Source organism: Perna viridis, chromosome 2, assembly GCF_037379345.1.
Source record: "Perna viridis isolate PV_CMFRI_1.1 ecotype Kerala chromosome 2, ASM3737934v1, whole genome shotgun sequence".
Lineage (NCBI taxonomy): Eukaryota > Metazoa > Mollusca > Bivalvia > Mytilida > Mytilidae > Perna > Perna viridis.
This window is the reverse complement of record NC_142446.1, coordinates 69033954-69099278: the sequence shown is the minus strand read 5'-3', so window position 1 is coordinate 69099278 and position 65325 is coordinate 69033954. Positions and strand designations below refer to the sequence as shown.

General features: G+C 32.6%; 4 protein-coding genes across 8 annotated transcripts in view; 3 read left to right on the top strand and 1 right to left on the bottom strand.

Moving 5' to 3' along the window:
• Positions 1 to 9119: 9119 nt before the first annotated feature.
• On the top strand, positions 9120 to 21369 carry LOC148626688 (uncharacterized). Of its 4 annotated transcripts, XM_088570869.1 has the most exons (8): positions 9120 to 9250; positions 9515 to 9984; positions 10576 to 10636; positions 11702 to 11794; positions 12149 to 12448; positions 12750 to 13124; positions 18488 to 18536; positions 20312 to 21369. In XM_088570869.1, exons 2-8 carry the CDS (start codon positions 9619 to 9621, stop codon positions 21351 to 21353), a joined length of 2286 nt encoding a protein of 761 aa, XP_088426995.1. In that variant the 5' UTR covers positions 9120 to 9250; positions 9515 to 9618; the 3' UTR covers positions 21354 to 21369. The 4 variants fall into 4 exon arrangements, with proteins under 4 accessions (XP_088426995.1, XP_088426994.1, XP_088426993.1 ...); XM_088570868.1 differs by having other exon boundaries at positions 9144 to 9984; positions 10576 to 10618; XM_088570867.1 differs by having other exon boundaries at positions 9144 to 9984.
• Positions 21370 to 22592: 1223 nt separating this feature from the next.
• Positions 22593 to 32788, bottom strand: LOC148626687 (uncharacterized protein CXorf58-like). Of its 2 annotated transcripts, XM_088570872.1 has the most exons (11): positions 32676 to 32788; positions 30697 to 31007; positions 30043 to 30142; positions 29783 to 29877; positions 28701 to 28812; positions 27718 to 27849; positions 27295 to 27370; positions 26174 to 26327; positions 25596 to 25737; positions 25291 to 25305; positions 22593 to 24609 (listed from the first exon to the last, which is right to left on the bottom strand). In XM_088570872.1, exons 2-11 carry the CDS (start codon positions 30984 to 30986, stop codon positions 24394 to 24396), a joined length of 1332 nt encoding a protein of 443 aa, XP_088426998.1. In that variant the 5' UTR covers positions 30987 to 31007; positions 32676 to 32788; the 3' UTR covers positions 22593 to 24393. The 2 variants fall into 2 exon arrangements, with proteins under 2 accessions (XP_088426998.1, XP_088426999.1); XM_088570873.1 differs by lacking the exon at positions 25291 to 25305 and having other exon boundaries at positions 32676 to 32787.
• Positions 32789 to 32994: 206 nt separating this feature from the next.
• Positions 32995 to 50899, top strand: LOC148626686 (intraflagellar transport protein 80 homolog). Its single transcript, XM_088570866.1, has 19 exons — positions 32995 to 33128; positions 35568 to 35789; positions 36137 to 36247; positions 36748 to 36816; positions 37811 to 37920; positions 38320 to 38409; positions 38722 to 38859; positions 39257 to 39381; positions 41023 to 41196; positions 41543 to 41617; positions 42473 to 42636; positions 43523 to 43587; positions 44479 to 44614; positions 45297 to 45444; positions 45813 to 45984; positions 47096 to 47185; positions 47488 to 47660; positions 48848 to 48971; positions 49927 to 50899. The coding sequence occupies exons 1-19, from the start codon at positions 33089 to 33091 to the stop codon at positions 50080 to 50082; spliced, it is 2382 nt and encodes a 793-aa protein (XP_088426992.1). The 5' UTR covers positions 32995 to 33088; the 3' UTR covers positions 50083 to 50899.
• Positions 50900 to 60648: 9749 nt separating this feature from the next.
• Positions 60649 to 65325, top strand: part of LOC148626685 (solute carrier organic anion transporter family member 4A1-like) — an 11323-nt gene continuing 6646 nt past the window's right edge. The window contains exons 1-4 of the mRNA XM_088570865.1: positions 60649 to 60757; positions 63123 to 63205; positions 64070 to 64395; positions 65138 to 65325. The exon at positions 65138 to 65325 is cut by the window's right edge and continues 31 nt beyond it. Of these exons, the coding sequence (XP_088426991.1) occupies positions 60734 to 60757; positions 63123 to 63205; positions 64070 to 64395; positions 65138 to 65325 (621 nt within the window). The 5' untranslated portion in view covers positions 60649 to 60733. The remainder of the gene's footprint in view (positions 60758 to 63122; positions 63206 to 64069; positions 64396 to 65137) is intronic.

Here is a 65325-nt window from a genome sequence, read left to right as displayed (position 1 = left end):
ATTGGTATTTACCTTGGGATCTTGAAATTCGTTATTCAATCCTATAAACTAGAACCTCATCAACTTTGAAAAGCCTTAAATAAGTCATTGCAAATACGCATAAGTCCATCTCTTGTCTTGAACTTAATCATCTAAAAATTGACAAAAGGAGAAAGCTTTCAATTAAACTTTCATTCCTTTCTTTCAACCAGAAATTTGGCTGATATGACTTGAGGTACAGAGGGGCACAATTGGATCATGTGTATGCCTAAAACATGTCCATAGATTTGTGTGTGAAGACTGACCTATAAATACTTCATATTTTTCCTATTTGTACCTTAATGAGCAACACGGTGGTTTTTAAGAAGCAAAAATGTCTAACCTTCTCAAAGCACATGTGTTTACTTCCAACTTTGATCGGGTAACTCGTTTCTGTGTTCACTATTTTTTCGTGTAACTTGTTTCTAAATATTTTTTTTTACTTATCTATGGATTTCTACCGATTTTTGCCGAAAGAATGTTTAGTAGAAACTTTATCCTCTGTTTTCGACCCAGAAAATGAAATTGTAACTCGATGGTCCAGCATGACATGGAAAATATTGTCTGTTTTCCTTAAGCTTTATTCCTGATGGTGCAAATAGTGAAATTGCTCTATCAAAATGATGGGTTTTTGATCAAAAGAAAAAACATCGTTTAGCTAGATCTTTTAATCTCAGTTTCCGCTATTTAGATGACGTATTATCTTTAAACAATTCTTAAATCTACCCCAAAGAACGTGAGATAAACGATACTACAGAAACTGTGGAGTCAGCTTCTTATATTGACCTACACTTAGAAATCAATAGTAAAGGAAAACAATTGGCCAAACTTTACGACAAACGTGAAGACTTTTTATTCAGAATTGCCAACTTTCCTTTCATCTGTGGCAACATTCCTTCAGCACCTGCGTATGGAGTTTTCATATAACAACTCAATACGTTATGCCAGAGCGTACCGTAACTACACAAACTTTTTGTATCGCGCCAGTCTTTTTACAATTATGCTTCTATGACAGGGCCATGTTGCTACAAGATTGAAGTCATCAATACAGAAGTTTTATGGTCGTAATCATGAACTCGTGGATTGTTATGATGTGTCCATCTGCACCATGAAAACTGATTTGTTCAACGTGTCATAGTTTTCCTTACCTCTTTTGTCTACTCGGAGGATGTATTTAGAAAAGCAAAGGACGCTGATCCTACCGGTGCACCTGGTCCATGCTCCATACTTATTTTGGAAGAAAATGGTATTTCTTTTATATTTACCTCTTGAGCATAGCCGACCCTCTAATTTACTAGGGTTATTGTATGTTTAAATATTGCTTTATAAGTAAGTTAAAAAAAACTCACATGAAGAAGTACAGTATTTTACTAGTACAAGAACCGTAAGAATCAGACATAGATTGCCTTTTCTCAGTTCCATCGACTGAGAGCTGCATTTTCAGTTGCTGTCCCCATCTGTCAGCAATAGACCAAACAAAAGCATAGGTTCCTGTGACTGGAACTCTAAAATGTCCGGTGTAAATGCTGTAAGCCCCTCGGTTGTCTGTCTATATCTTGTGAAAACACTGGGATTTCCCATGCTATTTATAGGCCCTTCACTTCCGGTGACCAGTACTGCACTGCAAATCTGCTAACCCCACATGCCATTCTGAGGATTGTGAGCTGACATATGTAGAATCATGCAGGTTAAAGTTAAGGTAAAGTCCAGAGAAGCCATTGAATATTGTGAAATTAGCATAGCAGCCTATGGGAAGTGGAATTAGTGGTTTCTAGCCTAAAATCAAGGATACTATGGTTATAACATACATTTTTGAAAACAACAGTATCCATTCGAACTAGACCATTTATGTCTTTAGCCGCACTCGTAGAGAAGGCTATTTTTGTTTCTGTAAATAAAACAGAAACAACGAATAGTGTCTGTTGTTATATATAAAAGTACTATCTAGTTGTGGAACATCAAACCAAACATAATGATTCCTATATGATTTATTTTCATGCCTACCCTACCGTTACACCTGGTCCATGCTTCCAGCTTTTAGTAGATTCCGGATTACTCATTTACGTTTTGTTTTTTTGTTTTTTTTTTTTTTGGTGTGTTATTTTGAAAACCCGGGCCCTAATATTGGGTTGATAAAACATCGCATAAATAGAAAATATTTTGACTTTTCTGTATTTTTCTGAGCCGAGCTCAAGCATTCCCTGACCAAATGTTCGAATTTTTTTCACTTGAAATGAATTCCTCCATAAAACCAATGTTTAAAGGATCTGCAGGAGATGTCAAAGGGATAGTTTACAGATATTTTGGAATAAAGTATATGTTTTCCTTGCTTGTGTACTTTATTTTATTCAAACAAATTCTAAAATTACCACAACAAATGTACGTGCGTAAAAAAAACGCTTCAGTACATTGTTACAAAATTAAGAAATGCATAATAATGTATGCAAACTATGAAAACTTTCTGGAGTGTTTCAGTTTAATTGAAGATTCTTTTTCAATTGATACCAATTTTATCTTCAATGCTGTAAAGCTTGGAAACAATTCGAGAAGATCTTCTTCTTGCAGTGTTGGTTCACAACGAAGAATAACCATTACTCACAATGCAATGTACTTCATAATTATTTTACTGTGAAATTTAATTAATTTCTAAAATACAAAAGAAAAATTGGCGGTAAATAAAAAGAATGGTGAGTATAGTCTTAAAATCAGTTTCGGGGGTTTTAATATTTGCGCTTATTTATTCACTCCAAAAACTCGAAAATTTGTTCTCCGCGAAATATTGTACGTTCACATTATGTCAATGATATTATTGTAATCTTTGCTGGTGTTCTGAAAAGTGCTCAACATAACAGTCCTTAAGGCGTTAATTTTATTTTTCATTTACTCCTAAATTTCTCTTAAAATATTCGCTATACATATTCAGTCATTTTTTTAGAACCTATTTATGCTATGAAATGTGTCTTAATGTTTGAGTTACTTCTGACTTGTAAGAAGGTCTTTCCGAGGATTAGATATATTGACTGTTTTTTGGACTGGTTTTTGAAAACTGTTTAGGCTAGTTTTTTAGTTTTTTAGTTTTTTTTACTATTATTATTGACATATTCAGACTCAACAGAGCAAACAACGCGGATATGGCAAAAAAGTCTAATATAAATAAGATATTGCGGATGTACTATATTTAAATTTGTCATAGGAGGACTGTCATTTTCAAGATGGCTTATTGTTACATGTAAATTTTCTCATTGTCCCATTTAAAAGTAATCGAGGAAACCAAGATTCTAGCGGAAATCAAAAGAATGTAATCCAGGGACAAAGACCAGATATGGAAAACAGACAAACACAACAAAGAAGATATAATTAATAAAATAATTCAAAAAGCGTCCTCTGCTTTTCTAAAAACACCCGCCAAGTTGTTCATAAAAAGTCAAGTTCGGGCTAAACGAAAGAGGAAAGGAAAACTATGACACGTCGAACAAATCAATTTTCATGGTGCAGATGGATACACCATAACAAACATAACCCTGTTCCAGAAGCCTAGTTGTAAGAAGTGCAGAGCGGTACAAAATGTCTGCGTAGTTACGAAAACTCCATACGGAGGTGTTAAAAGGATGTTCCCGCAGATGAAAGGAAGGTTGACAATACTGAATGAAAAGTGATCACGTTTGTCGTATAGTTTAGTCAATAGTTTTCTTTTACCATCGATCTCTAAAAATCAACAAAGTATCAACGTTGCTTTAAGGACGATCAAAACAGTAATTGATCGCAGGAAGATTCATCAGTCATTATTACAAACTAGTAAACACTGTGTTAAACATAAATGGAAAGCATAGCAATTTAAGTTAGATCTGTTAGGACCATGTATACAAAAATATTGTTCATGCCTGCCATGCAAAAGAATATGCCCTTATGTGGTCATACTGCGATGAAGTTTATCGATATAAGAGGTCATTTAGATAAATGTAAAAGTTCATAGGTAAACTTAACTGATTTAAAAATGCATACATAATTCAGAACCAGATTTGTTATGATACATCGAGTAATCTTTAAGTGTATTATTAATTATTGTCAAATAAATCATTAGCCATAGTAAAAATATTGAGAAGAAAAAAAAACATATCACTGAGTTTTAGTACAAATCAGGGTGCCTTTCGTAAAACTAATTATTAATTATTATTATGCTTTAAAGAATATCAGACATTTAGAAACTACCACAGGCAGATATCAAGTATGGTGGAAGTGGAGAAAGACACTTATTACACCCTTTCATTTTGTACTTTTGAACACTTTTAGATTAGGAAATGTACTAATCTGCAGTTAGATTGGTTTCGTATGTAAAATTATAATACATTTTGAACATATTTTAAACTAAAAGTAAAGTAAAAAAAACTTCTATTACATAACACATGTTGTTGTTAATATTAAATAATTATGGATGTCTTAAACATGAGTACAGAGATATATGCGTTCCCCCCCCCCCCGAGTTGTTATTTCAGTCATTAGTTGGTATATGTTATAACTTACCTCTTCTCCAAAAGCACCGAGTAAAACTTATCTGTAAGATACATTAATGCTTTACTTGGAGCATATGGTGTCGCAATTTTATCAAAATTTGACAAAGCCAGATGTGACAAAATACAGAAACTGTATTAAAATAGCACAACAACTATGTAGACTTTTTATCAAGATGAACACAACATGTGATACATAAGATAGTTAATGTTTATGTTACAAGGACGTGATTAATCACCAAATAAAAATGAAGTATTTAAAATACTGACTTCTGGTAAATGAGGAAAAGCTGTCTTAGATCAAATATTTTGTACTGAAGAAATAACAATATTTTAAACATTATGCTATTGTATTTTAAAGAATAAAAACTGGTTGATATGAAAACTGCTTTGACAGTAAGAGGGAAAATACAAACGATAAATAGATAATTAATGTTGCCTATTGCCGAATCCCCTTTGTTTATATATGATTACATGCAAGAGTGGATCAGACTTGGAAACCACCTCTGTAAAAAAACAATTCTATGAATAAAATGCTCTTCCCTCGATATTGATTCTGTTGCATTTAAACATATGTTGTGAAGGTGACTTCTTTCTTCTGATACCAGATGTAGAGCAATACCATGAATACAAAAGTGAGTCCGTGCATACAAATCACAATTCATCACCCCATCCAGTAGTTTGCAAAATTTGCAAAGTAAGGAGACAGTTTCCGGTCTGTTGAATGTCTCCTAACCGCCATAGTATATAATAATTGTAACCACAAAGCGAAAAACTAAGCACCTGAATTGGATACATTAGTATCTTAATTATAAATGTCAAATATATGAGAATAACAGTGTTGGTATGCAGTGGATAAACATTTCTTTTTCACATGGAGACCTGTTTTCAAAAAGTGACAGTAATGTTTTAAATTACCGAAGAAAATTATCAGACATGTGAAAGAGACAAACACAACACAAAACACAAAATTACCCCAAAAAATTCATACAACGTAACAAAAGTTAATTGGTAACTCTGACTACACTAAAAACTGGAAGCATGGACCAGGTGCACCGGTAGGGTAAGCGTCCTCTGCTTCTCTATAGATCCGCCGAGTAGCTAATTACAAGTCAAGCCCCCCAAAAAATTATGTTATAATTCAAATTCAACTATATTCTCTATTGCCATATACAAACTATATCTTTGTGACAAACATGTAAAAATACAAAGTAACAGGTACTTTCTTTTATTTACAAGTAAATATCCTAGAGCTATCTGCCAATGACGTTGATAAGGAACCTAGCCTTTTTACTTGTGGTGGCGTTGATTGTTTTAATACATATCTCATTTTATCATGAATTGGCATTATACTAGTCTTCATTTTCTTTTATAACTAAATTTAAAAAATAAGATTCTAAATTGGCTGACATTCGTAAAAGAAATATTTTTCATCATATATTTAATTACATGTACAGGTATTGCATAACCATTTTCCCTCTCTAATTTGAATGTCTCTCTTTTCTTATTATTAAATTGTGGCCACTAGTTCTCATCTTTGTTATCTAAGTTCTATATTCTGTATTTAAAGAAAGGAAATATTTTTAGAATGTATTGCAGCTTTATTGCTTTATATACTTTATTTTCTAATGTAACCTCAATCGAACATAAATCATTTGTAAATAAAACACAAACACTTGTATTGGGATAACGGCTCGCTTGGACAGTTCAGTAAAGCTTATTTATTTTACCAAAAAATGTCCAACTCTGTATGACCTTAGCCACTGCAGCAATCTTGAATTACATTCTACAAAAGAAATACATATTATTACAATATGAACCAACATCAATGTCAAGTCAACAATCATAAAGATACGTACATATAGACTAAATAAAACTTATAACGTAAATCTATTTACAATAATTGTTCTCAAATATATTATTGGGTGGGTAGGAGGGTGAAAAACAAACGTTTACTGTCCGAGAGACGAGCGTCGAATAACTACTTCGAATAAATACACTTCGTTTACCGTCATGGTTCTTCCCTTGTTAATCTATCCATGGAACTTTCTACGCGAGTATACCTTAAGTCACATGATTTTGATATCAACATCAATAAAATAAACAAACACACGGGGAAAACATTTTTTCTGATTGAACTTATGTTGCACCTATTCTCAGTTCCTCAACGACATATCTAATTCTTGAACAAGGGAAATTAAGACTAATCATGCAATGCCATTTAGTCTATCATAAATTCAGGTATAGAGTTATTTATCTCAAATTCGACTTCATTTCGTATTTGATATTGTTTGAAGCATGATGTTGTACGTTGAATAGAGCACGACTTTCAGTTTGAAAAAAAAAACACCGTTGTGTATTTTCCGGAAATTCTGTTTGTGATTCATTTTGAATAATCATTCCAGGACAATTATCAAAACCCATCCAGATTCGTTTTGCCCTTTCGAATCGTCAGAAGTAAATTAACGATTATCGAGTAAATCCGCGCACTGCAGTGACACGCATCACGTTACTGATTGTTTAACTAAAATTCGGCAACCATCGGTTGACATGACCGACAACTAATTAGGTTATTTTTTGCTATATAAAAGATCAAAATGCAGTGGGTGTTCTGCAGTAAAACATTTCTACTTCATTAAATGAAATAGAATGTTAAGAATCATTGCATAGTGCGTTACGATTTTTTTTATTGTTTGTTGTCTGTTGTTTGTTTGTTTGGTTTTTTTTTAATTTTGTTTTTGTTTTAGTTCTTTTTTTTTACCTTAAATTCGATTCGAACTCTTTTTTTGAAAGGATATACATTATATTCTATTTTGATTTAAAATCAATCTCGAAATTTGATTTTTTTTTTCTGTGCATAAGTTTGCAAGTGTTGTAACTAGGCTTTGGTAACAATAAGGTTTGCGTTTCTTAAATCTTAGATTAAATCTCAACATTAAAAGCACTTTAAAGAAATAGAAATGTTTGATTAAAAAATTGTGATCTTTTGGTAATCTTACTTCGATGATTGCTGATGTTATTGGAAAAAAAACAATAATGTATTCATGATTTTATTGATAATATAGAAGCGTAGTAGCATGTTTCCGAATGATTTGAAATTGAGATCGTTGCATTTAATTTAAATTACTGTTGGCAAATTAATAAAAATGAATCGCAACCAACTGTAAACTGAAACATTATTTCAGATTCAAAGAAAGTCGACATTCCAATGGGAACAAATTGTGCTCCCCTACTTGCTGACCTATTCCTTCACTCTTATGAGGTTGACTTTATAGCTGATTTGATCTGAAAGAAAGAATATCGTTTGGCTAGATTCTTAATCTCAGTTTCCGCTATAATAATGACGTATTATCTTTAAACAATCCTAATTTCGGGGATTTGATACATCGCATCTACCCCAAAGAACTTGAGATAAAGGATACTACAGACACTGTAAGGTCAGCCTCATATCTTGACCTACACTTAGAAATCGATGGTAAAGGAACACTATGGACCAAACTTTACGACAAATATCTCTTCAGCACCTGCTTATGGAGTTTTCATATCACAACTCAGAGCTTGCCGAAACTACGCAGACTTCTTGTATCGCGCTAGAACTCTAAAAAATAGGCTTCTGGAACAGGGTTATGTTGCTGCAAGGTTGAAGTCATCACTACAGAAGTTTTATGGTGGTCATCATGAACTCTAGAATCGTTATGGTATCCATCTGCACCATGAAAACTGATTTATTCAACGGGTCATAGCTTTCCTTTCCTCGTTTGTCTACCCCAGACTTTTTTATGAGCAAGTCGGCGGGTGTTTCTAGAAAAGCAGAGGACGCTTACTCTACCGGTGCACCTGGTCCATGCTCCCAGTTTTTAGTGGAGTCCGAGTAGCTCATTTGCTTTTGTTACTTTGTATGTATGATTTTAGTTACTTTATGTTCTTTGTTGTGTATGAGAGAGTAATCAAGGGAACCAAGGTTATAGTGGTAATCAAAAGAATGTAAAGTAACTAAAATCTTTTTTTAAAATCATTCAAAATTAGACCTCACGGCCTTTAACCACTCACAGAGAATCAATATCTTCTTGTTCTCGTTTTATCTATTTTATAAACCTTTATATTATTTTAGTTAAATTAGTAAAAACTGAATGACCGGTTATCGTGGATTTAGTACTCTTGTCAGGCCTTTCATGGTTCGCTCAAGTTTGATGACTGTATTTTATGTTCAGGATTTAAGGTATTTGCGTTTTGCCATACCCCTTCTCGTTTCTTTGTTTTTTCTTTTTAATTTTAATGGATTTTTTATTTTTTTTTTATTTGTATTATTTTTTATTTTATTTGGTTGTATTATAGGTTTCAATTATTTTTCCTGTTAACGTTCATATATGCATATCAATTAAGTCTTGAAATAACCCTATGTTTTATTTTCCCGAGTTTCTTATTTAAAACTGTTGTATTCATAATATGATGCTTCTATTACGTAGTGTACATATTTGTATTAATTTATTATTTACTTTTCAGGAAGCTTGCATTTGCAAACGGTCGTATCTCCACATACATGGCTTAAAACCTTTTAAAACTTATCTTTACCTTTACCTGATAGGTATATTCTATTTTTATCGAATATTGATCCTTCCTGGTCATGTTGTTATGATCGCCATATTGTTCTCTGCAAATTATGTAGACTTAATATTTGGTTCTGGATCGTTGAAAACGTTTCAAAAGTCAATCATTGAATTCAGGTATTATATTAGTCTGTGCTTTTCTTGCTTTGCAGTACAAGAAGACAGAAATTTCGGCGAAAATGGAAACGAATAAAGATCATCTAAACACTTTTTATAATGACATTACTATGTTTGTCGTGTATAATTTCTTTGAAATGTGCGTTTTGAAGAATCATCTTTGCAGTCTAAACGTTTTTCTGAATAGCCATGTACATAAACTATTCCATTTGTGTTACCCAGCTGTCTTATGTTGTCAATGTGCAAAGTCTGGAAACTTTTCAGATTCAAAAGAAAAACGAAAATTAGAAGAATGTGAATTTGAACGTCTCTTCAAACGTGATGAGGTCAGTACGCCTGATCATGAAGAGAAGAGTGGTCAACAAAACATGGAACATTGTGTATGTCTGTACTCGGCTGACCCTACATGTGACATATGCGATTTAGATATCACGATTATATACAAAATCATTACCACATGCTTCACATTTCCACCAATTGCTGGGAATCCACGCTGGGTTAAAGAAATAAGGGACACAAGAAATAAACTATTCCATTGTGGTGACACTGTTTCACAAGAGTTATTCGTGCAACTATTGGGCATCTTAGAAAACGCAACATGCAATTTAGCAAGTGTCATTTCAAAAATGTATCACAGACAAACTATAAAAAGAATTGGTGAAATAAAATCGAAATACAACTTTAAAGAAGATATTGCAGATACGATCCGGATGTGTAATGCGGATATCGAAAACGTAAGAATATAGCATTTTACACAAACACTTAAGACACGCCACACAAAACGTATATACGATTTCAAAACATAATAATTTCATATGGTAATAAAAAATCGAAAATAATTTACATCTACAAACAATTACTATTTGTTTCTATAAACACCCAATTCTATTATTCGATTTCTTTGAAATTTACACTGTCCGTTTAATGGCTATTTATGAGTCGTTCATTTTAATTAAAAATAGTGACTTTTTATACTTTCGGGTGGTTGTGGATTTTGTAATGTCAGCCACTTCCTTTGTTCAAATATTTATTCTTATGAGAAAATAAATTCGCAAATCAAATAGTTAGAAACAAGAATACACGCAACTAATATTTAAGACAGTGCACAGAATTTGAATGGTTGACAACTAAAAAGATTAGCGTTAATTTTGTTCCGATAGGCAGGACCTTGGTTTAGGGGGTCATTTTTTTAAATTTACCGATTTAAAGGATTGATAGTCGCTTCAATTTAGTTTGACATTATTTAAGTTTCGGCCGGGCTATTTTTTCTACTTAACAAATTCTTAAATATAAGCGACTTTGTACACATTTAATTTCCATTCCAGAAATTGTCAAAGGTTTTAAACAAAATGGACTATACGGTGGGCGGTAAGTATTTGTACAAGGGTAAGCGACACAACTCTTATCACTGGAACGTTTGTATTAAGCATTTTACATCAATCTCATGTAAGCTCCAAAGTAACTTGGGCTGATTTCATTTTGTGTCAACTTAAATTAAATATGATAAAACATATCACAGATTTCAAGAGTTATGTCCCTTACCCTAGGTTTACCTCTTTAAGTACAGGAAGTTTTTAATTAATACTAAATAAATTAAGCATATTTCAATTGTATTGTCGCAACATTCGGCTGGAAGAATTATCGCCGTCTGCTTGATACATTATTCAGAAATTGGTTTGTTTATCCTACTTTCGTAAAACTCTTTATACTAAAACAGTTTTTTTTACTAATATTAAACGAGTGGATTGCATGTTTTTTTTAAGTCAACCTGTTTGTTTGTTATTCTTTCCTCCTATCCGCCATTTCATCTGGCTATCCGTGTTCCATCTCACTTATCTCGTCCTCAGATCAACTAATTGATACCGCACATGTGTCAAATATGGAAACTATAAATTTCTCGATTCATATGAAAATATTGTGTAAAAAATATTTGAATAAAGTGCGGTTCATATGATATTGAATGAATGAATGAATGAATGAATGAATACTTTATTGCATCAGCAAAACAATGCTATAGCAAGTAACACAATGTACGTATATGACTAATATGACAGAGAACAAACAATTTATAGATATTGGCTACCACACACACAAGTATAATATGGCGGGAAATGACATGCCATGAGTAAGTCATATGTAAACAGAAATAATATTACCCTCGATCCAGTTACTTATGATTTTATGAGTGGTACTTTCGGCTGACTTTACTGCCTACATTTATCATTTCATAATCCCAAATTTCACCCTATTTTGTATTTCATTATATAATTAAGTTTGTACATGTGGAACATTTATTGCAGTTCATAGTGTGCTGTTAAAAGCTATTCTTGATTAAAAGTCGGATGCTAAATTAAATTCTAATGGAATCACTTTGTAAAGTTTAAATATAGTGGCTACCGAACATCTTTTTTATGATTTTTCTTATTTTGTCTCCCCATCTATATATTTTAGGGAATTTACAATTCCATGTTGGAATGTCCGGATTTAACCCACCTCATGGATCAACAAATGAGATGACAGACATGTTACAAGGCGAAAGTCAAGGTTTTAATACATCTTTAAATTTTCGGTTTTTTATACGTTTTTGTTTTTAATGTTTCGATGTATGCATCAGACGGATAAGAGTTTTTTAAACTTTGATGACCACAGAGGGTACACACATTCATTACTTATCAATGGAAAGATGTACATTCATATATCATACTTTCAAGCGAAAACGGTGACGTTTTCTGCTATTTTGCTTTACTTAGAGGAGAAGTCAAAGATCAATTGACCCAAATACACTTCATAAGATAAGTTTAGTGATTGTGCATTGAAGGTATAGAAAAAAAGATTGACCCGTAAAAACCAATTGTGTAGATAATTTGAGATGTTACTAATTCTGTGCAATTTTCTCAGGCGAAAAGAAGTGTTTAGTGGTGTGGACATTCAAAACCCAGGGAAACTGGAATGTCAAAGAGGTGGCTGAAAAACTGAAGCAAGTTTCAGCCTTGCTCGATTTCAAAATAGAGTTCATATATGCTGGGTCACTAGTTGTCACAACGTCAATAAACATGTCCTTACTGACAAATGCAGATGAATTTTACAATGCAGTTGGGCCATTTCTGGAGCAGTTTGCATCAAAGTGCAATCTTGATGACACATCTGTGGAAATGGAAATTGACGTATCGATTGTTATCTATTATTTGCCCATGAAAGGTATGTTTTACCAACTAACAAATTGTGGCATAAATAGCATTACGAGGTCGGCTTTAGTTATTGTTATCAATACAATTATCTCACAGGTTTCAACTTTCAAATTATCAGTTACTTCATATTCTTTTTTGTGTGTGTCTATTTTCCCTGTTTAGACTTTATTCTTGAAATATAACCTTTTTGATTACCGCTTGAATCTTAGTTTCCTTGATTACTCTTATAGCAGATCATCATGGATAGTTTAGGCCACTACTAACAAAATTAAGTAAATTCCCTTTACTGTTTTCTGACTTAATGTTAACAGATAGAGATGACTATAAAGTTGCCTGCATTGTATGTACAGAGAAAGATGAAGTTCTTCGCAAAAGAGATGATGAGATATACAGGTTAAAACAAGAAATCAATAAGCAGTTAAAGCGATCTTACAGCTCTTTAATGATTGAGTTGGGAAGCCTCTCTAGATCCTTATCCAAAGAGCTCTTTATAGATGATCCTCTCGACCACTTGATAGCGTCATTTGAGGATAAAATAGCAAGAGAAAAATCAGGAGACTTTAGTACTGATGATGAGAATCTAGCTGACGTAAACGATCAAAATCGCGAAAACAGCTCTGAAAATGGCGAATCACACGAAACCAAGCCAATGGTTGCAGGAGAGAAGTCTTTGGAAGATAAAGACGGTAACTATTTTTTTGTTTTGTTTTGGTTTGGTTTGCATTGTTTTGCGTGTTGTTTTGGTTTTATATCTCCACTTTGAAATGGGGTATATAGTTTTAAGGGTGTCCGTCCTTTGTTGCGCAGATGAGTACCTTTCTCCTACCGTTACCCCTCCTACAAAACTGAATGAAATTCAAGCTTTCAAGGAATCTTTATAACATATTTCCAGAATGCACCTCCTATTTAAGATTTTGATCAAAATCAACGTGGAGCGTTCACATAGCAAAACACGGATTTTGTTGTTTATGAATATGGAAACACGTGGGTACCCATATCTTATCCATTACTCATCTTACATTACTATCCTTTAATCTTCCTTTAAACCACTGCATTAATTTAATGAAAAAATCACAGAATTCTTATTTACATATTCCCACTGTGCACCAGGGTTGGGGTGATTGAAATTGGTAATAGCAATTAATTATAATAAAATCTATTTTTGGAAGTCATTGCAAAGTATTTGTAAAGGAGATGATGAATTGAGCGACATTTTGCATTTTTTTAATTTGAGCGACATGATCTTTTCAGCGACAAAACACATATAAATTGAGCGACTTTTTATTTTTTAAATTCAGCGACATTTACCTGAGAAAAATACTTATTACCTCTTCCGTTAGTCAGTGTCCCCTGCTCACTACGGGCAGGTGGGAGTAGGATTTTGAGCAGGATATAGTGTTTGTTTATTGTTCACGGAAACCACATAGTTTATATAAAATACTTTACAATTGTTAAAAATAATGTACTATTAAAAACTTCTATGTACACAATCGTAATAAAATGATGACCGGCTGAGACTTGTATGCCATAAGTTTAACGAACTCAAGTCTTGAGATATCGCCTGCTCTGTACTGTTCCTGGAATTCACGCATCTGCTGCACATTTGACTTTTCGTTAATAGTCAAGAGCATTGGTCGCATAGAAGCTCTTTTCTTAAGACTGTTGTATGTCTGGATAAGTCTGACCTTCTCCAAAAAATCATAAATGTTCGGATGATGGCTATAAAACATTTCACTAAACTGCTTGTGAAAAGACTCGCATCCGTTTGTTGTCCGTTTAACATCTCTAATTAAAACTTCTGGCCAAAACTCTCTGGCAGCTTCAAAAACAGCATCTTCAAAATCCAAGTGGATAGAGGTAAGTGTAAAGTTCAATCCTAAATCTGTTACTACTGTAATAAGATGACGAAACATGTTGATATAACACTCCTTTGATTTTGATATAACACTCCTTTGATTTTGAAGGAAGCAGGAAGAAAGCACATGGTATGTAGCGTCCGTGTTTATATCCAAGCAATGTGTAAAGTTGGTAGAAAAACTTCGGACAATATTTGAATGTCCCGTCACCAAAAATTTCCACAATGGGCTCACAAAAATATTCCATATTGCTTTTTGTAGTCAGCATAATAATACCCGTCTCAGCATCATTGACGTACATCATTTTCTCTAAATTTGTAGACATCAAATCGTAGTCCTTAAGATTTTCGTGGGTTTCCTCTCTTGATTTTGGTAGCTTTAGCGTTGTCTTTCTCCTGAAAATATAAACAAATAAATAATATTAGGAACTCATAGGATATGGAATAAATTTACATGACACAAAATCATTATATATGTTTAATAATAAGATAAGCAATGGAACAACACTTTTGTTGTTTTCTTCATTTTTAGTAATCATGATCATATTTTTAATACTTTTATTGAACATACCTTACTCTATAAACAGCTTGTCTTATCAGGCTAACATCTTCTGGGACTAAACTAGCGTTCTCTGTTTTCCCAACTTCATGTACTATTAGCTTGTGTGGCCGTTCTGTTATGCTGTCTTCAGCTTTTCTCTTGCAAGCTTGTCTGATGTTGTGTCTCTGTATCTTTCTTTCTTCTTCCTTTTCATGGTTATGCTCATTACGTCCATCCAATATCATCAAATCCGTTAAATCTGTCTTGCATCGGGCTTTGCATTTGGCTTTTATACATCTCCAAAGATGTGTGGCACTATATGATTTGTCAAGCCTATACTTAAATCCATCAACAACTATACCTTCTTTCCCTCGATTCGTTGTGTACTTCTCAATCTCCATTTTAAATGTATTTCACTAATATATTTTTGTCTTTATTTATTGTCGTTTAATCTTTTGAGTGATATTCAGAAGGGAAAAAGTACTGGTCGATTCACTGAAGTTGAACTAATACATTCGAGAAAGGGCTAGTTTTGACCAGTGCGAACTGGTGGACCGTTTATGTGAATTTTATGTACATCTGTATTTAATCAATTAAAAAATATGTCGCTGAATTTATATGCCGTTTTTATATTTTGTATTGATTTGATGTCGCTCAAATGATATACGCAATTACTCAAAAAGCGTCGCTCAAAAGATAGTCGCTGAAAAGACAATGTCGCTCAATTTATACGCACCCATTTGTAATTGATGGAATTTTTCAATTACATGTAATTGAAAGTATTTAAATACTTCTCAATTACATTTTAAATACTGTATACATTGCAATTTAATGATAAGAACTTTCTGATACCGCTTTCTAAAGGCAGTTATGTAAACTAAATAGGGCAAGATTATCAAAAATATCAATTTTACATAATAAAAAAATAAATTAAAAAAATGATATTTTGAACAATATTACAATAAAATAGTGTTGATTAGTTATATGTCGCAGGGCATATGGGCTGAGACTAAATCTCCATCGCCAGGACAAGTTTCACCAACCATTAAGAGCCAAAATCTTTATAAACCGTCAATATATTTATTTACAAACTGTACATATTTACTTTTCTTTCAAAAAACAATAAATAACTCAATTATACACGACCAGAAAACACAATAAAATGACACTATGGCTGACAAACTTGCTAAGCGCTTTTGCAATTTAAAAAACAAACATAAAAAAGATTTCTATCGCAAATTTCAGCAAAAATCCGAATAATAGCATAATTATAAACAAACGTTAAAATGTACTATCGCAAAATAAAACGGTTATCTAATCCTAAACCAAAAACTAAATTATAAATGAAATTTCGGTAAAATTAGAAAAACAATGCAAATTCACTATACCTGTAAATATATTGCTTCGGCATTATAGCGTCAGCTAAGCTAGGCTATCTGGCAGTTAATGAAATATAGAATGCTGAGTCGAGCTATGCCTGGGTGCGCATAATTCAATTCGCGCCAGCTTGCAATGTTAGCAAGTGATATGTATACGTCAATATAGGAAGTCGGTGATACGTCATGATGGGTATGGTGTATGGTTTAATAATACATAATGAAAATTACACATAAGGTGACATATATATTTTCAATTAAAAAGCATAAATTGATCATTTGTTAATTATTAAACAGTTTTGTTCCTGTCTTTGATTAATATCTTAATCCACTTTGGACAGTCATTTACCAGATCTCCCTAAGTGCCATGAGGTCATATTAGAAACCCAAGTAACAACATCATTTGAAATTAGAAAAGGTGTGAGAGTGATTAAGAAAGTGTCAAACTAATAAAATAATACAATAGTGAGTTTTAAAAGTTAAAATTTTTCAATTTTGTGAGTGATGTCTGCTAGACTGTTTAGGGATTTTTTTGTTTATTTGTCATATATTGTGGTCTTTCAAAACATAAAGTATTTGAAAAGTAATTAATTATATTTTCAAAAGTATTTGAAAAAAATCAAATACATTTTATAAATCAAAGTAATTGCAATGTAATGTATTTGAAAAAAAAATCCAAAGTAATTGAAAGTATTCAATTAAAAGTATTTGAACCCATCCCTGTTAAAGATTTTAATCCAAGTCAATTCTGACGTCCATTCTTCCAGTAGTCAGACTTGTCTGATCCCGAATAACATCATATATTATTCATCAAAATTTGCAGTATTACAAATTTCAAAATACACAAAACAATGAGTCTTCATTCGTTGTATTGCACACGGTAGAACCTCTTGATGATGGCTTTGGCTTCATACATTGTATTGCACATGGTAGAACCTCTTGATGATGGGTTTGGCTTCCTATTTCGATAATTTTTGTTTTAAGCGCTTCTTGGGTTTTTTTTTTTTTTTTGGATCATCTTATGTAATTAATTATAATGCTGCTGATGAGAGATTAATCCATAAGGTCGATCAAGCCTATTACACAGGCTTTTCTGTCATCTAGCATAATCATACAGGTACATAACTTCTCAATTTACTATAATCTATTACATATTAGTATTTGAAAATCACGTTGTTTGAATTATTTTAAGAGATTTTTTGACAAACAATTTTGTACGGTAAATTGCAAACTTAATTTGAAATTGACGGGAAAATTCTTTCAAAGGGGAGATAATTTCCGGGAAAATATTCCTTAGGTACTTTTTACAGGCGGTGTTGCCATAGATGTCACAGCGGTACGAGTTCGAGTCCCGCGGAGGAAACGACAAAAAATTTGCTTCGCATATTTGACAGTTCTAATATCGTTGGGAAATTTTAAGACCCTTCTATGCTTCCATTTTTTGGTCGTTTCCTCCGCGGGACTCGAACTTTTTCGAATTTTATAGTTTATATTATCTTCCCTGTATCTTTCTTTGTTGAGGTTTAACGTCCGAGCAGCAATATTTCAGCTATATTCAGACGATGAACATGAACTTAATGATAAAATGAACATGAAATGATGATGACATGAAAAAGGGATGGGACACAAGGATAATAGGGTCGACAAATTTTGATTGCCACTGGATATAGGGAGAGGTGGGTGGGGTCGGGCAATTTTGCCTCCTGTGGCGGAGTCCTATGGTTCCTACTCCGGGAGAATACCACAGTAGGGTTCTTTAACGTACGAGGAACGTAGCATAATTCCCAACACAGTGCACCACTATGGTTTGCGGTCAGGTTTTCCGTATTATAGCCTGACAACCCCAGCATGTAACACGCCATGGGTACCCCATTCAACCACCTGGGGCACACATCCCAGTTGCTCTGTGGGCAGACCGGCTAGGGTTCTGAGCACTATTTAGTCGCCTTTTACGACAAGCTTAGCGCTGCTGCAGGCCTATTCTTTTAACACCCGGACCTGCACGGGGCATCTTCCCTGTATCAATTTGATCCGATGGAGCTGTGTAGTCCACGTTTGTGTATATAACATATGTAAAATATAGCTTTGCGATGCAAATTTGACAGTTCTAACATCGTTGGGAATTTTTCAGACCTTTCTATATATATATATACACAAGTTTATGAAGAGGGTAAACCGCTCGGGCATCCTGGGTAAGTCATTTTCATTCCAAATTGTATCTTATATAAGTAAATTTGTAATTTAAATTCTTTAACTGTCTAGTAAACTGTTTTACAGCCTCTAACGAGTCCGGTCCCACAGAAGATTCAAAAGCAGAAATAGACGTGTATGTATAAAATTAAAACTTTCTTTAAAATATCATCTTTTTAATGCTATTTAGATCGATGGTTTATACAATAAATTGCCATTATCTAGCAGTTTTTAGAGGTTGAAAAAAGATTGTCTTGCTACAAGGTTAAATTCAGAACTACAGAAGTTTGTGGTCGACATCATGAACTCGTCTATCGTTACGGTGTATCCATCTGCACCTTGAAAACTGATTTTGTTCAACGTGTCATAGTTTTCCTTTCCTCGTTTGTCTGCCCCGGACTTGACTTTTTATGCGCAACTCGGCGGGGTTTTCTAAAAAAAAAAAAAAAAAAAAAAAAAAAAAAAAGGACGTTAACCCTGCCGATGCACCTGGTCACTGCTCCCAGTTTTCAGTTGTGTCTGAATTGCTGAATTTTGTTTATCTGTACATATTATTTTTGGTTATTTTATCTTCTTTGTTGTGTTTGTCTGTTTACCTGTCTGGTCTTTGTTCTGGAATTGTGTTCTTTTGATTTCCGCTATAATATTGGTTCCCTTGATTACTCCTTCATTCACCCAGTACCCTACAAAGTTATTAATAGACCAATGATACGATAAAAACTACGTAATGCTCATTTCTTTCCATCGTCAGTCTTCTAAGGTGTAAACTTACCATTCTCATTCTCCTATCTCCCATCCCTATTGACCCATTCGCTATACCCAATTGAACATCTTTATAATCACTTTGTTTTTAATTTTTATCTAAAATAATATTTGGCATTGATAATTCAGGTTAATATTTGCTTATCATCATTGTACGCCTTATCAGTACCGATTCCCGTTCTTCCCATTTCCCTTGCCCCATGCCCATGATCCGTTTCCCATGCATATGCCCCATACCCAATTGCCTAATACACCGGCAACTGCGGGTAGATGCCTAATCCCATGCAGGTACTATAAAATACTCTTTTAAGTCAGCAACACCCTGCATAAAACATGTAACTAATTAAATAATTTTCAAATATAGTTTTACGTAATCTGATGTGAAAGCATAACTCCCCAGGTAATTATACAGCACAATACGCAATCCTGCAGTAGCACGTGAGAATTTGTCATTTGACACATTTAATCTCTTTATATATTAAAAAAGAATGATTAAAATAATTATAAATCCGATATCGGTTATTGAGTAAATAAGGGTAACAACAAAATTACTTAACATTAATTTATCCGATCCATAATCAAGTCAAGTCCTAAAATAAATCTGACATAATAGATATTACAGCATTGGAGCAGCGGGTACTGCAATGACCCTGATTTGGTACAGCTTTTCAAACGCAATGGTGGGTTAAATCTAGGTTTTACAGTGTAAATGGTGTATTTGGATCAGTTTATTTTTCAGAAAACTGTAAAATGCCTGTGTTTACACAAAAGTAGACTACGGCAACATCACTTTAACCTTAAAAAACGCTGGGATTGAACAAAGCGATGTCAATATTTGTATTTTGGTAATTAAATTAAGATTGGTCAAGCATCTTCCAATCTTGGCAGGTATTGTTGCTTTTCAAAATGATATCGATTTCAGAACGTTAGTTGCCGTCTATTTTAGGTTTTCGATATTTTTTTTGAAAACGTCTTAAATGTACTGGATTAGTGTAGAAGAATGTATAGCTTTAATAAAAAAAAATCATCAACTTTTAAACTCAGTCAGATTTACTTGAAAAATGTTTAGTTTCTTAGTACATCGCATCGAGTTTATAAGTTGATAGCGTTCAGAACTATTATGACCTCCTTTCATTTCTGTCATCTTAGGAAATTGGATAGTGGGAAAAATGAAGGTAAAGTGTATAAGTCTACCCAACTTAATGTTTCGGCTAATGTTAGAGAACAGTTGATGATCAACAGTTTAGAAGTCACGAAAAATGACCAATTGATAGTAACTTATACTGGAAGTAAACGTGTTTTTATGTTTTCTGACACTGGTGCATTTCTTGATGAGTGCTACTTGCTTGGCAACATATGGGATGTATGTGTGTGTCCTATGGACATAGAAACCAGTGAAGGATCGGATGTTAGCGGTGTTGATGTTATTGATGTAGTTTTTACTCTACCAGATCTAAGATCCTACCAGTATATCTCAATAGAAGAAAACACAATTTTTCTAAAGAAATGTGTCTTCGTTGGAATTTACTGCCTTGGTATAAATGCAACAGAAGATGTAGTGCTGATAGGTGGAGAAGACGCATATCATGTTTTTAGTCGAAGCGACGAGTATTTAAGAACGATCACAGCACACTGTTCTATAACTAGAATCGCTTTAAAGTCATTTCAACCATATTGGAATGAGAGTTCTACTAGATATTTAGATGAAGATTCCAACAGCTCCGATGGTTTCCATGTTGGTGATTCTGCAGATGAAGATTCAATCACCTCCGAGGATATCAGTATTGGGAAGCCTTGTGATGAAGCTTCAACAACTATGTCACATGTACTGCTTTTGAGTAACAATAATGAAATTCACGAAGAAAGTATACAGTTGCTTTCTAAGCACTGGTATAAAGGGAGACGATTTCATCATGTTTCTTCATGTTGTTTTAAAGTGAACAATTCTGAGCAACAAAGAGATTTGATACATGATATAACAGTTGACAAGACTAACAATGAAACCTTAATTTTGTCTAATTCGGGGAACTGCATCTACAGCTTGCACTCGGACAGAACCATAGAAAATATACTGAATAAGCAGGATGGTATAGAAGAACCGACAGCTTTCTGTTTTGATGAAAATAATCGTAGATTGTTTATCGCAAACAAAAATGGGAGGGAGATAAGAATGTTTGTGAAACAAAAATAAATCGTTTTATTTTGAATTTAAATCTAAATTTTATTCTGTCGTGTTAAGACCGACGGAAATGAGGCAAGAATTTGTTTAGGGTAATACTAATGAAATTAGAAATTGATTTTTCATGCAAACAAATTTAAAACCATTCTTTGTAAAGTATCATTTAATCGATTTCATGCTAACTAAATTATTTAGTTGTTTCCTATTTGAGGGGGCGTCTGTCATTTTACTCCAATACTAGTGAAAAATAAAATCGAGATTTCATGCAAACAAAATTATTTAGTTGTTCCCTATCTTCTTAAGTCAGCTATATCAAACATCAACATAGCTATCCTTTTGCACTATTAAATTCTTATATTTGCTGTCTGAACATATTCCGTGAAAGTCATGAATTGTTTAAAAGGTTGCAATTGTGTCATTTTATATGCATATCAAAAAATGCCTTTCGGACTAAAAATATATAAAATTTGCCAACTTTCGGAATGCTTTCATTTTCTTAAGACAAACATGAAAAGACCTAACATGTAAAATTCAACTAAGTCAAATTTTGATTCTCAAAACTCCTAAGCGCTATATATCATATAAGAGAGTGCAGATTATGCGACCACACATAAAGGAATGAATGAACAATTCCGTAGAGATCGCAAGTGAATTCCAATGCTCTCTATTTGAAAAAATCAACTTTTCCGAGCGTAAAAGGGGTCAATTGCCTCTTTGGATCAGCATATGGCTAGAAAAAATAGCATAGCATTTCCTGACAGAGTAATCAAGGGAATCGAGATTCAAGTCGAAATCTAAAGAGGTTATCCAATGATAAAGACTAGACAGGAAAAAACATACACATAACAAAGAGCCTGAATATATCAAACCAAAATAACATGTTCAAAGTAACAAAAGCAAATGAGCAACTGGTACTCCACTTAAAACTGAGAGCATGGACCAGGTGCACCGGTAGGGTAGAATATTAATGCCAGCAAACCGACAAAACGTTTTTTTTGAAGCACTTGACAACTTGTGCATGGTAATTTTATATCTATTGGTAACTTGACAAAATTTTTAGGTCAATAGTTGTTTAAACATTTTCCAGTGCCCTATCCAGATTTTTGAAAAGGGGGATTTCAAAGGTGTTTGAGAAAAAGGGGATCCTAGGCTATTACCGTACTTGCCAGTTTTTGCCCAAAATTAATTTCAACAAATGGGGACGGGGAGATCTGCCACTGTATTTACAGATAATTAAACCAAACACTTAGACAAATCTTTTGATATTTAATTACATGTATAAAAATGTTCATATTTAACATAACAACCAAATAAGTATCACAAAAATAACAGTGAGATTAGAAATAAATGATTATCACTCTTCTCTTTCATAGCTTCAGCTGTACAATGATATATGAAAATGATGTTTGTATGATACCAGATTATAGAAGATAAACAAACCTTTCATATTACAGTGAAAACTGCCTTAAGGAAACCCCCTTTGGACTCAAGAATTAATTTGGTTCAGAGAGGTGTTCAGATGGCCAAAGATTAAAAACATTTCAATTGATAATAAGGGACATTAAAAAAGTGTCTGGATTAGACAGGGTTTTCAGGGTTTGGTTTAGACAGTTTTTTAGATTATTCAGTTTGGTTTAGACAAGTTTTTTTTTAGATTATTCAGTGTTTGGTTTAGACGGGTTTTTACAGGGCTTGGTTTAGACAGGTTTTACTCTACAATACCCTCCTATTAAACTGTGGAAAATATAAATAGAAAACAAAAACATAAATCTAACAATAAGTGATAGTATTAATAAATAAAGATGGGGCCAAGAAACAGTACTTGCTTGTTGCATTAAAAAAACGGATCAATGCAGCTGAGCCCACATTATCTACACTTAATATATAAGTCCAGAAAAAAAGAAGGATATTTCTGCTAATATATAAAACATGTATTGGTACTACAATAAAAAAACTACAAAACACATGACTAGAAATCAGCCAGAATGCATGACATGCCAAAAAAATCCTAATTACTGGCAACAAACTATTTTTCAATGGCCTATACAGATAAATGAAAGTACATAAGGAACAGCTTTAAATAGATCAGCAGTAAAAAGAAGGCACCCTAATGACATAATATAACATTGGAGAAAACTGAATACAGTAAAGAGAATGATAGAAGCACTTTTATAATTGTAATCATCGACCAAGACATCAACTATCCTTGCACTTTCAATATGATTATATTGTACATGATTTAAATAGTATGTATACATGTACAACACGAATTTTAATAAATAAGTTTTGGACATAAAGAAGTCTTTTTATTCAGAAGGCAAGACATTCATTACACTTACTAGCAGCTAAAACCTCCTGATAAGAGACTTCTTTTTCAATTTGACATAATTGAAATATAAATATTATTTCATCAATCTTACATTTCTTAACAAAAAAGTCAAATACATATTAGAAAAATTCATTATCAGAAGTAACACACTTTTCTTTTTGATTGGATAAAAAAAATTGTCCATCATCTCATAGACCAAATTTTGATTATGTGGCTGTGACTTTATGATTTAATTTTTTTATAATTTTGAAACTAAAATAACATTAAAAGAAAATTACTTTGATCTGTTTTCTGTCTATTTGAAATAACCTGATTGAGGTTATTTCTTCATAGCCAGAAAAAAAAAACAGAAAAAAAATTACGTCAATTCTAAAAAAAATATAAATTTCAGTTTCCAATATCAACTATCATATGCAAACAAAATAGTTTTCCACACAACTGAAGCTGCTACAAGTCTGTAACTTGTTGGAATTTTCCACCTAACTGAAATAGACTTCTAAATGAACCCATACTTACTTTCACAATCTCTATAAACAAATGCCATAATTAACAGACAAAGTTCAGACACATTCATCAACAGGCATACCAAACACCATATCTTGAACCTTTCATTCATTGATTAGATTTTTTTTTATTTAGGTTTCAGCCATGGAATACAGGATGACCCGATCCAAGTAAAAATCATAACCCTCAACTGTCATGCTTCCAGAAAACCTTTGTATGCTATGAAAGTGCTACTCCAGTTGGTAGCCTTGGAGTAGCTATTAAGTCATCGTTAAAAGATAATTCTTGTGTCCATTCGTAGAGTTTACTAGCTTCTTTCTCCCATTCCTCTCCTTCTCCCTCCTCTCCTGTTATCCCGTACTTATCAAAATAGTCATCTGGCTCCTCTGATACAGCTGTAGGTTCCCTAGAATCCAACTTTAAATTACTGCCCTCCTAAAAAAATAAACCAATGATAAAACAAATTGAGACTCCTACACTTTTGGAAATTATGGTAAATGGCTACTTATTGGAAAATCTATTTGCCATGTATCTCTATGCACTTTTGCATACATTTTTCTCCCTTTCAATATCCCACCAATCAAATTTAAGGAGTTAAATACAGATATGTATTGCAGTTTGAATGAAAAATTACTTGAACCTTTCTATCATCTAAAAAGATTGTGTAATATCTGCATATGATTTTTTTTTAATAAGTATATTATCAAGTGCCTAGCAGGGCATAAAAGTCATTCTCATTTTCGTTTTGGGTTGGGTACATTTCAATGAAATACAAAGTATTTTTCCACAAGAAAAATATATGTATATTTATACAACTGATTCCCCTTCAATTTATAATTAAAAAAAATACAACATCTGTACCTGTCAATCTAAAAAAAATTGTTTACAATATGATAAAATATGAAATCCACAACAATATTGTGTGACCCCAACCATATATGTGCTGTCCATTACATTGTTTGAAAAAAATCTACTAATCAATGATGATATCCAGCTATTCACGAAATCACATGTCCCTCTGATTTCATGAAAAAATAAACGATGAAACCTCTACCAAATGTAGATAAAAAAAAATGAGTGATTCCTCATGGTCAACCTCAAAACATTTATACATACTTCAATTATTACCAGCTGAAATAAAGCACAAGAAAATAACACAATGTCAGCAATCAATAAACTATAAATTGGACAATGTTTGTTGAAAATATTCCATCAATATATTGTTTGTTTTATATATTTAAGAGCAGGCCAACATGTTTTTTCGCAAAAGAAACCAAAGATTATAGCTGGTAACATACTGATGAAGATAAAGCAAAACAAAACTGAACGTGTCATAACTTAAAAACAAATCTAACTTATTTCAATACTCCACCTATTGGATAAAAGTAATTATTTTATTAATAAGTTCCAAACCAACAAACCTTATCTAGGCCATACATCTTTCTAAGTTTCATTGCCCTCAGTCTTGCCTGTTTTGATCGACGACTAGATGGCTGACTATAAGACTGTGACATCTTCGATTTTGGAGTATGCATTGGAACCTGTGGTACTGAATCCAGTGTTCTGTAAATGGGCCCAAATTCAATTTAAAACTAGATTTTGGCACCATCAAGTGAAAAGTATATTTGGATACACAACAAAGCAAAGATCTATATCAAGTTAAATAGAAAAAGGGACATACTGCTTTAATGAAAAATAAAATATTGTAAAATCCATGAAAAACTGTTTTTAAATAGTCATACACAATTTCAATAAAGACACATTTAATTTTTTTTTTATTTTGTGAAATTGATTAACAGAGAAAAATTATAGATAAAGCATTAAAATTCATTAAAATTCATTAAAAAAAAAGATAACTCTTTATTTTTGTGAATTGTAAGGAAACTTTAAAATCCTTTTCCAAGTCATCCATTGTCACTTTAACAAAATAAAATTTACCATGTGCTAACCATATCATAGAATCTGCCTGACATGGACAGCTCTTAATTAAAGTACTTACCTCAATTCAGATATAGCTCTTATATGTTGAACTTTTATTTCCTGTGAAACTGGTTTTTGAATGAGTATAGGTAGTTCTACATGTAACCGTGGCGACATTCTCTGGTTATATAAATAATCAACTATGTCGTAAAATATTGTTCGTCTGGATAAATCTGAAAAATAATAATCTAGTTATTGACAATTCTAAGGACTATTTTTCCCTTTAAATTTAGAATATAAGGAGTAATCAAGGGAACCAAGACTCCAGCAGAAATAAAAAAGAATGTAATCCAGGGACAAAGACCAGATATAGAAAACAGGCAAACACAACAAAGAACATAAAGTAACTAAAATAATACATACAAAGTTAAAAAGTAAATGATAGGAGATGTTGTATGATTGCCAATAAGACAGTCATCCTCCGTAAGCCAAGCAACAAACAATTAAATTTCTACAGGTCATTACACAGTCTTCAACACTTAACAAAACAAGTACCATACAGCAAGCTGTAAAAGGCCCTTAAATAAATGAAATGAAACTATTCATAAAAGGCAAAAATCGACCAAATGTATAGAAAAATGTAAAAAAAACGAATAACAATGAACATAAAAAACCAGTCTGGTTAGTGTTATCCTATATAATATTGGTCTATCATGAATTAAGGATGATGAAGTTTAAACTGGTTTGAATTGTCTTTGGATCAAATATGGAAAGAAAAACATCAGTCTTTGAAAGGATGAAGGCATAAAATTAATGCAGCATTATCATCTCTGAGTTTCCTAAAAGTTTCAGGACATTTTGTAAATAAATAGTGAAACATTTGTATCAAAAATCCTCAAGAATGTTTCTGTTCCAAACTGTCCCTGAAAAATGTTTTGGCCGTATGCCTTTTTCAGTTTCCCCTCCAAATAACTTTCTACTCAACATCTTTCAGTTGGTGTTTCTTCAGTTGCACAAGATATAGAGTAGAAAATCAGCTGGGAATGTTTTTCAAAGGTTGAAAAAGACAAGTTAGAATAGTAAAACAATAAAAGAGTTTAACAAAATATTTTTTCTGAAAAGGCAGTTGCAGTAGCTGAAATGCTGCCTTTTTTTCATATTAACAATTTATTCCACTTCATGTATTATATACAACCTTACCGTCCAATGTTAACTTTCTCCAGTAGTTTTCTTTGCCACCCATAGAAGCTGGAGATTCATCTGTGTTAGCTAAATACTGTAAAAAAGTGAAATATTTATTTTCTTATATTTCAAAATGAGAGTAAATTTCTTAAGTTTTAATGTCATAAGTCAATTAAAGGTGTGCTACCATGTAACTCTTCAACTCACCATTAACAGTAGTCATTCTTATTATTATACCACACAACAGATAAACAGATCATATATTGTAAAGGTCTTAAAGCAATCTGACTGAATGGAACAATTGATGGTCGAATTTTAATTAGATTGTCTTAAAAATACATCTTAAAGGAGATTTGACAGCTTACAATTCTGTGCTGTGTCAGGAGTGATTCAAATGAGTAGTAAAAAAATTGAAAATCCTCTAAATTCATTTACACAAACCTGCATATAATCTTTTAATGTCGTGACATCAACTTCATCTGTGATTCTGTACTGTTGCTGAAACATGGCATCCTGTAACATCTGGTCGTAAAATCTCCTGTTTCCCATGTTACGTAAAGAATCTTCGGAGGCCTATAAAATAATCTAACAATATGAAATCCCTAGAAAAATAGATATCAAGTAGACTACAATGTCAAAGACACAGAGACCAATACCACAAATCAGACATGGTTGTAAGGAGCCAACCAAAAAGCGAAAATTGTTTAAATCAGAAGCAGATATACGGTAATTAAAATCATGTCTAACCATTGGAAGGAAACATGATAAAATCTATTCTATTATTAAATTATGTCAATCTCTGTGTTTTGAAAATTTAACAATAAGTCAACTTTTCCTATAAATTTCATCCAAATTCAGTATTTCATTTAAATCATTTGTTAATGGGACATAGATGAAACAGATTTATTTAACAAAAATATTTACCTTAACTGCAAATTAAATTTTGTAAATTATTATAAAATCTTGATCAGTACTGTAAGCGGCTGTTTAGTATGAAAACAATTTAATTTGATTTGTAACAAGCTTTCTGATTGGTTGTTTCTCATTGTGCAAACCCAGTTTTTTGTACAACTTGCTTCGGTACCATGACAACATTAATGTTGATCAGTCAGCACCTACTTATTCAAAAACAAAATAATGTTTTGATAACGAACAAAGTCCGAATCAATCAGATATTAAATAATAAGGAATATTTCTAATTTTAGACAGGTTATACGCAACAACATGGTTAATGTCAGTTTACACTTTGTATTTTGTAGTGTTAACAAAACCAGATTATTTCATATACACCTGTTCAAATATTTTAACAACTATGTTCACCATCAAAGCATCAGAACATTACTTAAATAAGTAACACAAATAAACAATTTTTATGATTTGCCAGGGTAGACAACTCTTTAATTGACATCTAAATGCTCCATTACCTCTGAAGCTGGTTTTATAGTTCTTCTTCCACTCATATATTTTAAACCTTTTCCTTCTGTGTGAATATATATTTTGAAAAATATCATAGGCGGAAATTCTGGCCCTCCAAACCTGCAATAAAAATAACACATTATCATTGAAATATGTTGTCAACTGAGGAGTAATGAAATATAGTTCATTCTGAGACAAATCTTTCTAAGACATTTAAGAAATTTTAGAACACTTTCGTATAATTGTTATGAAAGAGTTTCAAGGTTCTGAAGTGTTAAAAAATAAAATTATAGGAAAATGTGTATGGGATCAATATATAGTCAGGGAAAGTTAAATCACTTGACAAGAAAAAAAGAAGAAACAAATCTGTTGAATACTCTTACTCTAATATATACCAGTTTTCACTACAATAACTCAAAACTTTCATTATAATGTCCAGATACACTTGGTTAAAATATCATATTTGACATTACTACATATCTTACATCAATCAAGTGAATATTATTCAACATCCAATGGCCTATATTACATGCATTCCAGGATGAAAACAATTGATTTGATCATTATTGTGCTAGCAACAGCCAACAAGTAGGCATGCAACTCCACTTGGACACATCATTCTGACTCAGTCTCAACACATTTCGACACTATCCCCTAAATACCATGTGATTGGTGATGGTGAAGGAACAGTGCCTCCTACATATTGGGCATGCAAGTTAAGTTATGCACATGAATTTTAATAATAAGTTGAATAACTAAATTTCACTCAGCCAGAAACAACATTTGGTGTTCTAAAAGAACATTAAAAAGAGAAAATAGCTATTTCACTGAAGCTGAAGCTAGCGATTGTTCCCGAGATTGTGACTACATGGTACAGTAGCGCCCTATCAGAATATAGTGAAATCTGTTTCAACCAAATCCTAAATAATCGGAAAACCTGTCTTAATCCCTGCACTTTTTAAAGTCTATTTATATCAGTTTAAATTAATTTTGAACCTAAGTTAAATTAAACACCTTTCTACACTGAATTAAAACTCTGAAAGGGTTCAATATTGGACAGTTTTCTTCATGTATTAACATGTTCCATTACCTGAATCTGACCCTAACTTGCTGAAACTTGTCACACAACAACTGTGCTTCTTTTGGGCAAACTTTCCGAAGGATTTCATTAGAAAGGGAATTTTCCTGAAAATATAATACATAAATCAATTTCTATTCATGACAAAGGTGCTGATCAGTTGTTGTCTTCTTTCCTTCAAGACCTTTTTTTTCAATTTAATACTGTAAACTGGGAAATGTTTGCACTGTCTTAATTACAGAAAAAAAATACAAAACAAGTAGTAAACTTACTGCTGCACAAACTGCATGTTTTAACAACTTAAACATTTGTCGGTCTCTGAAGGCAATCCACTGTCTTTCAATAATAGTGGCTGCAGCTTGTTTTATAAGTCTGAAAATACATTAACAAATGAGACAACAGCTTGGTTCATGATTCTTTCAGGAATAGTTCATATTACAAATAAGAGGAGTTGTGATGACAAGATGCTTTAGTCATGTACTTCAATTTAGGCTGAAAAGCACATAATTCCCACTGAATTTGTGATGACAACTTGCTTCAGCCATGCACTTTTAACTAAGTTCAAAGGGCATAACTCCCACTAAATTTCTGATGACAAGATGCTTCAGTCACATACTTTGTGATAGCTCGAGAAGGCAAAAAGAATTGATAGAAAGACATGACAAAAACATTGTACCATCTACAACTTTGTTGCGTGGGGTATAATGAATGATTAGTTTAAGTAGGTTCACCCTTTACAGGGTGTTGTTTCACTGGATCAATATAAACAGCATAAATCAAACAAAATGTCCAGAGGCAGTGAGTAAACAAGTATATTTTGGAAGAAATTGACTTTTAACCAAAAATGTGTTTAACAATGTTAAGAATGCCTTGATTGAGCAACTTCACCATAAAAAAACATAAAAACATTGACAACAGTTTCTTACTCTTTTTCTGATCTTTGTGGTCTTTCATGCCTGGAAGTGGATTTTCGTTGACTTATATGATCAAAATTTGTGGAACTAACTGGAGTTGTTGTAATTGGTCTTGCTCTTCCAAACTCCTGTCCTTCCAGTGTTGCAACAAAATCACCATGAAGGCTTCTTGTTGGTGTGGCTGATTTCCGTTTAAACTCATCACTTTGGGCTGATGGCAGCTTAACACTTATTGATGCTCTACTTGCAATGCTCTTGGCATCATAACTCTTGCCACTTTTTCCTCCTGGAGAATCTCCCATGTTGTGATGTAAGATAAAAGTCTGTAAAATCAAATTCATATGGTAATCTACCTTCAAAGTAAATTGGTCAATTTAATTACAGTGCAAAATAGATACTCATGAATAATGATCACTGTTGAGGACCTATTGTTTATGGATCATTATGATGTATCCATCTGCATCTATTCAACAGGTCATAGTTTTCCTTTGCACGTTTGTCTACCCCAGACTTTACTTTTTATGAGCAACTGGGGGGGGGGGGGGGTTCTTCTGTTACTTTGTATGTATGATTTTTAGTTACTTTATATTCTTTGTTGTGTATGTCTGTTTTCCATGTCTGGTCTCTGTCCCTGGATTGCATTCTTTTGATTACCGCTATAACCTTGGTTCCCTTGATTACACTTTTAAATAGTGCCAGCAAATCAAAAGAAAAAATCTCTAAAATCTTGATGACCTTTATAATTCCTTTAACTTATTAAATTGCAAGCAACATCTGAATTCATAAAAGTATTATATCTTCAATGACTTATTTTGCCTCTGATTGCTATTGTTTACAAAATAAAAGTTATAAGTTGATACATGTATACTTCATTAATTTATTTTTGTATATTCTTCAATCTAGTCAATATTGTATAAATATTGTTCTGTGTATTGTTTTTACTGATTATGTTCAATTATAGAGCTTTCTTTAAATAAATAAATTCTGAATTCTGTTTACATTGTATGTCCACAACTACTCCTAGTTACTATGACGTAAGCCTCTGACTAAAAGTATGTTGTGTATGGAGGGTAATGTTATCGTAATTTAGAAAAAATCACTATACAAATGTACTAGCTTACAGGCTATACAAGATGTGAAAACCAAAGTCATGAGCATTACTCAATACAAATTTGAAAAGTTTTTTTTTATAATTTGAATAAGAGGACAGGTTTAATACTGTGTGTGACATAATCCAAAAAGGTAAAGGAAAATCTTATTTAAAGTCTGTTAATAATACACAATTAACAAAAGCTCTTTAGAGCTTTTTAACCAACGGCAAGATTTTCAACCATTTAGCTAATGTGAGGTTCTTGTATGGTCACAAGGCTTGTAGGAGATAGGGGCCTGGAAACTGGACTTGTGTGGGACTAAGTCCACAGTAGTGTTGAACCACTCGACCACCCTGCCCCAGAAAATAGTGAATATATCCTATACCAAGGAGATTTATGTATTGGACTTACATTATAAGCAAGCTTTCTGAAATGTTTAGAAATTTGTCTAAAAATGAATCATACTGACACTTGAGAAACTTTCGTCCAGGCAAAACACTAAATCAGGGTACTTTGAAGCTTCAGAAATATTTAAAATGCAGGCTACACAAAACGTGGCCTTCCTCATTTTATTTTCCATGTTGTTTTGTATACAAACTTCTTTCAACTGAGATTAAAGATATCACATTGTTTCTCTGAACTTCAACATGTCATTTAGAAGCAATTCTGATATGTGCATTCATTGGAGAAATGATAAGCTCCTTCATTTGGGGTATTTACATATGTTTTTTTGAAAGTGTTGTACGTTTCACCAATCTAAAGGGGCATTAGCCAATACCATAAATGCATAATGCCGACCACAATTTTCACTACAATTGTTATTGTTGGAAATTAAATATCAAGCAATATCATTATATTTATATTCAAAATTTCTGCTTAGATTAAATAAATTTTGTTTACCAAAAACGGAGAAGTTGAGTATTTTAACTAAATCACATTATTGCATTCACATTTTTGGTCTCCACAATAAACAATATGGCGGGATGCTTTGGATACTTGGAAAGAATAAGAGAATGAATTGAAGAACGACATTCTTAAGAAACTTAAGGATCTTTATCGAGAAAATTCATCCTCTCAATTTCTAATAAAACATATTACATTCTAAATAGGAAGAAAATAAGTTATGTTTTTAAATATATAGAATTTTAGTTGATACTAAATTTACACGTGTCTTTAAAAGTTCATTCGCTTATTCTTAAAGTATGGTTTTCCGTTTCCGGTTGAATAATGCGCATGCGTCAAATTCCAGATTCTTTGCTGCACAAAAACAAACCGGTTGAATGAAATTCTTTCTCTAATTCTTGTTTCGAAAAATGAGACTGAAAACAACTCTACAGAAAGAACCAAAACATATCCTTTTAGAATTTGTATTCATAAACACATAGAAAGCTTCTGTTGGTAAAGAACTCTGGGACATTAATTTGTCAGTCAATTCTTCAACTTCTTGCATGCCAAACCAAAGCCGGCAAAGCCAAAGGGCTTGTTACTTTGTTACATCTTGTAGGTTAGTTAATACAATTTGTACAAAAAAAAAAAAAAAAAAAACATGTGGAAGGTATTAGCCTTAAGTGCCAACGAAGCATTTATTATTTTTCCATTTAAATAAAATGGATTTCATGTCATTTACCATTTTTGCTGCAATTTCATCTGTTAGTGTTGTAGCTGGGAAACCATATTCCAAATATTTGTGATTTTATCGGTCAAGCAGTTATGTGATTGGCAAAGAAAGCCTTATTTTACCATAACTGGAAGTAGTTTTTTTGAAAATGTCAAGAAGTTCTGATCAAATAACATGGGTCTTTTGAAACATTTGTATAGCATTAGCAGGTATTTTGGCTATATTTCAAAATATATTGAAAGTTACTAAGACTAGAAAAAGAGTTTAATAGAGATTGCTCTTAATTAAATGAATATCACATTCAAATGAGCCTTAAAACAAATGAAAAAATTTAGTTTCCAATGGGTCTGCTGTCAGCAAACATTTAAATAATACTGTGTGTGTGTGTGAATTAGAGGAAATGTTTTTTGAAGAATTACTTATCATAATTTGATAGAATATTTTTTTGTTGTTGTTAATTTGAAGAGGAAAAATAAAAAATGGTATTCAAGTTATAATTACTGCAGTAGAAGAAAAAAAAGATACAATATTTACCTACAAATAATTCATGTAAACATAAACAGCAATGTACAAATGTACATCTTCAATATACTGATCAATTTTTATATGATACATAAAATACATAAAGTGACACATTTCGACAGGAGACATATTAACGTCATATCAGGTGCGCTGAATACAGCACCATCTGAAAATCCTGGGGAGACCACTGTAAGTGGTCAACTTAAACAATTTTTAGACAAATTTCTATTAATTTTTGAAGCCTACAGATGTTAATCTTCAAAATTTCTAAAACAGGTGATCTCGCTCTTAATTTTTCCAAGGTGGAAGATTTTTTTTAGGTTTTGATATTACAACAGACCATATTTCACTGCTAAAGTTTCTCATGACATCCCCTGAAAGATGACACACAATGTTTCTTCTAATTAAAGTTATACAATGGTATTACAATTTAATCAGAAGATTTAATGAGACAGAAAAAAATTCCAAAATCTTCTGCTTTAACATGAGCACTATAGTGGAAGATAGTTGATTATTTTTTTATGAAATATCAGTAGTTATCTGGAGGCTCTTGTCAAAAGGGGGAGACTTGACTTATGTTGTGACGTCAAAACATCACTGGAGTTTGAGTAGACAGAAATTTATAATTCAAATTAACCCCCAATCTGCAACTGTCCCATGTTGTATTTTGATTTTAGTTGGGCAGTTCTGATGACCAGGGTGAAATAGCGTATGTTCGTTTTGTATTCATTTTCCTGTTTTCTGATGCCACTTTCTTTTATTTTTCCAATTCAGAGTTCCAACCATTATACAATTTAAACTGATTATCTATGAAAGCACAGTTACATGAAAAGGGCTCGGACAGAACTTGTTTCTTCGGAAATGAAAGGCAGCAGTGAAGAGAATTCATGTACTTGTTAAGTTGGGTAGCAGGTTGATCTGTCCCCATACTTTCGCTTCCCCAAGTAGATCTGTCCCCAGTCAATCTGTCCCCACTAATAATTATATTATGTGTATAAAATTTGGTATCATATGCTGAAAGTTGTTATTTATGGACAATTTTATTTATAACTAGTCAACACACATGAGCTTGCTCCCACTATCAGATATAGTGGCAGCAAGTCCCTGTGAGGTAGGTACATGTGTATCTACTGGTATACTCTTAACTAAGAAATGAAGATTGGAATTATTTTCTTTGTTAAATTTATCTTCACAAGTGTCCATGAAGTTTTCACTGATGTAAAGAATAAATAGAAAAGGATAAGATAATTTATTTTCAATATTTATGTTTGATATTTATTTGTATGAGTTCATAATGCATAATGCAACGAGTTTGTGATTGGGGACGGATCAACATGAAATCTATAAGTTGGCTTTTATATTAGAAACTTTGCCTTTAATCATTCAAAAAATGTTCAGAATATATGTTATACTAACTGCAGACATATCACCAAAAAAATGAGTTGCATTGTAATTATTCAGAAATAAAAAATAAAACATTTTAATACATGCTGTATCCTAAAATATGCTGAAGCAGTTTGTATAAATTACAAAAGAAAATTTAATATTAATGTATACATGTTTGGAAAGTAAACAGAATTACTATATGCTATGAAAATTTCTAATCAAGAGTTGTACAGTACCAATGACTTTTCCTTAACACTTTACACATAGTGAATTGGTTAGTTGTGTAGGATGGACAACACCTGAGGAGTTGTATTCTGGTGCAGATGATCATCTTGTTCTTAAATGGAACTTAAGCAGCAATGAAACAACCACCCTGGTAAAATTACCCGATGATGTGTTCCCTACAGACATGCACTGGTTTCCTAAGTCTGCCTCAGGTGGAGGGAAAAAGACTGGTTCTGATTTATTTGTTCTCACGTCGACTGATGGTAAGAATAATGGAACTGTATCAATTAATGATTTTTATTGTGTGCACATGCATAAATTTAACAGCACAATATATGTGCAGTCATAATATTATATTTAAATGAATTTTTAGTGTACTTTTCTTGTAATAAATGTTTTCATCAATTCAAGAATTAACCTTCAATCAATGTTGTATAAAAGTGAAAAGTTATTAGTATGATCTTGCACATGTTCATATTATCAATATTTTTTATATAAAACAAATGCATTTATTGTAAAAGTAGAATAAAATAGTGTTTTTGTTCCATTCCAAAATTACCTGTAATTCTATGGTTTTATGTATTCAAAATGTTCTCTGTGACTTTTTAAGGTAAAATACATCTTGTAAGTAAAACTGGCCGTGTAGAGAAAAGTATAGAAGCTCACAAAGGAGCAGTACTGTCAGGAAGATGGAGTTACGATGGCTCAGCTTTAGTCACAGGTACATTGTCATTGTAATAGTTAAAGTTTTAGAGAAAAATATCCTGTTTATGATCATGCAACATAATTTCAAAGCTCATGAATTGTACCTAAGATACAGTACACAAATGTGCATGTGCATCTTAACTGCAATACAGACAATTTAGACATGCTATGGGTTTCGTATATATAGTTCAAATTTAAATAAAGATGTGAAAATTAAGTAAATGCACAATATACCATATTCGAAACGATAAGTTGAATGTAGAATGTCTTTTTCACTATTCATGTATAAATATTATACACCTATAAACAAGTTGACCCAAATTGCCAAAAGTACACATTATTCACACGATCAGTTAGAGTGACAATTTGGTATTCATTAACTCAGAATACTTAATCTTGACTGTCTATTTGAAGGATGTAGATCCATCAGTACAACTTGCAATTTTGAAAATAGATAGGTTTCACTTTTGAATATAATAAAAAATAGATTTAAATGTTATGTCAATCTTTTTGTAGCTGGAGAAGATGGTCAAGTAAAGATATGGTCTAGAAGTGGAATGTTGAGGTCTACACTTACACAAAATAGTATGTTTATTCATAAATGTCTTAACTATATAGAAAGACATATAATAAATAATCGTAAAATAGATAATGAGAAATATATGCTGGCTTTTTGAGTGATAAAACTAATTTGTAGAATTTAGGTTTTTATTTTAATAAGGCTCAAATGCCAAAAAATAGGAAACCTGGGCGCTGTAGTTATTGTTAAGATTGTTTTGCAGTTGAATATGACAAAGCATTTTCAAAGAGTAATCAAGGGAACCAAGGTTATAGTGGTAATCAAAAGAATGTAATCCAGGGACAAAGACCAGACATGGAAAACAGACATACACAACAAATAACATAAAGTAACAAATTATACAAAGTAACAAAAGCAAATGAGCAACTCGGACTCCACTAAAGTTAGGAACATGTTTTAAAATCTTGAAATACCCTACCTTCAAGTTTGTTTTTTAATGTTTGCAGATATTGATGTAATTTATGGTATGTGATCTTACTGTAATTGTTCACAGTCGAGCTGAATGTTTCCTTCCATTCCACTGATTATTAAATATAGTACATGCCTTGGAATTGGACACTTGGACATTTGCTGCTCCAACACATCTTGTTATACCATGTTTTGCTCTAAGTCTCTGAAAATCTTTCATATTTCTATTTTAATTCAGTTCCTGTGCACACTCTACAAAGGATGACTTACTGTAAACTGGGAAATTTTCATGCCACTTTATTCTTCCCTCAATTTCTGCTATCAGAAAACTTTAAAATGGCAGTTGTCCCATATCATATAATAATGTTTGTTCAAGGAAATATTCTTGTCAGTGAATTTTCTCGTTACAGATTCTACTGTGAAAATATCAAAAATTAAACTGTAATGAAAATTAGACATTTTACAGTATACAATGAGATATTTTGTGAAGACATTGATATTCCTTTGGTATGAGTTATGGCATGGGCTTCATATTTTGATCAAATCTTTGTTTTGATAGTTATTGTGTATCTTTATGTTGAATTTTTTCAGGTTCTTCAGTTTATGGTATAGCATGGGGTCCAGATTCTGATCAAGTCTTATTTACAAATGGGAGACAACTTGTTATCAAGTCATTACAGCCCAATGCAAAACCTACTTTGGTAAGTACTAAATGCATTGTTTGTATTTAGTCAAGAGCTGGACAGACAAGGCTAGTATATTTGGTTAAGCTTTAAAATATTGTTCAAATGAATGATGTAAATAGGAAAGATATTTATAATATTTTCAGCTTATGTCCCAAAGTCTATATATGAGGGGAAAAATAAGGGGTAAATGTTATTTCAAAGTTAATGGAGTCATTAATTTGGGGGTAATTTTTGGACTCTGTCAAATTTATTTGGTAACTTATTTGATTACATGTTTTCCAATTGTTTTAACCCTCTTTTTAATCATAAAATATGTTGATAGAATAGTAGATTGTTTTTTCAGTTTGATTTAAATAAAAGTAGACAATCTAAAGTTCCCTGATATTATTAAGTATGAATTACTTCCCCTTTCAGTGGAAAGCCCATGAAGGTGTTATTCTGACTGTGGATTGGAACCCAGTAAATAATTTAATTCTTTCTGGTGGAGAAGATTGTAGATATAAGGTATGCATGGTTATTTTTATGAGGGAAAAGAAATTATAATTGATGACATATATAATATAATTTAATGTATTGATGTCTACAATTTTATTGTGTAATGTGCATGTCTCAAGAACTAAATTTTCATATTTTTAATACCTCTTCAAGCCTTGATATTAAAAATTTGTAAATTTATGTCTCTGTGTAAGAAATTTCATTTATAAAGGTCCTCTCATTGTAGATTCTAATTGTTTCTAAGGAGGTGGAGAAATATGTAACTATCACTGAATCTCTCTTGAAGTATTTCTTTATATAGGGATAATCATTATTTTGTAGGTATGGGATACCTATGGTAGAATTCTGTACAACAGCTCAGCTCATGACTATCCTATCACTTCTGTAGCTTGGACACCAGATGGGGAACTCTTTGCTGTTGGATCATTCAATACATTGAGATTATGTGATCAAGCAGGGGTAAATATCAATGGCAAAAAAGGACCTTTTTTGGTGTGAAATAACTAGCGTACTGTATCACAATATAATTTTGTAATGAAGCAGTAGTTTTAAAAATTTAAAGAATGCAGTATAAATTATCATTTTAGATCCATAAAAAGTAATGAAGAAGATAGGGAATTTTAAGAAAAAATAAACTGATCCTATAGTGATCTGTGTTAAAAAAAAAAACAGACATTGCAGGAAATAGTTTTAGAAGAAATTGACAAAGTATTTTTGTCTAAATGTGACTTTCTGAAAATAATTTGGTTGTTGAGTTAGTGAACAAAAGTTTTTAACTTATCTTTTTTTATTTGCATGATTTGTGAGTGAATTTATACCTCCATTGGAATATTTAATTTTGACTACTTATTTTCAGTGGTCTTACTCTTTAGAGAAGCCCAACACAGGAAGTCTGTTTAAACTATCCTGGTCAGGAGATGGTACTCAAGTGGCTGGGGCCTGTGGAAATGGACAGGTTCTTATTGGACATTTGATAGAAAAGTAAGTACAGTGTGCATAAGTAGCAGTCTTTTTAAAAAAAAAATCAGACAGGAGGTGATTCATCATGTCAAAAACCCACTAATACACTTTTATTTCTAATTCAGTTATGGTTACAGAGCACAAAACTGGTCTTAACTTTTCATTTGGCTGTTGCATTTTTGAGATGAAAATTGTATAGATTTTGTGTAAAATTGACACTTTGCAAGAGTTTATATCGTTCCTGATTTGGTTTGATTTGGTTTATTTTAGGTTCCACTATATAGATAGGTCACTGCAGATAACTTTATGACAATTTGTGGAAATAAAGCTATATTGAGACACCTAAACAAGCAAATCCTACATTTTTTTCCTGTAAAAAGTATATATTTTTCAAAACCTTACATTATGGAGATCCATAAAAAAAGATAGATATTCCTTTCTATTTTGTTATGAAAATCTGTAGCCATGGTAACATAATAAAAATATACATCAGATTTCACAACAAATTTTGGGTGCCTTCCCAAAACAAATGGTCAAAAAGCGGGTTTTCTAAAATATCAGGCAGTTAAAAACTGCTAGAAAAAGTAAGTTGGCATGGTATTATTGTAAAAAAACAAATAAAAAGTGTAACATTTGTTCATGATTTTAATTCTTAAAGTTCATGTGAAATTTTGCATTTTTGAAAAAGCCTGTTGGTGCAGGGAAGAGAATCCAGTCCAGTGAGGACCTGAATTGTTCCAGATAGCTTAAAGCATGCATTTTACACCTCTTTACCTTCACAAGTATTGCATCTATTTATGTACGATTGCTCTACTACCCACAATCAATATTTCCACCAAGTATCACCTCTTATTTTTTAAGTTTTACAAAATTAGATCGGGTCAGTTTAGTGTACGAAACAGTGCACCGAAATCCCATTTGTATAGTGCAACCTTAGTGGGAGATAAATGTATGGTTTTCTCAAAAATTCTTATCTCAATACAGGAAGCACTATCATTACATTAATATATAGCATATGTAGACCACAAAAACATAGTTTGTTTGGTGGGTTTTTGTACACCATGAATCATCTCTACCATAGGCAGTGTCTGAATTTTTATGGACTGGTACTTGAATAGTTGTCTTACTTCAAACTTGGTATACCAAATCCATTACTGATTAATTATTGTGTTGGGTTTAAAAGAAGTTAAAATGCAAAACTGTTAATAGAAAGGAATTCAGAAAAGTTATTGAAAGTGTACAGTAAATCTGCTTTCAGTAAATCAGCATTGTAAATCCTCATGCACAGTTAACTTACTTTCTTATACTTACAAACAATAAGACTTTAATTAGTGTAAGCTGGAGTTAAGACTATTCCTTGCATATGCTCTCTTGAGCCTTTCTTACAAATAGCTGATTATCAGATAGACTTGTACTCAATGTGTTAGATTTTTAGGATTTCGAGTTGAAATATAAGAAAGATACCCAGTATGGATCGATTTCTAGTCATAGATGTCATCTACTAGCCAGTAAAAAGTGTGACAATAATGGACGTTTTAGCTTTAACTATTCAACTTTAACTAGAGGACAGCAACAGTGAAGCATATGAAACACTTGGACTATTCATTTTCACTATTTATATAAACATTATGCTAGTAGTGTATTAAACATTTTATTTTACAGGCGTTTAGAATGGAAAAACTACGAAGCAACAGTTGTTAACAGTAAACATATTGATGTACGGAATGTTGTGAATGATGTCATAGATAAACTGGATTTCAGGGATAGAATTATAAAACTTTCTTTTGCCTTCTCACATCTAGTAGTGGCTACTTCATCACAGTGCTATATATTTAAGTAAGATGTGTTTTTTTTTAAAGTATGCAGCATTTTCAGTTTTAAAATTCTGATAAAATAGTTTTATTAATTTTTGTGGCATTGTTAAACATTTAATTTTTAGGAATAAATTTCATCATTTATGAACTCCTTTATTTATCTAAAGTATCAACTTTAAGTAAACACTTTAGGAAGCTTACTTATATTTAAAAACTTAAACTGGTAATCCAAGCTTAGATAAACACTTTTACAACAACAGATTGGTCACAAGCCAAACACTGGAAATCTAACTCATGCAAAACATTAAGCACAATGTGACAATCATTTCTGTATTGAATAATACAACATGTTTGCTTTTTTTTTCTAGTGTCAGAAACTTCAACACACCCATGATATTTGACTTGAAGGAAGGAAATGTATCACTGATTCTACAGGCAGAGAAGTATGTTATCTTTGTTTGTATGTCCTCAGTTGGACATGGGACAAATAAATTGAATTGTTTATCATACAAGTATGTCACACAAGTTTTTAAGTATTCCTTAAGGAAAGATATGAAATTTGGTATCAGACTGAGCTAGATTAGTTTTATAGATATTTCTTGTCTTACATTAACTTTCTGTTTACTGAAGTGAAAGTTTCTACTCATTGATGTTATTGTGGCATCATACAAACATATTTTCTCAAGTAATTATTGTATATTGCATTTCCAAAAAGGTAGTGAAAACAGCATAGAGTTTCATTTTTGTAGTAAGCTTATATTTATGAGTTGTACAGTCCATTATATTTATGTTTACACCTGTCCAAAGTCAGGAATCTCTGGCATCTGTATGTCTTGTTTCATTTTCACCTTTGGTTTACTTTTTATTTTACTTGAGTATATAGAGGTACATCTTTCACTGTACCCATGTAAAATGATGTTTTGGAGTCAGCTGCAGCCTGTCCTGTAGAGTGGGGGGTTCCTTGTTCATTGAAGACCAGTGAGTGGCCTTGAGCTGACTTTTTCATTCCAGTGTGGTTGTTGTCTCTATGAAATATACACTATACCTATTCTTGATATTTGTTACCAACACGTTCATTACTACATTGTAAAGCGAAATATGAGAATATTTTGTGATAGTTGGAGCACATTCATATACAATGAATTCATTAAAGAAATGTGTTACAAATTTGACTTACAAAGTGCTACAAAAATTTGGATGAATACAAATCGATCAAAAGTAGTTCTGTTGTAGGGTTAGTTATTTTATTTTACAGATTCTCTGTTTTTGTTGATACAGCTGAACATTTTATTTTGCAGACACTTTATTTTGGTTGACACAGCTGGAGTATATGTCTATTCTTATGATGGTAGAATGGTATCTTCTCCGAGATATCCAGGCATGAGAGCTGATGTTCTGAACTACCAGACTGTTTCACTTAGTAATGATACTGTAGCTATAAGGGATAAAACAGACGAGAAAGGTAAATAGTTAAATCCTTCGAGTTTTATGGAAGATGTTAAAACACAATCGTAAGTCCCTTCTTGTAAACACTGTAAACCTCCTCAAATGATTTTGAACAAACTATATAGAGTAATAGTTACTTTTTATTTTGGTACTGACAATATCACGTAGATTATCTCAACGAGTGTGTAAGCACAAGTGTAGACGTTCCACATGATGTTGTTAATATCAACATTGAAAGTAACTTTTATTCTGATTATATGTAAGTCTAATTATACCATCATTTTAATGTACTTTTAACAAACAACCTAGACGTGTGATTACAAACTGTTAGTGCATGACATCATTTTTATTCAAAACTCTTAAGAAGGTCAGATAATGTCACAATCACATACCTTGTCATGTATGAGAGATAGAAACATATCTGTCAACATGATCAAAGGAAAAAAGCACAGAATACAGTTAACCATAACAATGTTAATGTAAAATGTTTACAAGACATAAATACAAGTTTTGCATTGCTTCCATTGCTATTTATATCCAGCACAATATGACCACATGGTTATCTTGTGGTAGTGTGCTTACCATGGATGCAAGAATATGTGGGTTTAGTCCCCTGCCAAATCACACTGAAACACTTTAAAGTATGTAGTCACTGCTTCTCTGGAAAATAACAAAAATCCATCTCAGTTTGTCTGCCTTTGTTTAAAGAGGGTCTGCTTTATTAATCAGATTTCCTCATTCCTTCTGGAGTACATGAAATATATGCCATAGGATGTTCATCATAGGACTGGTATGAGATAACAACAACGAGTTTCATAAATAGATATGAAATTTTAATGCTATAGTTAAAGAAGCATTGTATAAATTTTAGTTTACAGTGGTGAAAATATTTTATTTTACAGTTGTGTATGCTTTTGATGCTCAGACTGGAAAGAACCTTGGTGATGGTAAACCTATTACACATAAGGTATTAATTAGAATGATTAGTTAGTTCACATCTTTTTCTTCATTGAACCTTAGATTTTCCCTTTGTCAGCCATTTGGGGCTTAACAAGCAAGGTGTAAAATAAACAACTACTACTAATCCATTTACTTTGACTTGGATTGGCATTTTGCCAACTTTTACTATCTTTAAGAGATGTTACCCCAAATTTTTTAACAAAATGATTTCTGTATTTGCTATAACCTTGGTTCCCTTGATTACTCCTTCAAATCCTAAAGAAAGGTTACTTCCGTTAATAAAAATATACCGTTAATCATAGTATGCCCCTTCTTCAATCAACAAACTTTTGAATTATACACCTGTAGAAAAAAAACTATTTTGCAAGTGTAGTGGTGTATGAATAAGACAAACATGACATAATGAAATAAGTTGTTGTGTGTCCTTATTGACAAGGAATATATATTTAAAAGGTTACAATTGAAAATTATTTTTATGGCAGACTGATAATAAGTGGTGCATCTTTTACCAGATAAGATTTTGCTCTTCATGATAGTGCAGTGTCCTATATCTTTGTTTTTGAATACCACTGTGATCTTTGACTAAACTCTAAATTTGGTCATGATGTGATTGTGTATCTTTCACACTGTAGAGGGTAGACTACTAGGTTACACCCCAGATTGGAGTCTCATTGAAATGTTCTTAAAAGTGTTACATAGTTGAGTAAGAAAGAGGGCACTGCCTTATTATGTTGAGTAGTAGTCTACCTAGAGAGATGTGTCAATACCAAATAGCCAATATAGAACTTCTCCATCTTTTTTCATTTTGCCATAGCCAACCACAAGATGACTTCTAGTGTGGTTTTGAAAATAGAAATTTTAATCTTAAGTATTGGGAAATTTAATTTTCTATTAACAGTTAGAAATCATGGAGATAGCTTTAGACCAGTGTGGTCCAGCTAATGAGAGAAGATTAGCTATAGTTGACAAAAATAGAGACTTATATTTAACAGCTGTCAGAGTGTTTGGTGGCGATAGGAAAACGTATAAATTAGGTAATACATAGACTTTTATTAATGAATTCTTCATTTTGGAATAAAATAAAACTAAAAAGTTTGACAATTGTAATTTTCTGAAAAAGTGTATATTTTTTTCAACAATATCAATTCAGAGACATCGAAATGGAAAACACAGAAACAAAAGTTTTACATACACAATATAAATAACAGAATGAAATTCAAACGTAAGTCGTTGTAAGAAACAGGCAAAATGGGAAAATTCAGAAACATGCATAACAAAACCCCACTGATCTGACAATGCAATATCACTCAAGGATCTCTGCTATTTTATCTGTGCATCACTAGATTTGTTCTGAAATTTTTCCATAGACTTGAAGAAAAAAAAGTGAGGTTTTTGACAGAGTTATCTGCCCCTGAAATGTTTATTTTCAGTGCATTTCAATGAATTTATAACTCAATTTACCAATGTGATAAGGAAAATCTTTTTTTCTAGATTCTGATGGTGCAAATATTCTAATTAAACTTTTAAAATGTTTTTTTTTTTCATACCATGTTCAGCCATTGCCTGATTCTTACAGAGACTGACACTTAAAAGATCAAAAACTGAATGAAACATTATAAAATCTCATAAAGAAAAATATATCAATAAGTTTCAAGAAGCAATGTATTTTGATTTTTTTGGAATTCAAAGAATATATTTTCCCCTTCACTTTTTCAGGAAACATGATTCAGTCATTATCATGGAATGACTCAGCAAATATGTTGGCAGCCATTGCTGATAGTAAATTTACAGTATGGTACTACCCTAACACTGTGTTTGTAGATAGGGATCTGGTCAATAGAACTGTCTTCTCAAAGGATGCTAGGTTTGTTCCTATTGGAATGTCACTTTTTGTTGACTTATTTCAAAGCAATTTTTTGTATGAAATATAAACGTTTACATCAAGAATCTTGTATTGTGATGTATTCTAAGTATGAACTAGGTAATATATTCAGAGTTTCAGGAAATGATGAAATGTCTGTAATTACTGCTTTGTATCTTTTGTATCTATATATTAAATTCAGTCCAATTTTTCATGTAATTCATGTACAACTTTGAGTCACATGACTTTCATGTCAGGCCTTAATGTATATTGTAACCAGCAAACCACACAATTATTCCTACAGAAAAACCCATGAAGTGATACCTTAAATGAATGTCATCCATTTAGAATAAAATTGCTCAATTTTTCAGTGAATTTGGAAAAAATCCTCAGATATTGCAGTTCATAGGTAACCATGTTATGATCAGGAGGGCTGAGGGATCAATTGTCAGCACAGTTACATCTCCATATCCTACTATTCTACACAATTATGTCCAATCAAGCAGGTTTGCTGATGCTGTCAGACTTTGTAGATTTGTTAAGGTAAAGTCTTCAGATAATTTTGTTACAGTCAAACCTGTCTTAGTGGCCCCTGGATTCTGCAATAACTTGTTTTAAAGACTGGCATCAATTTCACAAAAAGTAGTAAGTGTAAAGTTGATCGTAAGTAAAGACGTCACAACCTAAAATATCATTGTGACATCATAATTTACAATCTATTTCACACTTACGACTTTTTGTGAAATCGAGACCTGATTTTTTAAATTCTTATGAAGTGCATTCTATATGAAATTAATTTATATTACGTGCTGGACTACCTGTCTTTCATAATAATGATTTTGCTCTGCCTTGGAAGGTCACTTAAGACGGGTACTTAGGGAGTTAGACCGAAGGTAAGGGACACAACTCTTACAAATCACTGGAATGTTTGTATTCAGCATTTTACATCAATCTCATGTAAACATCACAGTTTCATATGAAAGCTTGATAGGCTTGATTTCATGAGTTATGTCCTTTACCCTACGTCTACCTCCTTAAGATAAGTTTGACTGTATATGGTACCTCTTTCTTTAAATACATGTAGTGACATTTCTTCATTCATCTATATGTATTCAACACATGCTGTCAGAATAGGTAGGTTTGTCAATGTATCACTGTTATTGCTGATTTATGATCAATATAGATTTTACATCCAGTTAAACTTACCTGCACAATTTGTATGTAATTATGTAAAATATTACTCACGGAAATTGTGTGCCATACGATGAAATACATGTATTGTAAATGTAGCAAAAAATATTATTTCTGCTATTGATTTGACAAAATCCGTTTAGATTAGAAACTGCTGTTTTTTGTTATATTACATTAACATTCTTTATCCTTCTATGTGTAAAAGAAAAACTTAATAGTTCAGTAGGTTAGATTATGCCATTAATTTGCAAGTAACTCTTTTATTACATACTACATGTATCTAATATGTATACGACATCAGTATCTACATATGTAATACAACATCTGTTTACAATAAACAGGTGTTCGAGTCATTATGGAGATACCTGTTTGCTAATCTTGCATAATTGGTGGAAAATCTTTTTAATGAAAATGTATTCAGATTTTTAAAATTATAAATAAAAATTATGTCTTAAATTGACAGGATGATATACTATGGGCTTGCTTGGCTGCCATGTCTGCCTATGCTAAAGATCTCAATACTGCAGAAGTTTCATATGCAGCTATAATGGAGGTATGTATTATATTTTTGCTGGATCTCATCCCTCTGGTTTTGCATGTTTAAAGTTTTTTTTGTACTGATAGGACTGCTTGTTTAGATTCTAGGCACATTGTTGTGCACATATAAATATAATAAGTCATAAAAATGAAATGGTTTCTCCTTTAGCAAAACAAGTTCAGTTAATGTTGGAAAAAAAACTTGTTTTTAAAATCCATTGTCTCTTAGAAGTCTTGGTTATGGATATGGAGTTTAATTGGTAATTTCCATGATTCACTTTGTATAACAACAGCTGTGATTAATTGTTATCTTCGTAGGCAGAGAAAGTTCAGTTTATTGTAAATATAAAAGACATCCCTGTGAAAGAAGCCAGAAATGCTGAAATGGCCTTGTTATGTGGTAGCCCACAGGATGCTGAGGCTATACTGCTGACAGCTGGACTGACATTTAGGGCTATCATGTTAAATATACAGTTATACAACTGGGATAGGTAAGTCAGATGAGAGGGAGAGAAAGATCTGGAATCCCTGAAAGGGAGTACCTCAAATCATGCTGAAGATGTGCTATTTAGTCTGTGACATTCTTGTTCATCATGTTTAGGAGAATAAACATATTTTCAATTTAAGAGTATAGAGATTTTCATGGTTTGTTTGTTTGTTGAGGTTTAACGTCCGAGCAGCAATATTTCAGCTATATTCAGACAATGAACATGAAATGGATGACATGAAAAAGGGATGTGACACAAGGACAATGGGGTCGACAAGTTTTGATTGCCACTGGAAGTAGGGAGAGGTGGGTAGGGTTGGGCAATTTAGCCTCCTGTGGCAGAGCCCTATGGTTCCTACTCCAGGAGAATACCACAGTAGGGTTCTTTAACGTGCGAGGAACGTGGCATAATTTCCAACACGATGCACCACTATGGTTTGCGGTCAGGTTTTCCGTATTATAGCCTGACAACCCCAGCATGTAACACGCCAGGGGTACCCCATTCAACCACCTGAGGTACACATCCCAGTTGCTCTGTGGGCAGAACGCCCTAGCCCCCAGTTAGGGTTCTGAGCACTATTTAGTCGCCTTTTACGACAAGCTTAGCGCTGCTGCAAGCCTATTCTTTTAACACCCAGACCTGCACGGGGCGAGAGAGATTTTCATTAAAATCTTCATTACATGGGCAACCACCTTAGGAATCTTGAGTGGAGTGCAGGAGGTCATGGGTTTCACAAACGGCTTTAAAAATGGTAGTCACTAACTCTTTGCCAGGCATGCAGTACTTAGGAAATAGAGTGATTACTGGCTGGCTCAGCATCAGAGTAGTGTGTCTGAGTGGGTTGGCATTCCTACCGGCGGGACATTGCTTCTGTGAGCCAGCACAATAAAGATTCAGCTCAGCATGTTGAACTGGTACAAAGCAGAGTCTGTTCAGTTAGTCAAATGCATAAAATATCTGCCATAGGACTTTAGAACCATAATCAATTAATCAATTGTTACATGGGCACAGGTTTTAAAATTGGAATTTCCCACTTATGCACAATGGGTACACATTTTGTCGTTAAAATAGAATGAAAAAGATACTTCTGACAATATATTACAATTGTTTCATGTTTCATCAAATGTATACCTTGAAAAAAATGCTAAAAATGACAAGTAATATGATTGGAGGAAAACATGTTATTGCAGAGCCCTTGAATTGGCAGTTAAACACAAAACCCATGTAGATACAGTATTAGGATACAGACAGAGATATCTTGAGAGGTTTGCGAAGAAAGAAAATATCAAAAGATTCCAGCAATATGAAAAAGGAGTAAGTTTTTATACTATTACTTGTGATTTATACTGCTTTCAATAGAGTGGGAATATGTTTCAATCACTTTCTCTGTCCGTCTGTCTGTTACACTTTTCTTCTATTGGAGGGAATGTTTAAATAATTGGTATATTGCTTTTGCATGATGACTTGTACTAAGTCTCTTCCTTCCAGTTTTGACATTAATGGTAGAGATAGGTATTTTTACCATGCAACTTCTTGTTTTATTTTCTAACTACATAAATTTGTATGTAGTGCAGTTGTGTAAAGTATGGGTAGCTGCAAAATAGATTTTGTGGGTAGGAATCTCATCTTTTTTTAATTGTTGAAAATTTGGCAAAATTAGCAAATATTAGCCTGGAACCCCTTGCAAAATCACAGGCTTAATGCCAGCATTTTATATAGAAGACAGAGTCCTAATTTAACATCGTCCCTACTGAGCAAACACAATAGTATGTTTTTAATAGGATAAGTACCATCCTTATCCTAGTGTTATTGCTAACACTACTTTGTGTCATTATATTCAGATACCCAGTATTATGTACCATTCTGTGTAAGAATCAGGCAATGGTTTGCACATAATTTTTCCCAATTTAGTCAATTTTGCCTAAAATATATTCAGTACATCTAGAAAACAATTGAAATGGTATTTAAATTTATCCTGAAGCATCCCTGATGTAGATATATTTTGACTTCTAATATAAGGAAAAATTGTGAGGAAATTTTCCCGCCAATTTCAACTAAACTTGATGAATCTATATCTTAAAAAGGCAACTTTTACGCTTTGATGGTTTTTTATGGAGGTTTTGAGGTATAAATGCTTGGATTGAATAAATGCAATAAAATATCTGTTTTTTTTTCTTTTTGTGCCACACCTTATACTTAATAATGCCTGATTCTTATACAGAGAAGTACTTTTAAAAATTACTTATGATTTTTTAAATTTTGTTTTCAGATTGAAATAGACTGGGAGAAAATAGAATCTAAGATAGAATATGAATACCAACAAGAAAGAGAAAGACCAACTGTAACTTCACATTCAGTATCGTCATCGTCAGGTGGTGCTTCACGGACTGGCGGACCTCGACCGAGAGTGTCGGCACAAACATAGTATTCATTTTATATAACTGTATATGTTTTATTTATTTTGTCTAACTGTGGACTACTTAAATTCTTATTTATTTTGCTACAAGTTCCAAAACTTTTAAAAATAGAAAATTTATTGAAAAATTGATTTGTTCAATATTAAATGGAGAAAAATTATGTTGTCAAATTATTGATAAAAAGTGGAAGTCTGTTCATAATCAATTTTCAAAGATTCATTTAAAGTAACCAATGTTCTCCTGTGGGGGTACATTCATGGTGGTTTTTGTAGTTTTTTTAATGGCATTTGTTTTTCAATGGAAATTTTACATTTATTTAGAATTAAATGGATGAAGTATAACTATAAATATATGTACCTATTCACAAGTGGGATTTTGAGAAATTCTTCTCCCATATGAAAATGATGTTTAGAAATAACTTCACTGTAAGGTTGTTAATGTTTTATTTTTTTACAATACAGTACGGCTCTTGTGGATTAGGTCATTTCCCCTTATCAATGGTGTCAACATTTCAAGAACCAATTTTTTTTTTTGTATTTTAGCATTTAAAAGTGCTACATCAAGATACACCAGTGTTGAATATGTAAATACTTTTACAATCATGAAATTTTAACTTCATATTTATATACTGGGTGATTTGAAATATTTTTTAAAATACTTTGCCTTTCATATATTTGCTTACACAGTTATGAGTGAAAATGACTGGTTCCACCTGACACTTAGTGTAAGTGCAGCTTATAATATTCCGTCCAATGTTACATGATTTTTTGTATTGTTAGTGAAACTTGAAATAGATCTGAAGAAAATAAATGAATACATCTCTTCTGTATTTTGTTAAAATGGTCTGATTCCTACCATATACAGGCATTGTTTACATGTACAGGTACAAGTAGTGATCAGAAGTTGCCTAACAATCAAGACTTCCTAATAGGTAAAAATATAACTTTTGTTTGCTTTTCCACATTGTCAGCCTGTGGTTGTTTTGACTTGAAACAATTGATTTCAACTATTTATAGATTGGAACTTCCATTAATGTTTTCTTCCTGACTTGGAATCTTTTGTGTATTGTGTAAAATAGTGATACTGTGCAGAATTTACTTCAGATGCATAAGTTATCATATTATTAGCATTTGATGCAATGAAGTAGATAGAAAATCAGGTCTATCCTCCATGTTTTTGACTGCTTTAACTCAGTAATATAAACTCATGACTTTCAATTAAAAGATGCCTGGTGGTTGGAAAACTAATCAAGGGAACCAAGATTCTTGTGGAAATCGAAAGAATGCAATCCAGGAATAAAGACTAGACAAGGAAAACATACACATACAACAAAGAACATGAAATAACCAAAATAACAGGTACAAAGAAACAAAAGTAAATGATCAACTAGGACTCCACTAAAAAGTTGGAGCATGGACCAGGTGCACCGGTGAAAAATTGAATCAGCAGAATGCCTGATAAATAACTTCTAATATTTTTTTTTATTCATTTTAGGTGTATACCTCTCGCCTAATTATGAAACGTGTTTACCTATACATTATTTGTTGATTGAATCTCTCCTGTTATCTAAAATGATCCCCTATCATACTGCCATATTGGCCCATTTTTCAGAAAATGACCTCCTGTTTTAGCGTAACAACATTATAAAAGGAAAAATAGAACTAGCTGGAAATAAGATAATAATAGTATGCACTTTGCACACTGGGAGTTATTTTTTTTTATGTCATGAGTAGTTTCATCTTGTTAATGTTATTTGTTGAAAAAAAGTCTAATCTAATTTCAATTCTAATTTGTTACAACATTCATTAGTTTTTGTTCCGGAGTTGGATGGTTTTCAACACTACATGTTTTTACAGGCTTTTTGTCAGAGAAATAGAGATTAGTAACTGCATATCAGATTGAAATGGAACTGGTCCTATGAAATAACAAAATGTTTTGAATTGCTATACTCACGAAAGTTTCAATCTGAATTTAAGTTCAGACGACCATGCCATTGCAGTGATGAAGATTACCGACTGCCTCAACAGGTATGGTTTAGTGTCTTGCCACCAGAACCAGCTGACAGGAATACTGTAGGTTTCATGAGGCCAGTGCTCCAAGACAAATGCCGGCAAGAAATGCAAAACCTTTAAGGCCGTGAGGTCTAATTTTGAAACTAATGAAAGTTTTAAGTAGGTCAATGAGTGCCAAGGCTACATCAGTTTTCAAAGACCCCGATGTAGCAAAAACATTGTCTACTATACATGACAAATATGTTGTCGTACCAGCAGACAAAGCCCAAAACAACATTGTTTTTGTCTGCAAAACGTTTTATATCCAATGTTTATTATCAGAGGTAGACGTAGAAAATAATAGCAGTGATAAGACCTACACTGCTACCACTCTCTCCAAAAAAGAGATTGTGGAAAACCATAAATCTGTGCTATCCTCTTTTGATCTCTACCAAGGACGATGATTGTGATTTACCGTCTATGTACTGGATTCCTAAACTTCACAAGAATCCCTACAAACAACGTTTCGTAGCTGGATCTGCAAAATGTACCACCAAACCTCTTTCAAAACTTTTAACTTCTATACTCACAACTGTCAAAGAGGGTCTACAGTCCTACCACAACACTTGTTACTCCCGTAGTGGTATTAATTCAATGTGGATCCTGAAAAATTCGAAAGATCTTTTGGAGACAACCAGTTCAAGATTATTATCTGAATATAATAGCATTAAAACCTATGATTTTTCAACACTGTATACTTCTATTCCCCATACTCAGTTAAAATCCCGACTTAAAAACATTATACATCGTTGTTTTTCCAAAAAAGATGGTACACCTAGATACATATATATAGTTCTTGGTAGAGATTCCTCATACTTTGTAAGAAATAATTCCAAATCATCTTCCAAATATACAGAGGAAGATGTTTACAAAATGCTGGAATTTTTAATCGACAATATATTTGTCCAATGTGGTGGACGTGTTTTTCAACAAATGGTCGGCATTCCAGTGGAAACAAATTGTGCTCCTTTACTTGCTGACCTATTCCTTCACTTTTATGAGGCCGACTTTATAGCTGATCTGATCAGAAAGAAGGAATATTGTTTGGCTAGATCCTTCAATCTCAGTTTCCGCTATATAGATGACGTATTATCTTTAAACAATCCTATTTCGGGGATTTGATACATCGCATCTACCCAAAAGAACTTGAGATAAAGGATACTACAGATACTGTGAAGTCAGCCTCATATCTTGACATACACTTAGAAATCGATGGTAAAGGAAAACTATTGACCAAACTTTACGACAAACGTTATGACTTTTCATTCAGAATTGTCAACTTTCCTTTCATCTGTGGCAACATCCCTTCGGCTCCTGTGTATGGAGTGTTCATATCACAACTCATACGTTATGACAGAGCTTGCCGAAACTACGCAGACTTTTTGTATCGCGCTAGAACTCTAACAAATATGCTTCTGGAACAGGGTTATGTTGCTACAAGATTGAAGTCATCACTACAGAAGCTTTATGGTCGTCCTCATGAACTCGTGGATCGTTATGGTGTATCCATCAGCACCATGAAAACTGATTTCTTCAACGGGTCATAGTTTTCCTTTCCTCGTTTGGCTACCCCGGACTTGACTTTTTATGAGCAATTCGGCGGGTGTCTCTAGAAAAGCAGAGGACGCTTACCCTACCGGTGCACCTGGTCTTGCTCCCAGTTTTTAGTGGAGTCCGAGTTGCTCATTTACTTTTGTTACTTTGTATGTATAATTTTAGTTACTTTATGTTCTTTGTTGTGTATGTCTGTTTCCATGTCTGGTCTTTGTCCCTGGATTACATTCTTTTGATTACCGCCATAACCTTGGTTCCCTTGATTACTCTTTAACATACTTTATGGTGTTTTTGACTTTGGATTTCATTCAGCAGTAAGTTTTAGAAACAAACAGGTAGGCGTGATAAAATCTTACTGTATGCTGCAGTTGATGTTAAAGAATTGCCATGATAGATTTCAAGTCTGAGATTTAATTACATGTAGTAATCATTCTTGACAGCTGTTTTTAAAGATCATGTAGCAGAAATGATGCAGTCCCAATCCCATTCGCTGAATAAATCAATGGCATAATGTTGAATTATGAACGGAGCCAATAATCGGCTATACGTAAAGGTCCAGAATTAATTTATGGATAATATCATCGCCCGTTACATTGTGCTGCGATTTAAAAATGGCCTCATTACATTTACAGCTTTTCATGATCCTCCAAACATCTGCATCGTAATACGTGAAATTATCAATGAGTTCACGATCGTATTTCTATCTTTAAAAAGACTAAAATGCTTAAGTTATGTGGTAAAGTTTAAAAACAACATGCAATTATCTAAATTCCAGCACTATGCTATAAGTGAGCTCCATATCAATTTTGATACAGTATTTTTGTATTGAAATATCTGCAAAAAAAATGTTGAAAAGAAAGTTGATAAAAATATTACAAGTTCGCTTGTCTATGATTACAGACTATTATCTGGTATTCTACATATCATACCTGTTACTAGCCCTAGGTCATGATATCAGCCCGGGAACTTTTGAATTTAGGGACGATTTTGACCTTGCCTTATAATGGGTATGATGTTATGAAGAATGCAATGTTATGATTTTTTTTATCATATACTTAGACACTTGCAAAAAATATCAAAATGAGTCATTTTTTTTTGCATATTTCAACAAATAAAATCTAGGCGAATTATATGCTATTATTATACCCCCATGTCTATACGGGGCGTCGAATGGGATCTTTTTGTGATCAAAATCAATTTTGTGCCACAGAATTGACTTTTGTGCCACAGAATTGACTTTTGTGTCACAGAATTGAAAATTTGTAGTATTTTATAAATTTTGTTAATCTCAATTCATTTTTGTCGAACAAAATTCACTTTTGTCTGTACAAAATTGAATTTTGAGTACAAAACTATGAGAGTCCCATTCGGCGCCCCGTACTAAAGTCCATGTACATTTTAGCAATGACGTTTGCTCAGGCATCTTTTTAACCTGACGTTTATTCCATGGTTACGTAGGGAAGCAACAAAGCTAAATACAAATTAATTAGCATCGATATCCCAAGATGGCATAACTGTTTGGAACACAACGCCTACTGACTAATAAAATGCAGTTCAATTAGCAATATGTATTTCAAAATTAGATCTAAAAACGAGAGGCACGCAAATTTTAATTATTATATAGTACCTTTATATTTATACGGATATGAATCAACCTTAATTTTATTGTAGTATTTATTTGTAAAATTGAGAATTGAAAATTTGTACATTAAAATATAGAGAAATTTCTATTTGATATACAAGAGAGTTTATCGCTGGAGTCGATAGACTACGACGCTTTTTGAGAGTACACTCTTGGGTAGATTTCGGTGAAGTTAGCTTAAGCGAGATGAAAGGTTTTAGTGCCGTGATTTGAATATGGTATTGATTAGAAAAGCGAAAATCGCAGAATTCTGTTTGATACTGAGACCAGTTTTCTTGGGGTAGCGGTAATATTTTTAACACTTCTTGGAAATTATTTCTTGAAAATTAGTTTTTCGTGGATTATTTATGTAGAAAATTAAATTATCTGTCGAATGATACCAAATTTGAGACGTTTTACTTTGGTTTGTAGAGTCGAATTTATGTGACTTTTTACATGTTTATACTTCGCTAACAGTATGTAGACGAAAAACTGGACATAGTATAAACAGCATTAAATAGCAAGCGGACATGTCAGAGAACACACGTAATAACTCAAATATGGAAACCAAATGATTTTATGATATTTTTTAGATAAAAAAAAAATCTGGTCCCAAGGGCCTGTGCTCTTTTCCTTCACAAGTATTGCATATGCTTATGTACGAACGCTCTACTACCCACAATCAATATTTCCACAATGTTTCACCATTTATTTTAAAGTTTTACCCGGGTCAATTTTGTGTACGAAACAGTGCACCAAAATCCCATCTGTATAGTGCAACTAAAGGTAACAGCAGTGTCGATATGGATGAGACCAATGCACCGGAGTTTGCCGGTGCACCTGGTCCATGCTCCCAGTTTGTAGTGGAATCCGGGTTTTTCATTTACTTTTTCTCATGCTCGTGTTATTTTAGTTATTGTGTAAGTAGGTTTTATCTAGTTGGCGATTTTGAAGCAAAAAGGAAAACGAAAAATTTTTGAGTTTCTAACTTTGGCAGACGATAACTGATGAACTAAGTCCTTAAGCCAAGAGTTAATATTTTGCAGAATTTATTTTGACGTTTTTAGACAGACCGCTAATTCAACACCCTGCAAAAATTACCTGCTAGACGATATTACATGGAGTTTATAGGGATTACCCTTTATCAACTTAACAGGAATACGATGTATCAACAATTAAAATTTCTGAATTGAAAGATATTTGCTGGTCTATTTTAGAATAATAAGGATTTCAAGAAGTTGTGAAACATATTAAGATTTTTTATGCTAGAATATAAGAAAAAAAATAGATGGGTCAGTGCTTGTTTTTAAGATATAAGCTAGAACAATATAAGAAAAAAAATAGATAGGTCAGTGTTTGTTTTTGAGATATAAGCTAGAACAATATAAGAAAAAAAATAGATGGGTCAGTGCTTGTTTTTGAGATATAAGCTAGAACAATATAAGAAAAAAAAATAGATGGGTCAGTGTTTGTTTTTGAGATATAAGCTAGAACAATATAAGAAAAAAAAATAGATGGGTCAGTGCTTGTTTTTGAGATATAATCAAAATTTTGGGATTTATCTAGATTTTCCTTAGGTTTTGTCTGAGTCGTTTAAGGTCGAAAACTCATACATAAACGTAGTTTAATGCTTAGTAAAAGTGTTGCTTTATCTCACAGATTTCCTGAAAAAAATAACGGGAAAACAATTATGCAAGGTTCATTTCATTCATATAAGAAGGGCTTTATTAACAATGCTATATTGAAGACTTGTTATGATATGTATGATAGATGTTGTTTAAAGCCTAACACAATTGTATGGTTTTCAATAAGTATGGTTAAGCCAAGGTACTACTACATGTAATATTGATTTATTCATTAGTGAATTCAAGGAAAGAGTGGAAGCCAGATTTATTAGTGAAATGGCGGCATATTATGATGAGTCACCAAAATGTGTATTGTATAGATTTGTGTATGATCCATATTGTTTACAATATTATTTAGACCGTCCTGTAAACTATGTTTATAAACCATTTATTTGTAAATATCGTATTTCCTCGCACAAGTTGAACGTTGAGACGGGAAGATTTTATATTGTAGATAGAAATATGCACATTTGTAATATGTGAGACAAGGATGATATTGAAGATGTGTACCATTTCATTTTAGTATGTGAAAGAGTAATCAAGGGAATCAATGTTATAGCGGTAATCAAAAGAATGTAATCCAGGGACAAAGACCAGACATGGAAAACAGACATACACAACAAAGAACATAAAGTAACTAAAATTATACATACAAAGTAACAAAAGTAAATGAGCAACTCGGACTCCACTAAAAACTGGGAGCAAAAATATGACAATATCATAAGGAGATATTTAACACCATGTCATCGGAGAAGATCTTCTACTTTTAAACTTATACAATTGTTGTCTGTTCTTAATATAAAAGAATTAAACAATCTTGGTAAATATTTATGTCTTGCTGAAAAACTTAGAAATAATGTATAATTGTTATTAATAAACCCTACATATTCTCTGCCGTGTATCGTGTATATTGTCTATTTACAAATTTGATAATGCACATGTATTAGTAAGTTATGATTTGATTATTTCAACAATGATTTATGTATTTGACTTATATGTGTGTAAACTGCATTATATGAGCTGTATTTGCTTACGAATAAAGTCTTATTATTATTAGTTCCCGCGTAAAAGAAGAGGCAGTTACATATTGACTATTGTCGATAAAAAATCTACGCCTTGAGCATGCTTCCGGGTTAATTGTCACATATATTTAGGATTAATATTAGTACGATGCATATGCTTCACCTATTTGTACCGGGAATTGTAGTGAGCCTTACATGTTCATCGTTCAAGAACAGCGACAAATAATTATCATAAAAATAAACAAAAGTTATCAAAAGATTAAGTCACAGTCTCTGAAATAATCTGGCAGGGTAAACATGCTTTGAAAAATGACTGAACACTTTAAATGTATCTTTTTTTTTATTATTTGTGCCAATTTAATGAAGGAAAAAATGTTTCACTTATCATTTGGGAAAGAAGTTATAATTTCATTGAAATAAACTGCAAATGAACACATCAAGGTCAGATTAGCTTTCAATTGTATTAAGCCTAAATGTCTTCATTCTTATGAACAAAATTCTTAACATATACGATGAGGCAGAGATCAAATAGGAGTCATTTCAAAATAAGAAAACCTTATTGAATTTATACCATTTATCAGTGTTTTTTGACATGCATGTTTCAGATTCATTCGTTTTGCCTGATTCTTATGAAGATTTGTATTTAAAAGTGTTAAAGTCCTTTTTATCATAATCCACATGTATTTCACACTCTGCGTTAAAGGTGTAAGTATGCAATTTTAGTCTATAAGTACGCTTAATGCATTTGTAAGTTTTGTTTCAGCCATTTATTTATTTATTTATTTATTTGCATCGATTTTATTCGATGTGGCATATTGAGGGTTGTAATATTCATAAAATAAAATATTTTGGCACCGATCCAACAAACGGTGTTTTTTCGGTCTACATGTACATATATTTGTACGCCATATTTTTGTGTTAATAGACAGTTCTATTTTAAACTTAAATCACGAATTTAAAATCAAATTAAGAAAGATAACAGTAAAATGTGTCCATCTTCCAACTGCAGCCTAATGGCAAACCAAGAGTATGTATTTTGTTTCTGTTTCTAAATAAGGAACAAGTAATGTGTTTTTATACTTCTATTCTCCATACTCAGTCAAAATCCTGACAAAAACATTATACATCGTTGTTACTAAAAAAAAGACGGTACACTTAGGTACATATACATGTATGTAGCACTTGGTAGAGATTCTGCATACTTTGTTAGAACGATTCCAAATAGACCGAAAAAGATGTTTTCAAAATGCTGGATTGTTTTATTGACAACATAGTTGTCCAGTGTGGTAAACGCGTTTTTCAACAAACGGTCGACATTCCAATGGGAACAAATCGAGCTTCTCTTTTCGCTGACCTATTCCTTCACTCTTATTAGGCTGACGTTACAACTGATCTGGTCCAAAAGAAAGAAAATCGTTAGCCACATTTTTTATTTCCGTTTCCGCTATATAGATGATTTTTTAGCGTTAAGCAATCTTAGTTTTGAGGATTTTATATATCGCATCTACCACTAAGAACTTGAGATAAAGAATACTACAGACAGTATGAAGTCAGCCTCATATTTTGACCTACACTTAGAAATCGATGGTAAAGATAAACTATTGACCAAACTATACGACAAACGCGATGACTTTTCATTTCATATTGTCAACTTTCCTTTCATCTGTTGAAACATCCCTTCAGTACCTGCGTATAGAGTTTTCATATCATAACTCAACATTATGTCAGGGTTTGCCGTAACAACACAGACTTATTACAATTAAGTTTCTGAAACATTGTTATGTTGCTACAAGATTGAAGTCACCACTACAGAAGTGTTATGATCGTCATCATGAATTTGTGGATCGTTACGGTGTATCCATCTGCATCATGAGAACCGATTTACTCAATGTTCACTCGGCGGGTGTTTCTAGATAAGCAGAGGACGCCTACCCTACAGGTGCACCTGGTCTATGCTCCCATTTTTAGTGGAGTCCGAGTTGCTCATTTAGTTTTTTGTTGCTTTGTACGTTTTATTTGGTTATTTAATATTGTCTGTTTTCCATGTCTGGTCTTTGTTCCTGGATTACATTCTATTGACTTCCACTAGAATCTTTGTTCCCTTGCAAGAATCACCTCTTGTCAGGTATTTATTTTTTTTTCACAAACTGCTACTTTTAAGAGTATCATACAAGAAAGGATCTATTTAAGATATAATTTACACATATAGTATATTGTGACTTCCAAGTGAAATACTAAAATTATTATCAATGACACTTTGGTGAGATTGTCGTCGTTTGACTTCGCACGTTTTTTTTTCTGTTTTTTTTTTCTAAAAAAAGTCATTATAAATGTGTATTGGGCTGAGGAACGGGGGTAAATGGCGAGGCTTCGCCATATATTTTCTTCGCCCGCGCCGAGCACATATACCAGCTGTTTTTTAAAATCCCTACTATGTTTTGATTAATTATCCTGCGATGAAAAGCGATATAATTTTTTTTTTAATATCTATAGAAAATTGCTTCATCATCATGGTCCCTTTTCTGTCCATGTTTCAAGCAATGTATTGTATTGAGAATTTATAAAAATCTATTATATTAGCGTAGCTAAAAAATTATGGACAAAATGTACATGTACACAGAATGCGGTAACTGCATTATTTACATCGTATTTTATCCGAAGACGGTGATTACAAGATAAATTTTAACTTATCTGGATTTGACGGCTAAGAGAGATAATGGAAATCCATTATCTAAATTCAGAATGATACGAAGATAAAATTTTAAAGAAATTAAATACCGTCAAATATGGATGACAGTACACAAGATGAGGTAGGACATTTAATTTTGTTTTTTGTTTGTTGGGGGTTAAAGCCCCAGCAGCAATATTTCAGCTATATTCAGGCGATGAACATAAAATGATGATGAAATGAAAAATAGGATGGGACACAAGGACAACGGGGTCGAGAAATTTTGATTGCCACTGGAAATAGGGAGGAAGTGGGTAGGGTCGGGCAATTTAGCCTCCTGTGGCGGAGCCCTATGGTTACTACTCCGGGAGAATACCACAGTAGGGTTTTTTAAAGTGCGAGGAATGTGGCATCTTTCCCAACACGGTGCACCACTATGGTTTGCGGTCAGGTTTTCCGTATTATAGCCTGACAACCCCAGCATGTAACACGCCAGAGGTACCCCATTCCACCACCTGGGGCACACAACCCAGTTGCCCTAGCCCCCGCCTAAGGTTCTGAGCACTATTTAGTCGCCTTTTACGACAAGCTTAGCGCTGCTGCAGGCCTATTCTTTTGACACCCGGACCTGCACGGGTCATTTAATTTTGAATACATATAAAATTATTGTAATTTTTTTTTACAAAATACATTCTGTATGTGTATGAGGCATGGCGGGAAAGGGGTAAAATGTAAGACTTCGTTCTATACCAAGCTCTACCTCGGTAAAGTATATATCATGCATTGTCACCCCCAGTTAACATGAAATGGACTATGTAAAGAACGAGAGCAATAGACATTACTGTGGTTTTGTAGATAGATCACATTATTTGTGTTGTCATCTTTGTATTGAGAAAATGTGTATTCTCCATTTTTTAAATGGACAACTTATATAAATTCATGCAAAATGTGGTCAAAATTGAGCAAAAACGTTACAACCTGGAACCTTCGTTTTTCTGGACCATCTCTGGAATTCGTTTTATTTCTCAAAATCTCTGAGTCTTAAAATGTTATTGGATTTACGCATTCTTACTTGTCCAATGGGAAATAAAGTTAAACATAATTGGGCAGAACATGACAGTTTGCATATTTTTGCGATCAACAAAGAAAAAGCAGAAAAAATGATGCTTTGTATATAAATTCAATGAAGGTTGATAGATTAATTCACTTATTTGATTTTTTCCTTTGAGGCCTAGTATAGCTAAATCACCGTAATGACCATATACAAACTTCTTGTATCACTACTTGAAAACAAGATGCTACAATAAGCATGAAAGGTTTTACCAATTCTGGAATAAAAGATGTTACTATAGAGATGAAACGTTATACCAATATTAAATACGATTCGATTTTTTTTTATACCGAAGTATTTTTGATAACAGAAAATGGATTTTTATATATTCAGAGAAAATCGGAGTTCAAATATTGGGCCCAGTTTTATAAAAAGTTTTAAATTGAGATATTCTCAAATTCTTCCTGACCTCAAATTTCGACCAATCAAATAACTTTAAATTGAATATTTTAGATCTTAATTTGAGATTTTTTGTATGAAACCCATGACGATACACCTAAAATTCGAATTTCTAATATAGAAAAATAGTTCGGATATCAACAAATATTCTCTGTTTTTAAGAGATTTAAGGGGAATGAAACACGTAATGTATACATTTTTGCCACGCCTCGTGTACATATATGATGATGGGTTTATTTTCTGAATTGCTTATCTTATGGCTATAATTGGAACATGACCTACTTATTTTGTATTATGAACTTTCGACCCCGTTATTCCTGAACCCGATGTAAGTATGTTTGTAAGTTCTGTGTTTAACTGGAAGAATGAGAGCACCTACCTAAAGAATTTGAATTTCTATATAACAAATGTAGCCGAATTTCGGCCTTCCTCAGAGTTTTATCCTGCACCGAGGTAGATTTCTGCCGAAGAATCAAATGTAATTATTTTCAGTTTGTTTTTCGTTTAAGAGATGCACAAGCAGTTAAATTTTCATACTTATAAGGGGTTTGTTTGTTTGGTTTGGTATTTTTGTTTGTTTGTTTTTGTAATCATAATACGTTTTTTTGATACGTCACAGTGAAATGAATTTGATATGACGTAATTTCTAGTTCATTTACATTTCATTTATTTTTTTTTTTTTTGTCGTTCTAAACAGTCTGGTGAAAACAGCTCAAGATTTTACTAAACATAACTTTCCTCTTTTTTTCGGAGAAAACAAATTTCATAACATCGTCATATTATTCAAAAAGATCAATTTTAAGTCAATGAACGATAGTTTATATTTAAAGGATAAATTGTACATGCTTTAATGCAAAACAATTAATATCCGTTTAATATTCTAATGCCCATTGAATAATGTAAATTTATTCAATTTATTTCTTTACAAGGGGTACCTTTAATGTATTCATGATCATATTTAAATTCCGGATACATGTATATATACCACCAATTACAGGTTCTGCTCCAGTCGGAAGCGTCAAGAAAAATGGTGGCAGAGACTGAGAATCGCAGATACGGATGTGGACCTCTAAAATGCAGGTACTTTGTAGGCTCAGACTGACATGTATGATTGCTATAACAGATTCGGTTGTAGAAATCCAAGTATTAAGACATGATTTATAATGTCCACATACTGTAATCTTATTTTCCTAAATGAGTTCTGTAATAAGCAAGGATTGAATTAAAGGTACACGGAATAATACTGTGTCGGTTTGGGGACAATAAATACGTTTCTGTTATTAATCGCAATATTGAAATGCAGCTGTAATGTTCCACCGAAATCTTGTATTTAGGAAATGACAATTTTTAACTTGAAAAAATAAAACGAAAAAAAGTTACTGCACATTGAAAGAAAATATCATGATTTTTTAATTTAACAGTTCTTGGTCGCTTATATTCAGGTACATGTATTACACAAAAATTGTGAAAGGAACGGAGGTAAAGGTAAAATATGAAACAAAAATCTTGTTTATATATTTTATATGACAAAAGTAGTGCATGTATACACACATCGACACATTTAAACAATGTCCAGAGGCTGTTTGTACAACTGATGTACATTTCATTACGTCATAAAAACATTAACTTGTGAAGTTGTTGCTTTTTCGTGAAAAAAAATGGCACATTGAATACAGAATAAATGAACGATCATATCTTACCAATATCTAAACAAAGCAAAACAAAAAACAACAACAACAAATATATAGTCAACTACATGTATCTTAAGTGTGTTGTTTCCAAAAATGAAAACTTATTTAAATCAAGAAATTTTGCAAAAAATAGATCTCAGATATTAAGCGATTGAAAATACGTGGTATGATAAAAGAACAGCCAAAACAAGAACAAAAAAAATTAAAAAAGAAAAAAAAGAAAAAAAAACAACATCTCATTGATCTTTTTCAGTTGTATCCAATGGTTCAACACCATCCGATGGCATGTGTTTTTCCAGTGTATTTTCAATTTCTTTGAGGGGTTTATTGTAAATGGAGTCATCAATGTCATTATCCCAGCTTTAGAAAAACGATACGAACTTTCGAGCTCCAAGTCGGCCATTATCGCCAGTGCTAATGACTTTGGGACGTTTATTCTTCTATTACTGGTAGGCTATTTTGGAGAAAAACGTCACAAACCTAGGCTGATGGGATTAGGAATTTTGATTATGTCGGTTGGATGTTTCCTGTTTTCTGTGCCGCATTTTGTCGGTGATAGATATGTTTACACAATATCAGGTAATGAATGTTAAATCAATCTGTTCTAGTGAAGGGTGAATTTCTATTGCAAGTCGAGAAAATCGCATACACGGATGATCGCTTTAAGCGGATTCCATTCTATATAAGGAAGGATATTCGTGTAAATACGAATTGTTTAATACGTATATAATACTAATTACGTCTGAACTTCGATCGTTAAGAATTCGAATTTTGTGTGAACTCCGTTAAGAATGCGAATTACGTGTGAACTTCGTTTAACTTGAAACTTATTGTTTTTATGTTTTTACTCACTGTACACGTAATTTATAAAGTATCTTACTTTTTGCCTATAATATTTTATCGATTACTTCTTGTCTTTTCTTGGCTCATGTTGTTTTATTCGATAAAACCAATCTTCTTAAAACACAACACCCTTTTAAGATTAAACAAACATAAAAAAAGCCTTTTATCTAAATCTTTCATATCAGTTTTGTTGTATTTCAAACATTAACTCCATAAACATGTCGATCAAATATTTCGATATATAGTGTACACTTTCACTACTACTAGTATACAAACAAACCCTCGCTCGTGTCAGCGAACACGAAAACAAAAACAAAAGAACAACAACAACAAAAAAACAAAACAAAACAAAGCTAGCCAATCGAAACACCGATACTGGAAAGGGAAAAAAATATCTATTTCGTCGAATCTGTTTCGACAGTGATGAAGGGCATATGCAAACAGATGAATGGACGAATTTTAAATTCTTAAATTGCAGGTTCGACAAACAATGGGACAGAGAATATTTGCAACATTCGGAACACATCTTCATCGTGTGACACTGAGGATGAAACCATCAAAGAGTACTTTAAGGCTTACTATGCGCTGTTTATCGTCGGTCAAATGCTTCTAGGGATCGGAGCTGTCCCGTTGTTTACCGTCGGTTTAAGTTATATAGACGAGAAT

What these genes read in the sequence shown, in the direction of transcription:
- LOC148626688 (XM_088570867.1), top strand. Translation starts at nt 9,313, where the DNA reads ATGGAAACGAATAAAGATCATCTAAACACTTTTTATAATGACATTACT. An exon ending in CGGTAAGTATTTGTACAAGG is followed by an intron (nt 10,637 to 11,701) that starts GTAAGCGACACA and finishes TATATATTTTAG; the next exon opens with GGAATTTACAATTCCATGTT. An exon ending in CTATTATTTGCCCATGAAAG is followed by an intron (nt 12,449 to 12,749) that starts GTATGTTTTACC and finishes TAATGTTAACAG; the next exon opens with ATAGAGATGACTATAAAGTT.
- LOC148626687 (XM_088570872.1), bottom strand. Translation starts at nt 30,986, where the DNA reads ATGGGAGATTCTCCAGGAGGAAAAAGTGGCAAGAGTTATGATGCCAAG. An exon ending in CCACAAAGATCAGAAAAAGA is followed by an intron (nt 30,143 to 30,696) that starts GTAAGAAACTGT and finishes ATGTATTTTCAG; the next exon opens with ACTTATAAAACAAGCTGCAG. An exon ending in CAAGTTAGGGTCAGATTCAG is followed by an intron (nt 28,813 to 29,782) that starts GTAATGGAACAT and finishes TTTTTATTGCAG; the next exon opens with GTTTGGAGGGCCAGAATTTC.
- LOC148626686 (XM_088570866.1), top strand. Translation starts at nt 33,089, where the DNA reads ATGAGACTGAAAACAACTCTACAGAAAGAACCAAAACATA. An exon ending in GTAAACCTATTACACATAAG is followed by an intron (nt 43,588 to 44,478) that starts GTATTAATTAGA and finishes TTCTATTAACAG; the next exon opens with TTAGAAATCATGGAGATAGC. An exon ending in GACTTTGTAGATTTGTTAAG is followed by an intron (nt 45,985 to 47,095) that starts GTAAAGTCTTCA and finishes TTAAATTGACAG; the next exon opens with GATGATATACTATGGGCTTG.